Genomic DNA, 72,089 nt, shown 5'->3' with positions numbered 1-72,089 from the left:
TAAACGAGTAAAAACAGATGTTTAAATGTGATAAATTAAATTTGAGATTTTACCGTTAGTTATTTAATTATAAATGGTACATTGGGCCTCATTACAACTCAGGCGGTCTGGAAATAACGGTGGCGGTAAACCCGCCGCCACCGTTGTTTCCGGACCGCCTGATCCCGACTCCTGCAGGCGGGAGGTGATGTTCCCGACAGATCTGTCCTGCGGGTTTAACACCGCCCGCCTGCAGGTGGACAAGGAAACACCGGCAGCATTACGAGATGCTGCCGGTGTTTCCATGATCCTGATTCCCATCGAGTCCCATAGGACTCAATGGGAATGGGGATTAACACCATTCCGCCTCCGTGATATCTGGAAAACCGGGGTTGTAATGCCCCGGTAATTCCGGGAATCACGGAGGCGGAATGGTAATATGAGTCCGGCGGTAACCAGGCGGTTTTACCGCCGCGGTTACCGCCGGACTCGTAATGAGGCCCAATTCCTCTCTCCATCTTTCCCCTCCACTTCTTTTCATTTCTTACTCTTAATATCTGTCTTACTTTTTATAGCATTCTTTCTTTATACAATTCTCCCTACCCACCTCACCCCTTATGTCACTCCCATCTATAACTTGATTAATCCCTGCCCCGTTTCTATTTCTTTTCTAAAGGTCCAGTTAGACAGCAGTAGGAATAGAATAAGTGCCACACACAAGGGCATATATTTATGAATGTGGACTTTTTTGCGGCAATCATTTTTACAGTAACAGTGATAATATTGGGGATCTACTGGAGCGCTACTTTTATCTGAGAGTCCCATATAAAAGAGGAGGAAGGTAAAATGGACGGGGAGCAGCAATGTATCTTTAAACTTGACAAGTATGCACAAAAACGCCACTAAAGGGTCTCCTGTAATTGCAAAATCGACCTCTGAGAATGTATCACTGGTGAACAACAAAACCGAAAACATACCTCTTGCACTGACTGTAACGATGCTGCCCTCACTAGTATGCTATCCCTCCCCACGCTGTCTCCTGATAAGAAAGTAACTTTACAACTGGTGTATTACCTACCTCAAAGCCAAGTGAAATGTTTACCCTAATGTTCAATAGCAGGTCTAACATAGTGATAAATGTCCCCTCCACGACGGGGGACGATGCAGAAAATGTCTATATGAATGTGACTGTTACACCAGATGCCCCGAATGGGCAATATGCAAAGCTTAAGGTCAGCTGAAACGATCACATGTAACACTACAAAATCTCGCTTTGGCACTAGCAAGTTTCCTTATTTGTTATCTGAACACGTGTATAAAACATTATACAACAGGGAGAGGGGGTGAAAGAATTAAACGTACAATGATTATTCTCTGATGCACAATAAGAGAGAGAAAAGGGATATATGCCCATATAGATACGATGCAAACCACAGGTTGGGGCTAGATAAAATGGAAGAGCTTCGCCATCCAGGGCAGATCAATAGTTGGTACTCAGATATGAGCGCCACAGGAAGGTGAACAAACAATAGAAGTTATGTATGTTCATTGATACCCCATGCCTCAGGGGCACCCAAGGTGTTGGTACCCCAAGAAGTTCCTTTATTCGAAGCACAGTGTCTCATCCATTTCGCACTATGTAGGATAATGGGCACCTTCCAGGCACACACAGTAAAGTTAACACTCCTGCCGCCAGAGGAGAAAGTCTGCAAAAGGGATCTACAGGCCCGAGGTGCTTCAAAAAACCTGTCCTGGCAATAGACGGCACCAGCTTTGTGGAATCAGAATGGCAAGACTCTACCTTTATGTGCAAGGCTGATGGGTTGTGTGGCCTCTCTGATGGGAAACTAGACGTTGCTGAAAAACAATGTGCACATATATGTAGTGAACATGTCACAAAACTAACATGGATTTCAGCTCTCAAAATGTAAATCCAGGTGCAAGAAGAAACGTATGGACTTTGCTTCTGTAGTCAAGGGAGAACTGAAGTAGGGAGTAAACACACACTGCAAAAGAACAATCATCATTCCTGATCTCTGAAACGGCACAGCTGCACTAATAGACTATTATTGGGTGTGAGGCAAACAGGCATACTTGCACCTCCCACCATCCTGGAGGGGCTATTGTGCACTTGTGACACTGCATTCCACGTTGCTGATCATACCTGAAGAGCACATAACAGGGGGATCGGAATTTCCTGATGGACAATTGGCACCACAGCCAACAAAGACTGTATCCACTGAACAACCCCCATCTTCTGCATACTGCCTGTGCCTGAGCAATCGTTTATTCCAGAAGAAGTGCTCCAACTATATATCACAAGACCCATCCAACCTACTTGTGCAAATACCTGATGAATACCAGCTCTTTAACTCAGCAGAGAAATGTTTTGCATCGCTCGTGCCCAGCATCCAGACAAGAGCAAATGCCAAGTGGCTTCAGATTGTCAGGTTGAACTAATCCAGCTGGCAAACGACACTGAGGAAGGATTCAATGACATCAAGGTGGAACTAACAGACCTGTGACTGATGACGATGCAGAACCGTTATGTCCTCGACCTCCTCACAGCAATGGAGGGCAGGGTTTGGCAATAAATCAAGAGTTCATGGTGCACATCTGTACCTTATTCAGATGCTGATGACGGGACACTCTGAAATGTGATTGCGGCAGAGCACAAGATCGGAGTGAGAATGAAAAAGGAGGGAGGTGTGCAAGGAAATGACTGGTTCACCATGGCTTTCGACTGGGTACCCTCGTGGCTTGCAAATTGAATGAAAATGCTGATCCCTCTCATTGTGTTCCTCCTGCTGATCTTCTGCATGTGCTAGTTAGGACTACGATGCTGCACTGAGGTGGTTCCCCATGGTGCGAGAATGATGGTAACCATTGATACTAAGTACAGATATAATAAAAAACTCTGGGACACGAAAGAAGTGCAGTTGCAAAATGAGTAGAATAATTAACCTAAGTAACATATTGTGGCGATATACCACACAGGTGATGAATTACACAATTATTATCACACCACCATCAATCAGCCACAAGATCTAGAAAATTCTAAAGAAATGTGGGTGGACATGGATGGGGATAGTGGTTGTATCTATATGACTTGCACTCCTCAAGAATATGCTCGATAAGGGGAAAGTCTAAGAAGTGTGTGTAAAGCATGAATGCCCATAAAAGGTACCCCCACCTGGGATGCAATGAAATGGGCTGAGGAACGAAGAAATACTGGGCGAGGGTATTCATTACTTTAGAAGTAACAAAAGGGGGGAATGTTGGGAAAGAGATTATGCTATCCCACCCCCCTTGCCCCTTTCCCCAGTAGCCAGATGACGAATAGGCCAATGAAGGAGAGAAACCCACCCCCAAGTCATAAGTGTCTTATGATGTAACATAGAAGTCTATACTAATGATGTAGTTCCCATCCTCCGACATAGACGCCATTTTGTACTACCACAGATGCCATCTTTTCATTAGGCCTAGAAATCATCTCTCTGTAAACGCAGCTCTCCCTTTTCCCCAGCGCTTCACACAGATAGCCCACAGCCCTCCCACCCTCTGTCAGCTCTGCGCAATCCTTGTTCACACAGAAGCCCAGCCATTCATTGTTGCAATTGTTTAATATCGTTTCCATTGACTATGCTCTTTGCTGACCGTGAGACCTGAGAAGCCAAGCCTGGCTGCCCATCCATTTCCACTAACCCGTCCTTGCCCCCACAATCCCTACCATGCCAGCCCATGGTACACTGATTCCCTAATTCTCGATTCTCTTTAATATAGATACACATCTAACTTCTGACCCCTTCGCACTGACCATTCCAGAACCTCCATGGTAGAATTAATCCTGTGCTGCATTCTATTCCCCCCAAGACTAACACATGTCTGCGTGACTCATGAGCCATCAGGCTGATCAAAACCCACTGTTGCAGACACCTGGGAGTGGGGCCCAGGATCAATAAAACCTTAGATGCAGAGGTTGGAATACCAGTATATTAGTCTGTACTCTCTGAAGTTGCCATGAATCAGACGTGGCAGTGGTGGAGGCTTCATTGAGTACTTCGAAACCAGCTTCAGTGGTCTAGGCTTCTCCAACATGGCTGCTGTAAAGCACTTCACCAGAACGAAGTAACGCGGAGATGCCTTGCAACTCTGGTTGTTCCGAGTGCGAACGCTCCGTAGTCCAGCTCCCCTTCTTGCATCTTGGCCCCACGCAGCTATATTAACCGGGTACCTCTGGTTCTCTCTCCTGCTTCGCCTTCCCTCGTGCTTGCTTCTTTCGCCCCAGATCTCCACCTGCTCCACGCAGGCTGACCTGGCTCTCCCCATCTTTCAGCATTCCCACACTGCCTACCTGTTTATTTCTCTTCTTCTTATTACACACCTGAGCTGTTGCTATTCGGCCTTTCTCTGTGTGGACAGCCTTCTCTGCTTCAGGAATATGTCACTGTTTTCCCTGCTGTTATGGGCAATGCCGTGGATTCGAGGATTCCTTCAACGGCATTCTGGGATTGGTAGTTCTGCACCTCCTCTGTGCTTTTGTCAGCAGTCTGCTGGAACATTCAGTGTCTTCTGTTGTGTGGAAGGAGGATTTCTGCTACCCTGCATTACTCTTGGACAACAAAATCAGACCAGGTTTTTTTTTAGCCTTTTTCCCTGTTTTGGGGTCGGCTCCCCGGAGTCCACACTGCTGGGCAAGTAGCCATATCGGCAAGGTGGCCTCCGGGGGAGCTCGCCCTTATCTCTTCCAAAAGACGAGCAGGAGTCAGAAGACAGCAGTACGATGAAGAAGGAAGAAAGAAGAGTCAGCTGAGGAATACACAGAAGACACATGTGAGTGTTAGGCAGAAACCTGTGCAGTTCCCTTGGGGAACACTGCAAAAGATTTAAGACTACAGGTATAGCAGTAAACCCACTTGGTAGCAGTCTGTACCACCCAGATTTACCTGGTAGCTGTGGCTGAGCAGTCAGACTTCCCTCAAGAAGAGTTAGGCAGTATGCAAAGTATACACAATATGTACTCAGGCACAATAGCACAAGCAAACACTGACCAGAGCTTGGTTTCAAAAGTATATAGTTATTTATTTTTAAGAACACACAAATTGAAAACACTCTAGCAAAATATAATAAAACACTCCAAACACAGTTATATGGAAAGCAGTCCCAATCCTTATTCCTATCTAGACAACTCTAGGTTAACACCACATAATTAAAACAGAGGTGAGCGCTTAACGTTAGATGACACTCTAGTAGGTTAAAGAAGGGAGGGAAAAAGAGCAGAAATAGGATAAACAAACCACTCTAAGGTCAAGAACACTTTTGGTAAGCTCAAAGAAGCACAAAGTCACAGGTGAGCAAAAGTCACTAAGCAGGGCCCACTCTTAGAGCAGACAGAGCGAAAACGTGCCCAAGATCACACAGTTGGTAGGGATTCAGAGTCTTGCAAAAGAGTTCGAAAAAGAGTTAGAGAGGCTCAGAAAGTTTAGCCAAAGTGTCCCAGGCAATCCCAGGATCGAAAGCCGAGGGCTAAAACTACCTCGTACAGTCGGTGGCAAGGGAAGCCAGGCGGAACACGGTACCTTAACGGAAAGGATCCTCCAGCGGGGGCAGTTGTTCCAGGCAGTGGCAGCAAGGCTTGACGTCGGTCAGGGGAGAAGAAGATCTCGCTGAAGAGCAGAAGAAGAAGGTCGTTGCACTGCCCGGGAAGAAACCAGCCGCGGAGTCCTCCGGTTAAAGGGTTGTACCGACTTTCGCGGTTGGGGTAAAAGTGGTGGGGTTCCGGTTGCCGGGGTGCTTGGCACTGGCAAGGCGGCCACGGGATACCTCGAAGAACGGAAAGAAGGTGAAAACTGGTTGTCCCCACCAGTCAAGGGAAGGAGCCACTCCGTTAAGAGTTCTCCTCGGTCGTCGGGAAAAGTGGTGAGATGGTTCAGCAGGGCTCCACCGGCGGTGTCGTCGTAGCAGATCAGCTCAGCTCGTCCCTCGTTGGATTCTTAGGTCCTGTGGCGACTTCTGAAGTTCCAGTCCCCAAAGCCCTGCTTTTATGCAGCAAACCCCCATTCACCCAGCCTAGCTGTCACTCAACCATGCTAAGTGGTGAGCCGGCCGGCTCACCACTTGGGCCAATCAGGACAGAGTGCGACTTGAGTTACCTAGGTAACTCAGTCCAGGGTGCCTAAATCCCCCTCCACCCCTCCTAAGTACCCCAGACAGAGTGGCACCACTTTGGAGGGCTTCTGTGGAGAAGCCCGCCACAAGTGGGACAAAGGGCTCCACTTTGGGTCAGAGTTACAGAGGCGAACGCCAACGCCATTTTAGTATCAAGTTTTGGCAAAAAAATCCCAACCGGAGTTATAATAATAAATATATAAACCGGCGGTATGTTTAAGGCTACCGTAAATAAATAATTAAATGTGTTAGCCTAAAACAATGGGAAATCCCATAGGAAAATATTCGCGGTCGAATATAAAAAGTAGTTTCCACTGCCACCAGCCAAAACTCGATCAGGGGGGACAGAGACGTGCCCCCTCGACTAACAGACCCTGGGGCAATCGAATTGCCCCAGCCAGTACGTCCACAATATGATGGTTTGTACTGGTTCTGTTCAGGATTTAAGACTAGTAAAGTCTTTGGTGACTTTACATGTCCTGGGAGACAGTAGTCAGTCCCAGGGTATGGAGTCTATGTTGGGGAGTCCCTAGGACACCCCTGGGTTACGGCACAGAGGGTGCTGTGTAACCCACATCCAAAAAATACATGAGGCCCTATGGAGTAAAAGACCCCATAGCCCATTCAACACAAGGTTTAACCAAGAAAACACACTTCAACATGCCCAAGAGTGAGGGTAAAAGAGTCTCACTCTTGGCAGGAGAAAAAAATAAACCCCAGAAATCCAGCAAAGCTGCTGGGGGACTCACTAGGTAGGGAAATTCAGCCTAAACAGAGAATTCTCCCTAACACTCGCCCCCCCCCCCAGACTAAGGGACAGGAGGATTTAATCCACTCCTGGATGAACCTCATACCTCTAGTCGATGATATACATCCTAGAGAGTCCATCAGCATTTTGATGGTGACACCCTGACCTGTGCTCAATGGTGAAATCAAACCCTTGCAGGCAGATTGACCATCTCAATAGTTTTGGATTTTCCCCTTTCATTTGCATTAACCATCTCAAGGGTTGGTGGTCAGTCTGAATAACAAAAGTAGAACCATACAAGTATGGCCTAAACTTCTTCAGTGCCCACACAATAGCAAAGCATTCTCTTTCGATAGTTGCCCACCTTGTCTCAGGATCCTTCAGTTTCCTACTGATGAAGCAAATGGGGTGCTCCCTACCCTTCTCATCCAGTTGGCTTAGAACTGCACCTATACCTACATTGGAAGCATCAGTTTGTACAATGAAAGTTTGGTGGTAGTCAGGAGCTCTTAACACTGGAGCTTGGCAAAGAGCTCTCTTCAGTTTTTCAAAGGCCTGATTGCACTCCTCATTCCATTTTACCTTTTTTGGGAATTTGGGAGAGGAGATTACATTCAGTGGAGAAGCTATGGTCCCATAGTTCTCAATGAAATTCCTGTAATACCCAGTGAGGCCTAGGAAAGCTCTCACTTGGGTTTGAGTAGTTGGTGTTGTCCAATTTTGCACAGCTTCAATCTTGCTGAGCAAAGGCCTTATTTCTCCACCTCCTACCTCATGTCCAAGGTAGACCACCTTACTTTGACCAATCTGGCACTTACTGGCTTTGATTGTCAAATGGGCCTGTTCAAGGGCCTGCAACACATGTCCTAGGTGGTTCACATGCTCCTCCCAGGAGTGGCTGAAGACTGCAATGTCATCCAAGTATGCCATGCAGAAATCTTCCATCCCAGATAGAACTTGGTTCACCATCCTTTGGAATGTGGCAGGTGCATTTTTTTAGTCCAAAAGGCATGACCTTAAACTGGTACAAGCCAACTGGGGTTGAAAATGCAGTTTTCTCCTTGGCATGGTCTGTCAGGGCTATTTGCCAATAGCCTGACGTCAGGTCAAATGTGCTGAGGTACTTGGCTGCACCAAGTTTATCCACCAACTCATCGGTCCTGGGCAAAGGGTGGGCATCAGTCTTGGTGACTGCATTTAGAGCTCTATAGTCCACACAGAATCTCAAGTCTTTGGATCCTGCCTTTGGTACTAACACAACTGGGCTAGACCATGGACTAGTAGAGGGCTCTATTACCCCGAGATCAAGCATCTTCTTGACCTCTCCTTTGATGTGGGTTCTGATATGTTCTGACATTCTGTATCCTCTGCTTTTGACTGGCAGACAGTCACCAGTGAGTATCTCATGCTGGCCCCAAGGGGTCAAGCCTGGTGACAGTGAGAACAGGGAGGCAAACTGATTTAACATAGATTTGCACTCCTCTTGTTGCTCAGGTGTCAGGTCTGAAGAGAGATTGACTCCTTCAACTTTTTCATCTAAAGGCACACCTCTGAGGAGATCAGGGAGAGATTCACTCTCTTCTTCCTCTGCAGCTGAAGCTAGAAGCAAGGCTCCTACATCAGGTCTGGAGATGTATGCTTTTAGTCGGTTGGTGTGGAAGACTCTAGGAGCTTCCCTGGGTCTGCCCAGATCCACCAGATAGTTGACCTCTCCAAGTTTTCCCACAATCTTGAAGGGTCCCATCCATTTGTCTTGCAAGGCCCTCTGCCTTGTTGGGAGCATAACTAGAACTAGCTGGTCTTGAGTAAACTCAACCATGTTAGCCTTCTGGTCGTGCCAATGTTTGACCAGAGCTTGACCAGCTTTCAAGTTGTCACTTGCTTCTGCCATCATGTGTGACATTCTCCTCCGGAGACCTATCACATAGTCAGTCAATCTGACTGGCTTGAGGGGAGGAGCACCTTCCAATCCCTCCTTAATCAGGGCCAATGGACCTCTGACTGGATGGCCATAGAGAAGCTCAAAGGGAGAATAACCTACTCCCTCCTGAGGGACTTCTCTATAAGCAAAGAGAAGGCATGGCAGTAGAAGGTCCCACTTTTTCTTAAGGGGTTCTTCTAAAGCACCTATCATGCTCTTCATGGTTCTGTTAAACCTTTCAACCAACCCGTTTGTCTGAGGGTGGTATGCGGTTGAGAACTTGTAGGTAACTCCACAGGTTTTCCACATGGCTTTCATGTAGTGGGACATAAAGTTTGACCCCTGTCAGAGATTACCTCCTTAGGAAACCCAACCCTGGTAAAAATACCAAGGAGGGCCTTAGCCACAGCCGGAGCTGTAACAGTCCTCATAGGAATTGCCTCAGGGTACCTAGTAGCATGGTCTACTACAACAAGGATAAACCTGTTGCCTGAGGAGGTTGGGGGATCAAGGGGACCAACAATGTCAATCCCTACCCTCTCAAATGGGACTCCCACGACTGGGAGAGGCACTAAAGGTGCCACATTCTTGGAACCAACTTTACCAGAAGTCTGGCAGGTGTGGCAGCTCTTACAATATCTGTCTACTTCAGCCCCCATCTTTGGCCAATAAAAGTAGAGAGAGAGCCTTTCCTTGGTCTTCTTGAAACTCAAGTGACCAGCCAAAGGTATCTCATGGGCTAGTTGTAAGAACTGTTGTCTGTTCTCTTGTGGGACTACAAGGCGTTTGTAGTCTCCAGGTTCAGACTCAGTTGGTTCACTGTAGAAGAGGCCATCTTCCCAGTGTAACCTATACTTCCCAGGCTCTTGCCCATCAGCCTGAGAAGCTGCCTGGTGGCGGAGGCCTTCCAGAGTTGGACATTCTCTTTGCCCCTTACGAAAAGCTGCCCTGCTAGGCCCACCTTCTGCCAGTAAAGACTGCAGCTCAGGATGGTCCTCAGGGTCCAAATCTCCAATAAGGTTTGGGCCTCCTTCTAGCTCTTCCTCAGAGTCTAGCTCAACCACACAGGGTTGTACCTCCCTCTCAGCCTCAGCTGGAGGTGGAGTTACAGGTGTAACTTTGGACAACCTAGGGGAAGTCCTTGTTGGAAGCACTGGAGTGCTTGCTGCTGGCTTTTTCCTAGGAGTCTTGGGTTGCCCCTTTGCTCCTGATCTGGTAGTTACTGCAGTAAGTTGCTCCAGTGGGAGAGGAGTGATCTCTGTCATCATCTCCTGAGATAACCCTCGCAGGGTTTTCTCTCTTGCAGGTTTTGTGAGCTCCTGTAACCTTCTGCTAGGTGGTCTGGGGGTATGTGACACAACTCCAAGAGCCTTGAGGTCATTACCCAACAGAACCCTACCTGGCACTTCACATTGTACACTGACAGGTATTTTTACAGCCATATCATTACATTGGATGAGAACTGGTAACTGGGGACACATCTGCACAGGCCCACCAGCTAACTTGGTGAGGCATTTGGGTGCCTTAGCAACATCCTCTGCCTTGAAAAATGATTCATCCACCACAGTTATGCTGGCTGCAGTGTCCCTAATGGCAGGAGTCTCCTGACCATTCACCTGGACACTGTCCTTATAATACTCTTTAGTATTATCTGGGATAGAGTTATAGACATCTAAATTCTGTTGTTCCCACAACCCCAGAGAGACTAAAGAAACACTAGCTGAGACTCCAGTGGGTTCATCAGCTAGTAATAGAAAGTTTCCACTTGCCATATGTACTTCCTCTTCTAGAGCGAAGGCTAAGGAGGCAAGCTGGACCCCTGAAGGTTTACCCTTACATCTGGGATCTCCTTTCACATGGTCAGTAGCCTTACAAACAAAGCATGAGCCAAAGGCTCGCTGGAATGGAGGCTTGTTCTGACCTCCTTCTGGTCTGGGACCAGAAGGTACACTAGCCTGATTCGGTTTCCCTGGTGGCTTACCCTTATAGTTTTGTTTGGGGCCCTCTTTGGAATTTGTAGTATTAGAATTCTCTTTGGAGTCCTTTTTAGGCTGTTTCTCCCCATCCCTCTTCTGAGTTACCCCAGAGTCCTTGTGAGTGGCCCTGTTGGCAACCCACAAGTCAGCAGCCTTAGCTAGCTTCCGGGAATCTAATTCCTTGGAATCAGCCAAGTGCTGTCTGAGCTCAGGAGAGCAGGCATCATAAATAGTCTCCAACATAAACAAATTCTTCATACCTTCATAAGTGTTCACCTTGTAACCCTTAATCCATCCCTCTAAGTTTTTCAACCCTTCACTCACCCAGGTAGCCCAAGGGGTACCATCATGCTTTTTGAGGCTCCTAAACCTCTTAAGATACTGGGAAGGGGTCTTCCCAAACCTAGCTATCAAAGCTAGTTTCACACATGCATACTCTTTCCTATCCTCCTCCCCCATCTCCATTACCACATCAGTTGCAACAGGGGGAAGCCTAGAGAACAATCAGGTGAGTAAGTAATTTCCTGTGATGTTCTGGAGCCCATGATTATATTCAAACAGAGACAACCAATCCAACACATCCAACTTAGGCTCATACATACCAACCAATTCTTTAGGCATCCGGGGTCTTTTAGGACTGGAACTTCTAGATGAGCCAGAGAGAGAAGCATTTTCAACAGATAATTTCTTCATTTCTAAGTCATACTTGAGCTCCATTTCCCTTAGCCTTAGTTCTTTGTCAGTTTGAGCATTAAGTTTCTTATACTCCAATTCTAGTTTCATTTTCTCCAGTTCAAAGTACTGAGGACTAAATGTGGGACCTGGTAAAGGTCCAGTAGGTACAGCAGGTAGAGCAGGCAGAGGCCTAGGGGGGACAGTCACAACAGCCTCACCCTCCTCTTCTGACTCTTCCTCAGAATCATCAACATTTTGCTCCATGTTAATTTCAATACTGTCATCTACAGTTGCTGGAGTGGTAGGTTCCTCTGAACCATCACCCAGACTTTGGTTAGCTAACAATCTTTCAATCAGCTCTATTTTCTTGCCCTTAGTCAGGAGATCCTTATGTTTACAGAGCACTCTTAAACAATCAGCAGTTTTGGCTGCAAGGGACTCTTGACTATAGCTTTCTATAACTGACATGTTAGAGGATTACTTTTACAGTGCTAAGCTTTGTGGTTAGTTGCACTAAGGTATCTAGAGCACAATAAAATGTATACTCAATACAAATCCCACCGCTGTACACCAGTGTTAGGCAGAAACCTGTGCAGTTCCCTTGGGGAACACTGCAAAAGATTTAAGACTACAGGTATAGCAGTAAACCCACTTGGTAGCAGTCTGTACCACCCAGATTTACCTGGTTCACCGCCATCCGTGTAATGAGGCTCTTTGTCTCAAAAATGGCCACCTTGAAATGCTTAACAGATTGCTTATATTGGGGACAGTGACTGGGGTGTAGAGGAGGAGCCAAGTATTCCCACTCCAGTGGCCCCGCCTACATTACCTATAGAATGGGAACCAAAGTATGTAACCCCTACTGAACCGTTGAACCAGCAGAGCGTGGGATCTGTGCAGTACCCATAAGAATACCAATACCTAAGAGGATCTGGGAAGAAAGATACCCGTTAAGGAAACCATACCTACATTTGAGACAATATGATAGCCATTTGAATGAAATACAAAGAATACGAAGAAGCAAAGAAGACAACAAACGAAGATGAATGGTGAAGTCATGCTAAATCAATCTGATGACCCTATAAGAGATATAGGGCCTCATTACGACCCAGGCGGTAAGGGGTTTACGGCGCCGTAAACAGCGCCGACCCTTACCGCCTGAGTACGAGGTCCCTTAGCGCCATGGCGAATTTAACACCTGCTTGGGGCAAAAATGGGAATGGGGAAGGGTAAATGGGGATTGTGGACTTACCGCCCCGCCAAGGTCCGAATGGGGCGGTAAGTCCGCCAACCACCATGGCGTAAATGTAGTTTACGCCATGGTGGTAAAGTCACGGCCCAGGCGGTAACTTACCGCCTGGGTCGTGATGAGGCCAATAGAGACCAGAGAATGCATATAAGTGACGAGACACTAAGAAAATGCTAAGGATAAGTGACATCTTGGGATCAAGGTGAAGAAGCTTATGCCACAAACATGATGAAGATATTTAGTTAGTTTAAACGTGTACAGATGCAGCAAGTAACCACAAGCAGCTAAGCATTCATGAAGCTAGCTACATGCTTTAGTAGATATAGCACGGCAAGCACCAATATATACATATAAACCTCAAAGACATTCATATGAATGAATGCTTCCACTACGCATCACAAGCATTATTGAACAAAGTCAGAAGGCCTCAATGTTCCAGTGAGTCGCACCAAGGAAATCAATTGAATTAAACAGAATGAAGCTCAGCTAAGGGGTTGGCCGTGCCAGGAAAGCCAAGGTCTTATCAAACTGGAATGAGCCGACATTGGATACAATTAAGGAGAAAGGAACAGGGGATCCTATTCAGAAAGGTCAGGATAAACAAAAGACATCAGAGGACTTGTAGGATTAAAATCAAATACACGAAAAGGCTCAATTTCGTGGTGTCCAGTCACATGATGGAAGGAAGTTGGAAGGGTGAGTCACACCTACGCGTGAAGGCCAGCTGTACCCATACTCCTTAAAAATTCTCAGAGCACAGTACAGACTCAAGGCCAATCTTCAAAGTACTAATTGGCACTAGACCATTGAGGTGATGATTGATAGATGCATAATTGATGGGAAGCTGGTGCTGAGACAAGCTCACCCGCACCTGGCTGTTCTTTCTGCATGCTGCTAGACGTAGGTGGAAAAGTACGAATGGGGTTGAAGCTAACCAATCATAGAGGACCACGTAGTTGGGGGTCCTATAGTTTGTAGAGCCAATGGGACGTCATACTTTTAGTGACGTTCATAGTGACAATTTTTAAGGGAGGGCTTAGTTGCCCCACTTGATGTTAATTATCCAAAAACCTCTTCCCATTACTCCATACAGATATAGGGGGGGTCATTCTGAGTTGGCCGGTAAGGGATACCGGGCCCCGGTAAGGAGACCGGTGCTGGTAAACCCTTACCGCCCAATTCCGAGGTCCCTTAGCAGAAACCGTAAAGGACGTGTGGTCTGACCACATGTCCTTTACGGGTCCCGCTGAGGGACCAGGGTGCTAATAACAGGGCTGCTATTCGTGGGCCCGTTATTAGCGCCTTCCCCATTCCCATTGAGCCCTACAAGGGCTCAATGGGAATGGGGAATGGTTGGTTGAATGGGGACTTACCGGGTCCTCCAGGGTCAGAATGACCCGGTAAGTCCCCATTGAAACAGACCGGAACCAGACCCGGTTTGAGAGGCAGCAATGGTGCTAATAGCACCATGGCTACCGCCCAACTCGGAATGACACCCATCGAACCTATGTTGAGCTACTTTCTTAGAACCAATCCCACCTCCTGTTAGGTTTCTTAGTTTGCCACGTAGGATGACGTTAGTACGTGCGCAGGTTGTACGTCATTTATGACACATATTCCTTATAAGAACTTTTTAAGTAATCGACAGAGTGAGAAGATCAAGCGATTGCTGATGTTCGTTGTACTCCCCGTTTTATAAGCTTGTTAATAAAACAGACTCACTTTGCCAAACTATTGAGTCGTCTTAATTATTGATGTATGAGTAAGAATCTGCATCCCCATCCATCTCCAGGGAAATGCTACTAATCTTGAATGGCTGTTTGGATTAATACATCCAGCTCACGGGGATGGATGTTTCTGCCATTCCCTTTCTGCAGCCTTCTTCAGGTGTCTAAGATCGAGGATGCAATCGTTGAACCAGGAATTCTTGCAGAGTCGTAACAAGGGTTTCTATGGCAACCACTGTCATTAATATGGCCGCTGCACGCAGGAGAACGTTATCTCCATGGCAACCTTCATTCACATATATGGGCGCAGCACATAGGGAAACTTTGCTGGGTCCTTTCCTCTAATCCAATTAGTGCTCACACTTTTGAGATCCACTCATCTTGCTTCCTCTTCTTTCCCAGTATGGCTGTTAGCAGTGTATGTGCGCCGCCATCATTTGGATAGCGAAGATGTATTTGTCTCGCGCAAAGGCCTTACCAAATATTCGAGGTCTTGTGGAAGCGTCCCCACCCACTGACAGCAAACGGTTTGGAAATTAGGGGAAAATGCAGCAATTACTTCTGTTAAGTAGGTTCTCTTGTATGTGGTAGCGTGACCCTTACTTCACTCTTTGGTCTCCTTCTCTAGCTCACTGCCAGGCACACAGCGGTAGCTGGAGGGACTTTGGTTCCCTTTATTTTCCGACCCCTTCTTCTTCAGTCTGTTGACAGTTTGGATGGCACATCCAAACACATTTATGCTGGGGGTTGGTTGTTCTTTCCCATCCTTGTCGCCAATGATATAAAGCACGAGCCAGACAGTGAATGTGCTTTATAAAGAATGTATTCAAGTTTGTAGGTAACAACCCCCACCACAGCCTCTTCTCTCCCCCAGCACAGCCTCTTCTCTCCCCAGCACAGCCTCTTCTCTCCCCAGCACATCCTCGTGTCTCCCCCAGCACAGCCTCTTCTCTGCACCACAGCTCTACAACTGAACAGATCAGAACCGTGAGGTGCAACCTTCTGTATACACTCCCATACTTGCCAACATACTGTGACCAAAAAGATGTAGGACTTTTCAAGTTTCAAAAATAATAATTCCCATAAGAATGACATCACAGGTAAATACAAAACATACAAACAGCACAACATGGAAAGATGTTGAAATGTTAAAAATTTATAATTCTGAATGGTAATTTAACTCCCAGTGCTGGTCATTGGGCCGGCTCTCGCCGGATCCGCAATCCGGCACCAGATGTGTATCTCGGGATCCGGCCAGAGGCAGCCGCCCCAAACCCATGCTTTGCGCTGGGTTACAAGATAAAACAAATTTGAAAAAAAAAAGAAAAAAGAAATAAATACGAAAATGCCTGCAACGGCAGAGCGCTCATGGCGGCAATGAGGTGCTGAGCTGCTCCGCCCCCCTACAGGACTTTGATTCAGGTCGCAGCTGCAGGACAAGCAAACTGTAACTTCCGCTGATGACCCCGTGCGAGGGGTCACCAGTGGAAGTTACAGTCCTCGGCCACAACCTGGTTTATTTATTTATTTATGTAATGTTTGTCGGATCCATGGACTCAGATCATTTATTTGTTTATGCAACGTTTGTCGGATAATTATATCCGACAAACCTTGCACATAAAAATAAATATACAGGTATCCACAAACAGTGCATGAATAAATAAGTAGCCCTATTAACATTGAAACAATTACACACCATGCAGCCACCCAACTGCTTTCAGAGGGGAGCTGCAGGAGCTGTGCAGGGTGTGGGGCAAGTCAAATAAAACGTTGCTTCTGGCGAACAGAAGGGGCAGTTTTTTAAATAAAATGGGATGCTAATTGTGTATTTTAAATAATATTTACTCAGCAACACTGGTCAAAACTATTGTCCGCACAGTGAAGTAACTCATCACCAGTGCCATGGAAGTGGTTTAAAGTGCAATTGATATATATAAAGAAATTGCGCTGTTTTAAACTATTATTTTGGGCATTTCCTTTGATTGGAGGTCAACTGCCAGCTCCGCCCACCAACCCCACCTCCTCGGGCACCGCCCCCCCAAACTCCACCCTCACCCGGACCTTGAGGGATGCCCCACCACATTTTTTCCATTTCCACCACTGTTAACACCAAATTGTCAGCAGATGCTGTATGATGGTGTTACGCTCTGCCACTTGCCTTCACTAGTGGTTCACCTAAGGGTTGTCCCGGCCAGAGTGCAGGACAAAGTCAAGTAGCTGTCAGTTCAGTGGTTGGTCTGAGTCCAATCAGAGTAATCACCTACCAGCCCACTGTACAGACAGACTCATTCATGTGCTGCATGCTTTGTCCTGGGACCTGCCTTAGAGTCACATACATTACCTGCCACTGTAAAAAGCAGTAGGATCTGTCACTGAAATCTGTAGGCGACAGGACTGCTTCAAAAGCAGTAGCCTACTGCCAAAATCTGTAGGGTTGGCAAGTATGCACTCCATCCCCCAGACTCCATGTTCCACTCCCTCTATAGGTCGCATCATAACAGTTCCACTCTAGAAGACCATGGGCCTCATTACGACTTTGGCGGTAGCCATGCCCTTAATAAGAGCATGGCTGCCACCAAAACCGGGTCTGGGTTCCCTGAATGGGGAATTACCGGGCCATTCCAAGTTTGGAGGGCCTGGTAATTCCTCCTCCAGGAAACCCGGGCCCGGACCTTCCCCATTCCCATTTGAGCCCCCATAGGGCTCAATGGGAATGGGTGCAGGGAGCTAACTACGGGCCGATTACGACCGGCCCGTTGTTAGCTCCCTGGCCCCCTCACGGGACCCGGTAAGGACGCCTGGTTTTACCGGTTCCCGCGAGGGAACCTCGTAATCTTGCGGAATGGGTTTTTAACGGGTCTGCCTCCATTAGCGGCACCCGTTAACCCATTCCGCAAAGGTTGTAATGAGGCCCCATGTGATGAGGTCATAGCTTCCCCTGTACAGTGCTTATACAGATTCTTTAAACTTGCAACTCTATTCAAGTTCCACCAATGTCCTCCACACATCATGACACTCGTTCTCGTAACTCTCACCACTTTGACAGGGTTCATGTATCTGGAATCACATTTACATACAGCACGTGGTAACTTCATTTCAACCAGATCTCTCACTCTCACACCAACATATACAGTACCTTTCCTACTATCATAATTCGCCTTCTGTGATGAATCCTTCATGTCATCGCTTCTAAAGGGAGAGACCCTTCCCATGGGGTCACAGCAGTGTGGCCACAGTCCAATAGTCCCCCTGGGGGTGGTACCCAGTGGGTGGATCTCATGGGGGGAATCATTCTATGAGGTTACCTAGCGAGATCTGATAAGGAGGGCAGTTACTTTAAAGAGGAGAGGTATAGAGGACAGATCATTCTATGAGGTTAACTGGTGAGATCTGATGAGGAGGGCAGTTACTTTACAGAGGAGAGGTATAGAGGACAGGTCATTCTATGCGGTTGCCTAGCGAGATCTGATGAGGCGTGTGTTAGGCAGAATTATATGCAGTACCCTTTGGGAACACTACACACAATTAAGACTAGAAGTGACAGTACAAATTCACCTTTGGTACAAGCCTGTGCTACACAGTTATAGTGGTAGCAATAGCGGAGCAGCCAGCCTTATCGCAAGAGTAAGTGAGCAGTACAAGATAGTTACACAAAGGACAGCAATTGATATGATTCAGGCAAACACTGACCCAAGGTTTCAAAGTAAAAGAATGTATATTTATTTACTCATCAGTTGTATAACAGTTCACCTTTCTAAGCAAGTTAAAAATCACAATCATAAATACACCAAACCACTTCCCTTAAATTCCAGACAAGTTAAGCTCACAAAAGGAAGTGGGAGCAAAATGGCACTCCAGCAATTTAAAAGGGAGGGAAAGACAAAGGGGGTCATTACGAGTATGGCAGTAGGGGCTTAACGGCACCGTTAAGGATGGCAGTTCCATTAAGCCACTACTGCCATATTCCGAGGTCCCTTAGCGGGTCCCAGCAGGAACGGCTGGTCTGACCAGCCGTTCTTAGCGGGACCCGTTAAGGGACCTTCGAGCAAATAACAGGCCCACTTTTAGTGGCCCTATTATTTGCTCCTTCCCCATTCCCATTGAGCCCTATGGGGGCTCAAATGGGAATGGGGAATGGTTTAGGGAATAGGGACTTACCGGGTCCTCCAAGGTTGGCATGACCCGGTAAGTCCACATTCAGTGAGACTGGACCAGGGTTTGGAGGCAGCCATGGTGCTAATAGAGCCATGGCTACCTCCAAACTCGTAATGACCCCCAATGTTATTAGAAATTAGGCAACACCAACAGGTAAGTACTCTGAGTAATTTGAACAAGAGAAACTACAGTGAGGAGATCAGCTAGAAAAGGCTTAGGGCCAAAGTCAATGGGCCTCATTACGGCTTTGGCGGTAGCCATGCCCTTAATAAGGGCATAGCTGCCACCAAAACCGGGTCTGGGTTCCCTGAATGGGGAATTACTGGGCCATTCCGTGTTTGGAGGGCCCAGTAATTCCCCCTACAGGGAACCCGGGCCCGGACATTCCCCATTCCCATTTGAGCTCCCATAGGGCTCAATGGGAATGGGTGCAGGGAGCTAACAACGGGCCGATTACGACTGGCCCGTTGTTAGCTCCCTGGTCCCCTCGCGGGACCCGGTAAGGACGTCTGGTAAAACCAGACGTCCACATCGGGTCCCACGAGGGGACCTCGTAATGAGGCAGAATGGGTTTAACGGGTCCGCATCCATTAGCGGCACCCGTTAACCCATTCCGCCAATGTTATAATGAGGCCCAATGGGTTAAAGGTCTTTTGCTCAAGATCACACAGTTAAGGGTAGTTCGCGGTAAAGTTCGTGGCACAGATTCCGGACAAGGTTGGTTGGTAGAAAAGTTAGTTCAAAGAGAAGAGAAAGACAAGCCCTCGGATTGGAGAAAGATTTTAAACACTTCCACCGCGGCTGAGCGAAACGCACAACCGGATTTGCAAAGTACCTTGAAGCGGAGAGGGGGCTGTAGCTGAGGCAGACGTTCCTGGTAGTTCCTGCAGGCTCACGGTTCCTGAAGCGACTGTTGGACTGATCAGAAGTAGGAAGACTGGAGGGTCCTGCACTACCCAGGGAAGAAACCAGCAGCAGTGCCAAACAAAATATAAAAGGTGCGCTCCCTAAAAGTCAAGCAGGGTCCGACCTTCCTGGCTATCCAGCCCACTGTAGCTCTGTACAGCGAATTCGACCAGAGGAGGAGTCATGGCTTGTAGTTTGGGCAAACTGGTTGGTCCCACCAGCTCAAGGGAAGAAGTTTCCTGGAGGATTTTCTCTGTCGTCGTATTTGGAGATTCAGACTTGCTGCAGGGCTTCACCAGGCGGTTCAGTCGTGGTAGGGGTCCTCTTCTTTCAGTTCCTCATTGGTTCTTTCGTTCCAGTGGCGACTCTGCCTTTCCCGTCCCAGAGATGTGCTTTCTATGCAGTTTTCCCCCATTAATACAGCCTGGCTGTCAATCACACAGCAGGGTGGCTGGCCTGGCAAGGCCAGTCCCCTTAGCCAATCAGACAAGAGTGTGACTTGGGTTACCAAGGGAACCCATGGTAGGGGTCCGAAGATCCCCCCTCACATCCTGCCTACCTAGACTATCAGGTGCCTTAAGGAGGGCTTCTGTGCAGAAGCCCGCGAAAAGACAGCAAACAAAGGCGTCATCCCCGGTTTGGAGCGCAGAGTAAAACACGAAAAAGACTTTAACAAAAAGAAATGGCGAATAAACCCATCCGGAACCAAAATAAAATATATTTGGTCAAGCGGGTTTATGTTCGAGGCTAATATAATAGCCTGGAACAATACCACGTTTATAAATATAATCGCGGTAGGAAAGTTAGGGTAGATACCACTGCCACCAGCCAAGTCTTAATGTTAAGGGAGCAAAACAAGGCTCCAGGAGGCACAGACAAAAAGGGATGAGTTAACCCTTTCCAATACTCCATGTAAAATGGGGTGTACAGGGTTTGTGGTTTAAAGTGACTACATAAGGTTAATGGCAACTTTACCTGTTTCTGGGGACAGTAGTCAGCCCCAGAAATATGGAGTCAGTGGGAAGTCTCAAAGACAACCCTGTGTCACTGCACAGAAGGTGCTGTGTAACACACACAAAAAGTGGTGCACATGGAGTAGGTGAGGCTCTAGTGCCCAAGATCACACAAGCAGTGACAATACACACAGCAAAACACATGTAAGAGTGGGAAAAAAGGCTCACACTCTTATCAGGTGAAAAAATAAATCCTATAAATCCAGCAAAGCTGCTGGGGGACTCACTAGTTAAGGGAAATCAACCATTTATGAGAATTCTCCCTAACAGCAGTTACTTTAAAGAGGAGAGGTATAGAGGACAGATCATTCTATGAGGTTACCTAGCGAGATCTGGTGAGGTGGGCAGTTACTTTAAAGAGGAGAGGTATAGAGGACTGATCATTCTATGAGGTGGCCTGGTGAGATCTGATGAGGCAGGCAGTTACTTTTAAGAGGAGAGGTATAGAGGGCAGATCATTCTATGAGGTTGCCTAGTGAGATCTGATGAGGCAGGAAGTTACTTTTAAGAGGAGAGGTATAGAGGACGGATCATTCTATGAGGTTGCCTAGTGAGATCTGATGAGGCAGGCAGTTAAAGAGGAGAGGTATAGAGGGGTATAGAGGGCAGAAAGTGTCCTATGGGGTGTCCGAAAGGCGTGCAGCTGAATCAAAACAATCCACAATTCCCTGTCACTAAAGTCACCCTGCCTGCCATACCATCATTTTGCTAACCCTGCATTTGAAGCCAGGGATGAAGAATGCCAACCCCTGGAAAAAGGGGGGGAAAGTGTATGGCTGGTGCTGCTCCAGGAAGAGTAAGTAGCGCACCCAACGCCCAACCAGCAGTGTCACCTTGCCTGCCAAAACATCTAAGGACCAGGCCAACGTGGGCTTGTGGGGAAATACCTGCTGGACCCCTGAGCTGAGCCAACAACTTGTGTCTGGCAAATCAACACATACTGCCTTGACACCCGCCACCAAGAAGCGGTGCAATGGGCGAGGTAAGATTTGTAGCTCCTCACGAGCATGGCTAAGAAAGGGGTAGTGGTATGTTTATTGTCCTTTTAAGATGGGCCAACACATGAAAAGGCACTCTCTTGGCATAAATGCCAGCCCTTCCAAGGCAGGAGGCTCTCAATCTTTCTATCAAAATTGTGATTTGTTACTTTCTCCCTCCTAAATCAATCCTAACCTCTGTGCAATTCAGTGGCAGAGGTTTATTCTCCCATATATAGGTATATAGAGGGCCTCATTCCGAGTAGGGCGGTAAGGGATACCGGCCACCGGTAAGGAAACCAGTGCCGGTAATCCCTTACCGCCCTACTATGAGGTCCCTTAGTGGGTCCCTCCTTTAACGTCTGGTCTGACCAGGCGTTATGGACGGGACCTGTTAAGTGACTTCAGAGCTTTTAACAGTACCGCAATTTGTGGTACCGTTATTAGCGCCTTCCACATTCCCATTGAGCTCTATGGGGGCTCAAATGGGAATGGGGAATGGCTTTTTCAATGGGACTTACAGGTCCCGCAAAGTTTGGACTACACCAGTAAATCCCCATTGAATCATAACGGTGCTGGACCCGTTATTGGAGGCAGTCATGGTGCAAATAGCGCCACGACTACCTCCAATCTCGGAATGAGGTGCAGAATCTCCTTCCTTGTCATAGCTCTCAACTCACACGCTTTTGGCGGGTGTCACCCGCTTTGTAAAGGGCTGACTCACACGCCAAGCCTCCTGCACGCCCATTCACTCCAATGGGCATCTCACCCGCCATAACCAAAATCGGGTGATTTCACCCGCCTTTGCAGCACAAATGGTTGAGGTTGATGCATAATGTTGCCATGTGTGTCCTATAGAGACTTTGCAAAGAAGATCACACGCTACCCAAAGCTGATGCATGGACTGAACCATGAATATTCGAGCAGATGAAACTGTCCCACCATAAAAACCGCGAGAGGAATCCACACAGGGGACTATAGTATATATAGTAAAGACTATGGACAGCAGAACCCAGGCAGACTGGTGAAGATATCACTGCCCAGATATGAGAAGGAAAGGCTTCTCTTTGTAGCTCTTGTCGTGGGGGGAACAGAGCCTTATTGTATTGCCGCCTCTACTCTTCCTGTGCGCGTTCCCGCGTCTGCCTCGGGCGTGGGTCGTCACTGCGCATGCTCTTTAGCCATCTCCTCTCTGCGCATGCTCTCATGGGCCCGGGGTCGTGTACAGGCTCTTGCCAGGCTCCCCGTTCTGCGCATGCTCCAGTGATCTGTGTCTCAGCAATGCGCATGTCTGTCAGCTCTGCAGCCGCCTGCCCCGTCGGACTCGCAGCTCAGGCATCATCAGTCCTTCTGGAGGTTCTGAGCGGTGGGGGTATTCCTCCCTACCCCTCTCTTGCTCACTCAGATCCCAAAGGCTGAATCCTGAGCTGGGAAACGCTGCACAGGAGATGAAGCAGTCACTCTGCCATCATTCCCTGGAGGTGAGCAGCAGGTGCCAGAAACACTGAGCCGCAGTGACAGGAACACACTGAGCTGCAGTGACAGGAACACACTGAGCCGCAGGTGCCAGAAACACTGAGCCGCAGGTGCCAGGAACACACTGAGCCGCAGGTGCCAGGAACACACTGAGCCGCAGTGCCAGGAACACACTGAGCCGCAAGTGCCAGACACACTGAGCTGCAGGTGCCAGAAACACTGAGCCGCAGGTGCCAGGAACACACTGAACTGCAGTGCCAGGAACACACTGAGCCGCAAGTGCCAGACACACTGAGCCGCAAGTGCCAGACACACTGAGCTGCAGGTGCCAGACACACTGAGCTGCAGGTGCCAGAAACACTGAGCCGCAGGAGCCAGGAACACACTGAACTGCAGTGCCAGGAACACAATGAGCCGCAGGTGCCAGACACACTGAGCCGCAAGTGCCAGACACACTGAGCCGCAGGTGCCAGACACACTGAGCCGCAAGTGCCAGACACACTGAGCCGCAAGTGCCAGACACACTGAGCTGCAGTGACAGCAACACACACTGAGCCGCAGTGCCAGGAACACACTGAGCTGCAGGTGCCAGAAACACTGAGCTGCAGGTGCCAGACACACTGAGCTGCAGTGAGAGGAGAGTGATCTCAGGGTAAATGGTGGATCGGCTCTGCCCGCCCCCCAATCCTTCCATTCAGCCTTTCTACTGTGAGTCTGTTGGGAGGGAGGGCTGTTATTGGGGGGCTGGGGGTACATGCATCCTTTCTCCTGTGAGTGTGATTGGGGGGGAAGAGGTCCGTCACGCCTTTCTTCTGTGAATGTGATGGGGTGGGGGGCTGTGATGGTGGGGGCAGGGGGTGCGGGTCCTTTCAGTCTTTCTCCTGTGAATGTGATGGGGGAGGGGGTGGGGAGAGATACGCACCTCTTTCTCTGGATATTTCCATTGTACATTGCATCTGTTATGCAAATGCTCGGAGTATTTAATTTAGATCATTCTTATTGTAGATGAATTAATCACATGATAATGTTTGCTTTCTCCAGACCTGAGTACTCCATTGGTGTGTCGTGGTGTTCAGCAAAAGGTACAGAGCACAGACTGCAAAAGGTAAATAACTGCTGTGATGTATGTTTGCCTCTACACACGCTGTTCTTTTTGTGTGAGGTGGATTGTCTCCTGGCCTGGGTACTCATGCCCCCTATCCCTTCTCCTCTTCCCTTTCTGTACAGTAAATCACCCCCAATCAATGTATAGGTTATGTATGACCGGGCTGCTGGGGAATGGGGGGGAACTGAGTGTCTTGGGGCCAGCATATCAATCAATGGATTGTGATGGGGAGAATTGGGCGGGAGACGAGAGATTCTTGGGGCCAGCATATGAAGCTATAGGTGGTTATGGGGAGAAGGGAGCGGGGGGGTGGGGACAGAAATTCTTGCGTCCAGCATTTTGTGCTATGATTTGTGAATGGGAGAAGGGGTGGGGTAACTGAGATAGTATGACCCAGCATATCAAGCTATTGTTTTGTGTTAGGGTGCAACGGGGGGTAGGGGGGTGGCGAGAATCTTGGACCACTACATTTCTTCTTGATTTGTTGTCTTCATGGGGTCCCTAAAATAGATTGAACATGTTTAAAACGTGCAAACAAAGACAAGGAGTACCAGGTAGATGCACGCTCGGGCAAGACAATGGGCCTCATTACGACTTTGGAGGCAGCCATGCCCTTAATAAGGGCATGGCTGCCTCCAAAATCGTGTCCGGGTTCCCTGAATGGGGAAATACCGGGCCATTCCGAGTATGGAGAGCCCGGTATTTCCTCCTTCAGGGAACCCAGGCCCGGTCCTTCCCCATTCGAGCCCCCATAGGGCTCAATGGGAATGGGGAGGGCGCTAACAACGGGCCGATTACAAATGGATAAGCCAGACGTCCAGAGCGGGTCCCGCGAGGGGACCTCGTAATAGTGCAGAGTGGGTTTAACGGCGCCGGCACCATTACCTGCGCCATTAAACCCATTCCGCACTTGTTGTAATGAGGCCCAATATACTTGCAAAAGCATTACAGAAAAGACTGACGCAAACAAATGGATCTGTTAGGTTTCCCCAACTTAATCTAAAAGTACATAAACAAATTGATGTTCCATGGAAGATGCGCTGTCACTTGAAATTAGTAGCAAAACTGGAAAATTAACACAGTTAGCAGTCTCGTGTTTAATCACAGAAAACTGTTTGCTAGAATCTGAGGCTTAGGCAATTAAACAGTCTTAGCCTAACCACAGATGCACAATTTCAGACTTTGCCACAGTCTACGGCTTAGCCAGTTACACAAACTTAGCCTAACCACAGATACATAATATGTAGCCTTTGCCAACATGTGTTTCGACCACTTCTTCAAGACACGGCTAGTTATGAAAAAAACGGAGTAAATGTACAAAATTCATCACATGGTATGTAGCAATTGCAAATCAAAAGACAAACAAATCGGCAAATCCATTGCATTTGAGGAAGAGGGAAGACATAGACATATTCAAAATCCCAGCCAATAAATTAAATACATCATAACATTTCCGTACACATCAGAAGAAAAGAATGATAATAAAAACAAAAAACAAACCAAGAACAAAACACAAAGAGAAAACCCACATTAGTATTCTAAAATAACAACCATGCCATCATAGCTGTAACATAGGTTTAATATGTCCAGAGTATAATGTTCATATACCATGCCATTCATGTCATGCCCCTACATAACGAGTTGCTTGAAAATGATAATGTCTGACCAACATTTCCATCAAATTTGAATACATACTAAAAATTTGGTTACCAAAAAGATTATCAGGGTAATTCATAGAATTTCGCACAAAAGTGGCGCACGCGGCTGGCGCACAGTGTGCGCGTGCGAATGTCTGCGCCAGCCGCGTGCGCTAAAATCGATATCTGCGCACAGCGTATTCATGGATTTCAGCCTCCAAAACCAGCCGTGGCGCAGAGTGGCGCAGCGACCCTGCAGCTGCGCCAGTTACACCCCCAAGAACGCCCTCGCGCAAGGAAAAGCCATCAAAATTCACAATTAATCGCAAAGAAAGTATAGTACAAACTTCCACTGACACACGCGTTATGGGCCGTATGACAGAGAAGGTAGGGGGTAGTGCTGGCACCGGCATTACCTGGGGAACAGAGAGCTACAGGTGAGAGGAGAGAAGAAAGTTCTCAGTTCAGGAGAGAGGAGTGTTGAGAGGGTTAGAGGGGGGGATGTCTGACGAGATAAAAACATCCAGGGTGTGCCCAGGCTGAGTGTGTCGTGCCAGAGGGAAGAATAGGAGAGAGCTGCAGAGATTGTGAAAGACCCAGAGGAGGGGTTCGGAGCATCAAGGTGGATGTTGAGGTCTCCGAAGAGAAGTTGAGAGGGAGGCAAGGAGAGAGGAGGTGAGGTAGGCCCACTCAGAGAGGAAGAGGGTGCCCTGGCCAGGTGGCCTGTAGATGGTGGCCACAGTAAGAGAGAGGTCAGGAGAGATGGAGAGCCTGCAAACCAGGCATTCAAATGAGGAGTTGGCCTGCATATGAATGACAGAAGCAGGGATCCACTCTGGGAAGATCAAGGTTACTCCCCCTCCTAGACAGTTAGTTCTGAGTTCAGAGAGGCTATTGTAGCCATCAGGGAGGAAAGTGTCAAAACACGTGACAGAGCTGGCCTTGAACCCTGTCTCTGTGAGATCGAGGACATTCAGATCAAGTTCTTCGAGGAGTCGGCAGATGTCACAGGAGGGTTTGACAGCAGAGTGCGAGTTAAGAGTAGCGATGTGGAGGAGATTGCCACATTTAAAAGACTTCTGTGGTGGGGTACAAGCATGAGGTACGACCTGCGGAGGTGTTAGAGGTGCCCGAGAGTGGGCAGAGGAGGAAGAGGAAGAAGGAGATGGCAGAGTATTCAGAGAGGAAGAAGCGAAGGGTCCCAGAGAGGTGGCAGAGGAAGAAGGAGGCAGAGCAGCCAGAGAGGTGTAGGTACGAGTAGGAGTAGCAGGAGAAGGAAGTAAGTTGATAAGACACGAGAAGCATCTATCGAAAAGGAGGAGATTGGGCTGAGGGCTGACCAAAATGGTGCTATACCGATAGACAGTAATAATGATCTTGGGGGAGTGGAAGGGGGGCAGGAGAACTTCCCACCGAGTTCCACCATTAATGGCGATGAGGAAAAAGGAGAGAGAATAGATACCATATGGGGGTCCATAGGCCTGGAGAGGGAAACGACAAAGAGGATGTTGGTGAGGGTCTGCCTGGAGGAAGCACTGGAGTAGGTATCAGCGATAGGGAGGCCTGGTTGGAGATAAGGATGTCCCTTTTGAGCTTCTTCCTGCCAGATTTAATGAGAGTGATAGGAAAGGAGATAGAATAGTCATTATAGAAGATAGGGGAGACTGAGAGCACCACAGAGGGGTGCGAGGAGGACACCAAGAGAAGAGGCAGCCCAAGCAGGAGGGGGTGGAGGGTCATACACCAGGGGCACACAAAGGATGAAAGCACAAGAAGAGGACGGGTACAGTCAGCACAGAGTACAGTATCAACAATAATCACAGTTAGGGGGGATGGCCTAAAGATAAGACCGCCAGAAGGGGGAAGGACTCCCAAGGCCAGTAGAAGCAGATCCTAAGTAGTAGGGGAAAAACACATTTGGCGACGGGCAGAAGGGGAAGGACATGCAAGGCTGGAGAAGCAGAGCCTAAGTAGTTGGTAAAACTGAACGTGGAGACTGGCAGAGAGAGGAAGGACGTGCAAGGCCAGGGAGTTGCGTGGAGTGCAGCAGAGGCTACTCTCCCTCTCTGCACCTTCTTATTTTATGGACGCAGATGGACAGAGATTTCGTTGCACACTCGCAGTCTGTACCGCTACGCATTTGCAGCCAAACCCCTCGGTCGCAGAACACCACAGCCTTGTCCTGTGAGGGCTTTGCTGCGAAGGGTCCGATCCTTGATTTTTAAAGGTTTTGATTTGTGGATGGATGCGCAACATATTACGTGTCGACAGGCAGCGTCTCCGGTGCTCCTGCATCACACAACACCGCGGCATTGTCCTGCGAGTGCTTTTCAAGTGCATGGGCGGAGACATCCCAGGGGAAGAGAGAGGTCTACATCCCAGCAGTTAAGTGTGGGGCAGAGGCGAAGCCGCCTGACAGGCGGGTGTGGGCCCAGAGGGCAGTGCAGGGGGTTGCTTGGGGCCGATTGGGCAGACTGCCCAGACCCTATTGGATTCTTGAGGGATCAGGCTGCCAATCTCAGCGACAGAGGGTATGGTTAGCATAGGAGGGGGAGAGGGAAGGAGGAGGAGAAGATAAAGGTCTTGAGTTGTTTGCAGAACTTTAGGTGGTCCGGTTCAAGACTCAGAAAAAGAGGGAACCTGCTCCATAGGAGGGAGTCAGCTGAGGAGAGAGATCTTCCCCCAGATCTCTGCAGCAAAGTGTTGGGAGCCAGAAGATGAAAGAAGAGTATTTAGTAAGAGAGTATTTAGTAAGAGAGTATTTAGTAAGAGAGTTAAGACTTGCTTAACCCAACTACTTCCACGAGATCCAAGCATAAAGGTAAGCCTGGCGTGCAACAATGTACAGCAGTCACTCATGTTGCGGTTCTTAACGGCTTGGTGCATCTATGTTGCCCAACCCACTCTGCCCTCCCCCGTCTGACCTTTGGCCCTCCTGGGTGGGCCCAGTACACAGAGATCGTTGCCGCAGCCAGTGTTTAGTCCAACCTGCCCACTTAGTCCACCGCGGTGTAGGGATTGGCCATCCATTACACCCAGCTCCTCCCCACAACGCCATCGCGCTATGTAAGGTCCCTCTCTGACCCACCCTGCTTTGGAGCCTTGAGCAGCCAAACTCACTGTGCCAGCACCCCCACACCCTACCACCATCCCATATGGAATGGTCAACCTCAAAGTCGCAAAAAAGATGCCCTCCTCCCCTCGAAAGACTAACCCCACCAAACCACCTTGCCAGAACCCTAGCGCTCTTGCCATCCAGTCTACCCCCTCGCATATCCTTAGGGCTTATACTTTTCCTACCAAGCCCTCTCCGCCCACCTGCCCGCCCTTTTCAAGCCACCTCAAACTGATGTCTCCACCCCAGTTTCCATCACAGTTAGAAACTCCAGATTTGATTTGAGGCCCCACTCACCTCCCAGCTTCTACCCAAAGGAAGTATAGCCATTTGAGTACTACAACCTACAACAGGTACCTCTACAACCACCAGAGGTACATTGGATACATCCTACGTCAAGGAAGTATCATCAAACGCTCAGCCAAGGAATCCTCAAACGTGCCAGGAACCTGACCCCTAACATCAGTCAGCAACAAAAATTACAGCCGAGACCGACCCCCCCCCACCCATGATTGTCTCTCCCCCACTTTGATTATCAGCACACATGCCAAGCACACATTTGACCATAGTTCTAAAGGAACTGCACCCACAAGCATTAAGCCCACTGGATCCAAGATACCCGCCTTATCCACAACCACCACGACCACACAAGGAATCCAACAATGCCATATGCTGTACGGAGCTCTTATCAATGCTAGGTCACACCCGGCACACACCCTAGACATCAATGACCTGATCTCCACTCTAAAACTAGGCTTACTAGCCATCACAGAAACTTACCTCTGCCAAGCCTCAGGCCGAGCGCTGTCATTAGCTCCCCCTGAGGGCTGCACCATACTAAGGTGGGATAGAACGGACACTAGAGCTGGAGGTGTTGCTCTCATTTGTAAGGAATCTTTCCAAATAATATCGCTCAGTCACTTTACAAAGGGCATTGTGAACACCTATCTATCAATCTTGCAACTACCCCCTCAGACTTCATCACTATGCATATCATCTACCGTCAGCCGGGCCCCATAGCCGCTTTGGACTGCTGCTCTACCACTTATTGCTTTCACTTGCTACTCCCGCCACCTGCTAGCTTTACTCCTAACAACTACCTCCACCACTACTCCTACTCTACCTCTGCTACTCACACTCTCGCCTCTCACACAAACACTCCACAGATCCCCACCTTAACATAGCCTCTGCACTCCAAATGCTCTTGCCGCCACTGGACTCTAAGATGTTGTCCACTGCCTCCTGTCCTTACCAACTACCCCACACTTGTCCACTCGCACACGCCTCCTTAAATACCCTACCCTCTCCCAGGATTGGATACCCACCCTGTCGAATCACTTACCTGGCTCCAGGGGTGTAACTGGGGAGAGGAGATGGTAAGCCCCGCCCCTTTCTAACATGGACCCTACTAGAGTCCGGGGTCATTGTGCTGCTCAAGGCCTGAAAAGGTCTTTTACGATAATAATTACATCCCTGGTGGTATAGTGGGTAAAGGCCTTTGTGGAGGCCTTCATTTTAAAGACTATTTCCCTGGTGGTTTAGTGGAGGCTTGCCCTGGTTTGACAGTGTCAGCTGGAGCCTTGATTCTTTGACGGCCAGCACCCCCTTGCCTTTCTGCAATCCTTTTCGATGACATCCTACTGGGTTAGGCAGCCTGTTCTTGTGCTGCTTACGAGTGCTCTAGTTCTAGTGTCTTTTATAGAAGGCCGGGTCATGCAGATGTTTATGGGCCTCTTGTCTGTATGCCTCATTGCACCAGAGAACGATTCCACCCCACTTATCGGCTGGTTTTATTGTAACTGTCAAGCTGTTTTTCAGGGTTTTAAGTGCCTCCCTTCTTTATTCAGATTATCTCAGTGATTGTTTTTGGACCTTAAAAGAGGTCTGAATTCATTCAGTACCTTGTTTTCAAATGCTGTAACAGCTGGACTGACCATGTTGGTAGAGGGGATAAAGGTCGAAAGAGGTTTAAGACCTGTTATGCTTTTCTCTCTCGGGCATTCTGTACATGGTTCACAAAATAAATATTTCAGGCCTATACGTCTAAAGATTTTTAGCAATTCTAATTCTGTTTGGAAATTGTTAGCCCTCGTGGTAGGTACAAAACGTAACCCTTTACTGAGAACTTCAATTTCACATCTAGACAATACATGATCGGTGAGGTTAAAGATCGGTGTCACCAGCCCTAATGTACCATTGGCGGGTCCACGTTCTCAGTGTGCCTTGTTGTTTGTTCCCGCCGCGTTTCCCTCTGCCCTGAAAACATTGGGGCTGTTGTATCGTAGGACATGCGGGTGCAGTAGATGTACCGGCATTGTTGGAGTCTGAATCTCTCCCAGTTCTACTGTTAGAAGTATTGGAGAATGAAGAAAATCTGGTAACTCGTGTTGTTACTTCTATATTTTACGTGTGTACGTTTATTTTGTTCCTCATAATATGTGTTTACCAAATAGGGGTATGAGGAATAGGCCAAGAAACAGAAAGAGGAAATATGTATTTTATTTATTTTTATTTATTACATTTGATGACTCGCCCATACCTGGAGGTATCATGGAGAGGGTTTACAAGAATACTTTATAGACTTAGTGGTTACAAGAATACTTACTATCTTAATGGTTACATGGCAGTGCAGTAGAGCGAAGACTTGGGGCCTCATTACACGGACGGCGGTAAGGCTTAACGGTCACCGTTAATGGTAACGGTGACCGTTAACCCTTGCCGCCGTACTACGAGGTCCCTTTGCGGGTTGGGAAATTTAACGCCTGCTTTTTGCAAGCGTTAAAACCCATCCCGCAATGGGACCTTGGTGCTAATTACGGCACCGCAAATTTGCGGTACCGTAATTAGCACCTTCCCCATTCCAGTTATGCCCTATGGGGCAAAAATGGGAATGGGGAAGGGCAATAGTGGAAGGGGTAATTACCGCCCCACCAACCTTGGAGTAGGGCGGTAATTCCCCTTTCCGCCAAGGCGGTGCCGGTAATTTACCGGCATGGACCAAGGTGCTAATAGCACCTTGGTCCACCGCCTACCGTGTAATGAGGCCCTTAGAGTGATGCTTGGTTACAAAGGTAGCTGTATCAAAACGGAATATAGACATACTTACAGACTTAACGGTTACAATGTAGGAATCAAAAACAAACAGGTAGCTTACAAATCTGAATAATTGAGTGGTGGTGCTACTAAAGCTGAGTACAAGGCTGGGTGTGCAGAGTCCGAGTAAACCCGGTAGTTCTAGTGGTGCCAGGGTGCACTAGACTGTTGGTAATAAGCAGGGTTCATTAACCGGGTCAGGAGGGTCTAGACGAAGTCTAAACAAAGCGTCTAACGTAGGATCAAAATGTATTGAATAGCCAGGTTTTTAGCAGTTTCTTGAATTTAGTGTGTGAGGGTTGGTTGCATATGTGATCTGGGAGTGAGTTCCAAATTCTCGGGGCTGCTACCAGGTAGCTAGAGTTGCCTATTCTCACATTCTTAAAGCGGGGGATGAGGAGGTGTGTGTTGGCACTAGATTTAAGTGTTCTTATTGTGGTTAGATAGATAGGTGCATTACCAGAGATACATTTGTGTTTGATGGTGAGTGTTTTGTAAAGTATTCGGGCTTGTATAGGTAACCAATGTGCCTCTCTCCTGTGTTGTGATATGTGTTCTCGTTTTTTTTATACCCAGTGCTGCTCTCAGGGCCTTGTTCTGTAAGAGTTGCATTTTTGGGGGGGTCCCTAGTAGAAGTATGTTGCACTGATAGCCAGAATCACCTGCAGTACCCTTGGGAACACCACACACAATTAAGACTACAAGTGACAGTACACATTCACCTTTGGTACAAGCCTGTACTACACAGTTATAGTGGTAGTGGTGGCTGAGCAGCCAGACTTATCTCAAGAGTAAAGTGAGCAGTATCAGAAGTTACACAAAGGACAGCAGCTGCTATGGTTCAAACAAACACTGACTCAAGGTTTCTGAGTAAATGAATATACATTTATTTACACCATCAGTTGTAAAACAGTTCACTAATATAAAGCAACAGAAAATCACAATCTTAACATACTACACAACACCCAATTAATTCTGGACAAGTGAAGCTCAAAATGAAGTGTGAGCAAAATGGCACTGCAGTAATTTGAAAAGGGAGGGAAAGACAAGGTTATTCAAAATCAAGCAGCAGCACCAACAAGTAAGTAGGCAGGGCAGTCTAAAAAAGGCTTACTACAACTAGGATTCAAATCAATAGGCCTGGGCCAATGTTAATGGTTCAGAATCTTTGCAGAGAATCACAAAGTTCAGAGTAGTTCGCGATTAAGTCTTTGCCAAGAGTTTGAAACGAAGTTGGTCAGAAGAAAAGTTATTTAAAAGAGTAGAGAAGGACAAGCCCTCGGATTATCGAAAGATTTCACACTTTCACCACGGTCGGACTGAACGAACGACCGGATTTGAACAGTACCTAGTAGAATAAGAATGCTGTAGCTGAGGCAGAAGTTCCTGGCTGGTCCAGCAGGCTCACTGTTCCTGAAGCGACTGTCGGACTGGCAAGAAGGAGGGAGGCTGGAGGGTCCTGCACCGCCCAGGGAAGAAACCAGCAGCAGAGCAAAGCAACGAATAAAAGGTGCGATCCTTGAAACCCAAATAGGATCTGGTCCTCCTGGCTAACCGGTTCACTGGAGCGATGCACAAGGGAAGAAGATTCCTTGCAGATCTTCTCTGTCGTCGAAGTTTAGGAGATTCGGCCCCGCAGCAGGGCTTCACCAGGAGGTTCAGTAGTTGCAGTAGTCCTCTTCCTTCAGCTTTTCTACGGTTCCATTGGTGACTCTTCCTTCCAAGTCCAAGAGACCTGCTTTTAATGCAGTTCTCCCCCATTCACACATCCTGGCTGTCAATCACACAGCAGGCTGGCTGTCCTTGCAGGACAGTCACCTAGCCAACCAAACAAGAGTGTGACTTGGGTCTCCAAGGAGACCCTGTGCAGGGGGCCTAAAACCCCTCCCTGACATCCTGTCCACCCAGACACTCAGGCACCTAAGGAGGGCTTCTGTGCAGAAGCCCGCCAAAGGACGGCAAACAAAGGAACCAAAACACGAGAAAGACCTTTACAAAAAGAAATGGCGAATAAACCCAGCCGGAACCAAATAAAATTAAAAGGGGTCCAGCGGAATAAAGTTTGAGGCTACAAACTTAGCCTAAAACAGTACCAAGGCTTTTTTCATAGTCCGCGATAGGGAAAAAATAGTAGATAACACTGCCACCAGCTAAATCTTAAAGAAAGGGGAACAGAATAATGTTCCATGAGAGACAGACAAAAAGGGATAACTATTATCACTTTCCAGTACTCTATGGAAGATAGTTTGTACTGGGTCTGTGAATTTAAAAAGACTAATAGTCAATGGCAACTTTACATGTTCTGGGAGACAGTAGTCAATCCCAGAAAAATTGAGTTTAAAGTGGGAAGTCTGAAAAAGACAACCCTGTGTCTCTGCACTAAAGGTGCTGTGACACACAGTAAAACAAATGATGCCTATGGAGTAGGTGAGGCTCCACAGTCTGTGAACACAAAAATGTAAAACACACAGCAAAATACATGTAAGAGTGGGGAAAAAAGTCTCACACTCTTACCAGGTGAAAAGAATAAATTCTAGAAATCCAGCAAAGCTGCTGAAGGACTCAGTAGGTAAGGGAAATTAACCATTCTGTAGAAATCTTGCAGAAAGCAGTTTTGGTTAGGATGAGGGCTCTAGCGAGGGTGATGCAATTTTGTGGTGTAAGGAATGGACGGCTCAGTGCAATTAGTTTGGATGTGTGTGTCGTGGACGAGGCGAGTGCTCTGATATGTTTGCACATGGTGAGGCTGGAATCAAGATACACACCTAGGCAGTGCCCCAGATAAGATTTTGAGGTGGGAGTATGTTACTCCCTGTTTTTAAACTTTGAGAGTAAATGTGATTTTAAGAGAGTACAAATCACTTTTCTTCTTTGCAAGAGAGTAAAATGTATGTAACATCCAGCCGATGCATGTACAAACTGTATGAAAATCATTACCGTACGGGAGCATCTTTCTGTATTGTGATAGAATACACCTTTCATTATTTCTCTAAGGTCTGGCCATTTGATCTCTCCTGTATATTTTTAAATGTTGAAATCACAAAAACCTAGCCAATTACATAGTAAAGGAAAAATGAATTGTATTGTGTGTTTTGAGGTTCGGTAGCAGAATTGTCTTTTGATGTTTAATGAAAGCCCTCATTTCCTGGAGCTATTACTACCTACTGGTATGCCAATGTTATGATACAACAGTACAGAGAGGCAAGGACTCCACCCTAAATTTGATATCTAATCTAACGGTCAAATGGTTATTTATATAGCGCTTTTGGCAAAGTGCTGTACATAGAACATATTTATCACAATTATCGCCAAACCAAAGTCAGTACTCCTTTATCAACCTCGAAAGGATGAAAAGCTGAGTTGGACTTGCCGGGATTCAAACCTGCAACCTACATATCACGCACAGATTGCAGCAATGAGTGCTCAACCGGCTGAGCTATCTTATTAGCTAACATCCTTCAGAGCTCAGATAACTGAGTACTGACTGAGGTATAATAATCACAGTGCCTAGACGTTGGACGAACCATTTATGAAGCACTACATAAAGTGAGATGCCTATCGGATTTATCACAGGGACCGGTGTTGCTGACTTTCTATTTCAATTACTAATGTAACTTTCATTTGTTTGTTTTTGAACAGCGCTTGCACTTCCTGGAGAGTCAGATTTTCTATGTTTTAATTGTAGCCTTGAAGATTTGAGAGGCTAGAACACCTGTGATTGGTGCAATGACAATCACCCACCCTTGAGCAAAGGCTCTGCTGCCACTGACCGTTTTTAGTGATGTACCCCATTGACTGCAAGGTTGAATGGTTGTAAACTACACTGTGCATAGTCATCATTTTTCACACTGTTCTTATGCACACAGCACCAGAACTCTGAAAAATACAATTGTGCAATACTGGTTTGCTTTCACTGGGAACGAAAAGCACAATTTTTTACAAAATGTTATTCTCAATTGCAACTTAGATTTCCATCTTATTAATTATACAATCCTAAAATTCTAGCAACATGTGCACAGTGCTTCTGAAGCTGAATGGAAAGAAACCATTCCTTTTGTCACAGTGTGCTGTTTCTTTTTTGAAAGGCTTCAGAGAAATACATTCTGTTTCAGAGGTGGCTTGTAATTACATCCATGTAGATAAAAATCACAAGAAGCCTTCTGGTTTCTGTCAAGTAACCTGACCTTAGCACTGCCCTCTGCTCTAACCCTGTGTGTAAATGTACGCAGGAAAATAATAAAGCTGTCGTATTTGCAAGATTTTCATGCATAAAAAGGCCTAGTACGCACGTCATCTGGAGGCCTGCACCTAGGGTTTTAACTTGGTTTGAGATGCTGATTGGTGTGACATCTATGATTATGGAGGTGTACTGGGGGTGGAGCTTCCTTAGAAGGGCGTGGCCCCTACTATGAGGATCTGTTTTTTCTCCATTGAGGCAGAGGCTTTTTGTCGCTATCCAGCTCTGGATAAGTGAGTACATTTTATTTACAAAGATGGTATCCTGTTCATGGTTACCTGTGATGGGGATACGTTTTGCATATCATCCGCAAAGTTGGTGTATATTACTCCCATTGCATCCAATGCTGCAAAGAGGAGTTTAGTGTACGCGTTGTAAAGTGTGGGGGAGAGGCAAGATCTTTGCGGGACTCCCAGCGGGAGTGTTATAGGATCTGCTGCTACATCTCCTATGACTATTCTAGAGGTGCCGTCTGAGAGGAATGATTTGACCCAGGTGGTTGCTTCCTTTGAGAAATGGAGGTTGTTTGCTAAGGTTTGACATAATCTGTTATGGTCCACTGGGTAAAATGTCGCAGATGGGTCAAGTAGGAGTAGGATACATAGGTTTTCTGAATCTCTGATGGCGCCCATCTGGTTTTTAAGATCCAGTAGAGCTGTCTCTGTGCTATGTCTGGGGCGGAAACTTGATGGTCTGTCCCCTAGTGGCTGGCTGTTCTCGAAGTGGGATTGAATTTATGCATAAGCAATTTTGTCTATGATTTTGAGTAGAAAGGGTACTCTGGTGATAGGTCTATAGTTGGTGGGGGTGGTGGAGTCTAGAGTGTATTTTTTTTTTTATTTCTTTTTAAGAAGAGGTGTGACCCAGGCTTCTTTTATATTAGCTGGAATGGTGTTGGAGATGAATGAGGCATTCACAAAATTAGTGATAATGGGTGCTAGGGTGAGGGCACAGTCCTTAACTGATTTGGCGGGAAAGCTGTCACCTTTGCAATTAGAGGGTTTAAGAGATGCTATGGTTTTGAGAACCAGGGTGGTGGTAACTGAGGTGAAGTGGAATTCGGGTGGGTTTGGTGTGATGTCTGGTGATGCTGGGCGGGAGGGTTCTGAGGTGGGTACTGGGAGATTTCTTTGCAATGCAATTTTGTTTTGAAGAGTGATTACTTTGGAAGCTAGGGCATCCTGAGTGGTCGTGCACCAGTCTTTACTTACGTTGGCTGAACTGGGTGGTGGAAAAGGTGTTTCTAATTCTCTGATAATGGAAAACAGCTCTTTGCTGTTAGAGGTTTCATTGGAGATACGTTGGTTAAGGGAATTAGCTTTATGCATAATTACTTTGAGTTTGTACGTTTTGGCAATTGTCTGGAGTTCTTTTTTCAGTTCACTGGTAGTTTTTCCTTCTGAGTTCGATGTGAGCGTCGTTGAACCAGGGATTGCTGCGTTTGGGATTAGGGATTTTGGATCTGAGAGGGGCTACTTCCTCTATGGCTGTTTTCAAACAGTTGGGGTAGTGCAGTACTATATTGTCAGGATTGTCATCCACTATTGGATGTGTATTGAGTAGTTTGTTGAAAATGGGGGTCAGATTTTCTGGGGTGAGTTTTTGTGCGTTTCTCACCAGGATGGGAGAGGGAATGGAGGTGGCTCGGCTGGAATCATTCATCGTGATTATGTTGAACATAATTAGTAGGTGGTCAGTCCGAGACAGCTCTATGATATCATCAAGTGTGACTAGAGTATTCAATGTTAGTATCCAGTCTAGGATTCTACCTTTTGGTTGGGGTATTGACTATTTGTGTAAATTGCATTTCTAGGAATGCATTAAGGAAGCCTGTGGCTTTATGGTCAGATAAATCGTAAAAGTTAATGTCGCCTAGGAGTATTAATTTAGTTTGGGGTTTGAGGAGGGGGGTGATATGTAGAGGTAGGTTGATATCCGGATTGTTGGTTGAGCTGGGAGCTCTATACACTATTAGGAGATTGATGGTGGTTTTGGGGTCAGTGGTTAGTTTTAGGGATAGTAGTTCGTATCCTGGTAAGGATTCCGTCTTACATTCTCTGAATTGAAGGGTGGATTTAAGGTCAGTGGTTAGCTTTAGGGATAGTAGTTCATATCCTGGTAAGGATTCCGTCTTACATTCTCTGAATTGATGGTGGTTTTGGGGTCAGTGGTTAGCTTTAGGGATAGTAGTTCATATCCTGGTAAGGATTCCATCTTACATTCTCTGAATTGAAGGGTGCTTTTAAGGTCAGTGGTTAGCTTTAGGGATATAGTTCGTATCCTGGTAAGGATTCCGTCTTACATTCTCTGAATTGAAGGGTGGATTTAAGGTCAGTGGTTAGCTTTAGGGATATAGTTCGTATCCTGGTAAGGATTCCGTCTTACATTCTCTGAATTGAAGGATGCTTTTAAGGTCAGTGGTTAGCTTTAGGGATAGTAGTTCATATCCTGGTAAGGATTCCATCTTACATTCTCTGAATTGAAGGGTGCTTTTAAGGTCAGTGGTTAGCTTTAGGGATAGTAGTTCATATCCTGGTAAGGATTCCGTCTTACATTCTCTGAATTGATGGTGGTTTTGCGGTCAGTGGTTAGCTTTAGGGATAGTAGTTCATATCCTGGTAAGGATTCCGTCTTACATTCTCTGAATTGAAGGGTGGATTTAAGGTCAGTGGTTAGCTTTAGGGATAGTAGTTCATATCCTGGTAAGGATTCCGTCTTACATTCTCTGAATTGAAGGGTGCTTTTAAGGTCAGTGGTTAGCTTTAGGGATAGTAGTTCATATCCTGGCAAGGATTCCATCTTACATTCTCTGAATTGAAGGGTGCTTTTAAGGTCAGTGGTTAGCTTTAGAGATAGTAGTTCATATCCTGGCAAGGATTCCATCTTACATTCTCTGAATTGAAGGGTGCTTTTAAGGTCAGTGGTTAGCTTTAGGGATAGTAGTTCATATCCTGGCAAGGATTCCATCTTACATTCTCTGAATTGAAGGGTGCTTTTAAGGTCAGTGGTTAGCTTTAGGGATAGTAGTTCATATCCTGGCAAGGATTCCGTCTTACATTCTCTGAATTTATGGTGGTTTTGGGATCAGTGGTTAGTTTTAGGGGTAGTAGTTTGTATCCTGGTAAGGATTCCGTCTTACATTCTCTGAATTTATGGTGGTTTTGGTATCAGTGGTTAGTTTTAGGGCTAGTAGTTTGTATCCTGGGAAGGATTCCGTCTTACATTCTCTGAATTGATGGTGGTTTTGAGGTCAGTGTTTAGTTTTAGGGATAGTAGTTTGTATCCTGGTAAGGATTCCGTCTTACATTCTCTGAATTGATGGTGGTTTGGGGGTCAGTGGTTAGTTTTAGGGATAGTAGTTTGTATCCTGGTAAGGATTCCGTCTTACATTCTCTGAATTGATGGTGGTTTTGAGGTCAGTGCTTAGTTTTAGGGATAGTAGTTCGTATCCTGGTAAGGATTGCATCTTACATTCTCTGGATTGATGGCGTTTTGGGGTCAGTGGTTAGTTTTAAGGATAGTAGTTTGTATCCTTGTTTGGATTCTGTCTTACATTCTCTGAATTGAACGGTGGTTTTAAGGTCAGTGGTTACCTTTAGGGATAGTAGTTCATATCCTGGTAAGGATTCCATCTTACATTCTCTGAATTGAAGGGTGGATTTAAGGTCAGTGGTTAGCTTTAGGGATCGTAGTTCATATCCTGGTAAGGATTCCGTCTTACATTCTCTGAATTGATGGTGGTTTTGGGGTCAGTGGTTAGCTTTAGGGATAGTAGTTCATATCCTGGTAAGGATTCCATCTTACATTCTCTGAATTGAAGGATGCTTTTAAGGTCAGTGGTTAGCTTTAGGGATAGTAGTTCATATCCTGGTAAGGATTCCGTCTTACATTCTCTGAATTGAAGGGTGGTTTTAAGGTCAGTGGTTAGCTTTAGGGATAGTTCGTATGTGGTTAAGGATTCTGTCTTACATTCTCTGAATTGAAGAGTGATTTTGGCTATGATGGCAACACCTCCGCCAATGGCTTGATGATGGTCGGATCTGGTGTATTCCGGTGGGATGGCTAGTGTAAGCAGTGGTCCGGAGCCAGGTTTCTGTCATTACTAAGAAATCTAGCTGGGATTCTAAAATGGGGTCATGCACATCAATGGCGTGAGCTCCTAAGGATCTTACATTGAGTAAGGCACCTTTTTAAAGGGGCTTTATTTGAAATAGGGGGTGGTATTTGAGTAAGCAGTGTTTGTGGATGAGGTAAGGTGTCGTCCTGTGTTTTTTTAGTTATATTCATAAGTTTGGGATGTGAAGGGGAGGAGGTGCCGGAAGGCTTGTGGGTGCCGAGTGGTTGGTGCCTATCTGAGTTGCTGGTAAGTGGTGGTTTGAGTCTTGGAGAACAAGATAAAGCAAGAAGACATACTACAGGACATCAAGGGTAAACTAGAAAAAAGTCAGAAGAGATAACTAAGTTCAAACAGTTTACTTTAGGTAAAAAGATCTGGAAACGAAAGGACGACATGCATATCATGACAGACAAGACATATGTCCTGGGAATACCAACACACTGTGGGGGTTGCCTTCTGTAGTGGGTCATTTTAGATGTGGCAAATGCTCAGTCTGCCCTCTAGCTAAGGATATGAAATCGGTGGAGCTAAAGGGCCAAACTTGAGTTCTAAAAACCTTTACTAATTGTCTCAAACAATGGGCCATCTATGGCATTAAATGTCCCTGTAATCTACTCTATATCGGGAAAACCAAAAGACAAGTGAGGCAAAGAATATGCGAGCATCGGTCAGATAAACCATCAGATATATTTTGGCTTGTAATACAAACCGCTGCAGCCTCTAATCGAGGGGGAGACCACGATCTGTTGTTGAGAATGGCAGAACAACAGTGGATACACAAACTACACACTGTGCAGCATGGTCTTAATACATGCATAGAGTGGGGACATTTCATGTAAGAAAGCCCTGGAAACTTGGACCCTAAGTCTAGATGCATCCTATAACTCTCTGGACCCATCTACTGCATTGCAGGTTAGACCAACTCTCGCAACACAATACATCTATCTGTGAATGCCAGACGAGACATGACGCTGAAGCAGTGCAACATATCATTATAATACTGCCGACAGTTCTTTTTTCAAATATTAAAATTCTGGGAACATAAAAATGTAAAAATAAAACTTTTGTTTTGAACGTTCTATATAGAACAACCATGGGTCTTGTATATTCACAATAAATGTGATTTGTCCCACATGCCATCACTGTTTGACACTTATCCAAGATGGCGATAGTAGAAACATTGAAACGCTAAGCCTGTCGTGCTGCAGTCACGTGGCTTGACACGTGTTGTCATGACGCAGCATACATCGACGCGGTGCGTTGATGCAACATAAATAAAGACATTTCTCGCTGTTCCGTGATTGCAGTTTCGGCAGTAGGCAAAGATTGAGAGGACACACTGTTCCGGGGGCTTAGTAGGTGAGAAATTAGCCTGCCGTAATTGAGCGCAGCACAGAGAGATTTACATGCACTCGCCTCTTAACTAATGACACTTTGCACATTTAAAAATGCCTGCACCGTAGGACTAATGACACGCTGCATATTCGAACATGGCAGCATGTTTTTTGGAGACATTAGGGTTGGCGGCATCTATGGCCTTAGGGATGTTGGCTCGCCTAAAATTTGAGTCATTAAATAACACGTCTCAATGATGAAGAAGCTAATAAGCAACTGGACACTAGACTAATGGAGTCCATTGCTTCCTCTATAGCAGAATGCCCTGATATACTGTATACTTACTGTTTTCAGGATCCACATTTACAGAAGTACATTTCAAAACGAAACAAAAAAAGAAGAAATAAGGTCAGTAATGCATAGTATTAATGCATGTACCTGATACAAAATAAAATACACAATGAACCGTATACACAGTGAACACCAACTTAGATTACACACATTCTTGTTCAATTTAGAAACAAAGACTGAAGGAAACATTGTCCAGTCTCGTCTTCAGATCCAAGGAACACTTCTGTACATGCTGCCCATTCCCCCAGTGACTCCAGTTAAGGTTAGTGTGGGGAACCTAAATTAAAAGAAATAATATCACTAAACCAAGCACTATTCTGCACACTACTAACAGTTTAGAATATTTGTTTGTATTACAGTGTTGGTGTATTAAAAATCTGAGTTGGTTCTTAGATGAGATAAGTGCAACTTTGTCCTGAAGAAGGTCCAACAACAGTTGAAAAGCGAGAGGGATAAGGCAATTAGACATAGGGGCTGAAACATATGTCGACTTTTCCGAGGCTAGAACCAGCAGCCTGTATGCTGTTTTTTCAGCATCCTGGTGGGAGAGTAAACACAGGGGCAGGTCTTTTATAGGCCCTTCACTGTGAAGTAGACAAGGAAAGACATAATTGGTTGATCACTAGTAAAAGGTGTATGTGCTATAGAGAACTAAAGTCACTAAATGAATAAGTGTGTTAAATGTCATTGAAACAAGTTGTTTTTTATATTAAAAAAATCTTATTAAATTGTTACATTGATTATGAGAATTGTGCCTGGTTGAACTCTATGTTCACTTTTTACTTTCGCTCTTGCCATTTATTCGCCTTTCTGCATCAAACAATGTACCTTTCATGGAGAGTTTCGAATGGGCTACTTCCTTTTACTAGATCACTCTCTGAGCTGCGTTTTACTTTAAAGTTCATTCACCGGTCTGCCTTTCTTCGTGGCTCATCCCCACGCGTGCAGCCTTCACTTGTGATATGATGTTGCTACTTCATTCACTTTGACACACACCGGTCTCGCAGGTCAAATGCCGACTCACTGGCTGTGTGCGGTTTTCCAATTTTCAAGTCGGGGTTAGTACCACAGGCTTCACCTCACCTCCCCAACTCTTCCATTCACACGGTAGGGTGACTGGTATCCTTGAAACACAATGCAATCTTGACTTATGGGATCTGGCCTTCTCCACATGTCTTTCGCGGTCTTTCGGAGGCAACAACCTCCAGTAGGGAGGCCTTGGGGGTTTCAGCCCACTGCTATCATCCCTTGGTCTGCCGCTGTGCTCCAGTAGGTGTCACTTCATCCCAGAAGTTCTGTTTGTTTACACATTCTTCCTTGCTCACAGTTTGTCTTTAGGTATTGCCTTTTAGTCGTTTGAGGAGAGCTATCTGGTTTCATGTGTATGCACTTAGGGTAAAGTTCCTGACTTTGCCTGCCCTGATTAACGGTACATGTCCAGTACGATGTGAGACAGTTAGTCTGGTTACTCTTAGTCACCCTCTTCCTCGGGCCAGCATTTTTGTGAAGTGGGGGAGGGGAGGTGAGACTTCGGTAAATCCTAAAAAATAATGGTGTAGATGAACAAAAGAAGAGGGAATACCGTGTCTCACCGTCGGCTGTCTCACCCCCACCCTCAGCCAGGTAATCCTCCCGCACTGGTCCACCCCCAGGAGCTGCATCCAAAAGCGCTGGCCGTGACCGGACCACCTGGATGACAAGTCCCAGAGGACTAGTGCATGAGACATCCTTTGGTTTCTCACACAACGCTGTAGCTCTTGGTAGGCTGGGTCCATGTGTAGTGCAATGTGTAACCCTAGGTACGGCGGTAGCAACTCTGTAGTACTGGGTAGGTCAGGGACCATATTTCCCTATGTAGTGCCAGGTAACCCCAAGTACAGTGGGTATCGATCCAACACTGAAGAAGGTAGCTGGTGGTCCAGGAACGGCGACTAAAAGCAAGTGATTTGACCTTTGATGTGGGTTACAGGAGCCCGAGAATCTCCAACTGTGAACATTGGCGCGGCCCACCAGTATTGCCATGATATTGATATTTTATTTGTATCGCGCTCATACACAAGTGTTTCAGAGCGTGACAATGCAAGGGAGGGGAACAGGGGAGAACAAAAACAACAATCTTGCTAGGCCCAGTGACATTGAGAATGTGCAAGTGCATGGGAGAGGGAGAGGGGTAAGGTGCAAGGAAGGGTGGGAGGTGGAATGTGCTGAGCAAAATAAAAATAAGTAAATAGAACATGAATAAATAAATAAATAAATAAATAACGGCAACAAACAGTGGTAGTGCAGCCAGCAAATGGCAAGTGCAAGGAATAAGGCAACAGACAGGGTGCATCTGAATAAGTGCAGAAAAGGAAAACAAAAAAGGGGGGTGACTGTAGGGTTACAGACTACAGACCCAAGTGAAAGGAATTGCCCGGAGGCAGTGCAGGTGGGTGACAGGGTGAGCAGGTACCTAGGTCCTAAAGACAGAGGGAGACCAGGTGCACAATGTATAGGTAATCACAAAGGCCTGGCAAGCCGCGTAGGAGACACTGTGAAAGACAAAAATATGTGTTTGTTAAATTGTGTCACTGTATACAACACTACTCATTGTATCTTAGTTTAGATGTCTGTTTGCCAACAATGACCTTCAATTCCTAGTTGCATGGGACGAAATATCTTCTAGTACCAAATGCATTATTTTGGTTAGTATGTTCATATTTAACAAGAGCATAACCTCTGGAAGAAACCAGTTTGATGTGCTTGACTCGGGCATCGCCCTTTATTATATAAAAATGTGAGTTTAGTTTCTTTCTTTAAATGTAGAGCACACCATATACCACAGTTTATTAATTATTTCCCCATTCTATCTCCTTGTTTTGAAATGTGCTTCTTCCTTGTATATGCTTTTAAATTATGCATTTCTGAAATTAGATTATGGCACAAATAACATGTCTGTTAAATTAACTTTTTATAGCATCTATTTCAAGTCTAAATAACTGATTTAATTTGTATATTTCTTTCCTGAATCGCCTTGTTAGGCTTGTGCTAGTTATTCAGTAACGTGTGGCGTCCACGTAGTTCTCTTCCCACAGCGCCATTTTGAATTCAGTTAAGCCTATGAACATCAAAAGTGGATTTTGTTACTATGTACCATGAGTTCGGCCATCTTGGAAAGTCCTTACTCCTGTTTGGATTTTCTATGGCACCTAAACGTTTATCCCCCTGTAGCACCATATCCATGAACAGTATGGACAATAAAGGCCAGAACCGCAGATAGTCCTATCTGTATAAGCATAAGACATAATTCATACCATATGTTTGTTTGTTTTATTATTTATAGTACGCACCAGACCCGAGGGTATCGGGGCGCAGAAATCAGCAAGAATATGTTCAGCTTCGGTTACAGTGCTGTACGATATATAAGCAGGTAATACAGACATACAATATATATATATGCACAAGGTCAAACAGAGGAAACGCAACAACTAGGTAGTATATACAGACAGCGATAAGGCCGACAATATAGGGTAGAGGGGAGTCGGTAGGAGGCATATAGTGGGTTAGCAGTCATTTTCCTTAATCCAGTGAATAAAATTGTGTCTGAAGTGTGGGTATTTTGATCAACCCTTAAAGTGGGGGTAAGGAGTTCCAAAGCTAAGCGGCTTTCACTGGGAAGCTGTTTTCTCCAGTTTTGGCTAGTTTGAACCTAGGCACGGTCAAGAGATTCGAATTGGCAGTTCCTTTTGGGCGGTTGGAGGATTGTCTCTTGAATCTGTATATAAGGTAATGTGGGGTGGCGTTGTTGAGGCATTTATGTGTGAGTGAGGCTACTTTTAGTGAGATTTTATCATCTGTGGTGAGCCAATTATTCAATCTCCTTGTGTTGGAGATATGATCTTTTTTGGAAATACTCAACTCTGCTCTAAGGGTGTTATTTTTGGAGACTATGGATTTTGTTAGTGATCTACTTGTTAGCCCCCAGATATAGGGCGTTACAATAATCCAGTTTTGATAGAATTAAGGCTCTTGCCAAGGTGATGCAGCTGTCAGTGGAAAGGAAAGGCTTGGCTGCTCTGATTAACTTACAGGAGAGGGTGGCGTCTAGATAAAGGCCTAATGTTTTAACTTCTTTGGCAACTTTGATGGAGTTACCGTCTTTGTTAAAGCTAGTGTACTTGTGGCCGAGTTTATTGAGGTTGGGGGTGGTGCTGAGGATTATGAGCTCAGTCTTGTCATTATTCTTGCATAGGCAGTGAGAGGCCATCCATGCCTGAATGATGAGGTACTCTCTATTCACCAAGGCCAAATCCTTGTCAAAATCTCCCGTCAACGGTAAGAGGATCTGGGTATCATCGGCATAGTTGGTGTAGGTGATACCAAGACCATCGAGATCATCGAAAAGGGGCTTTGTGAATATGTTGTACAGGGTAGGAGAAACACATTGTCCCTGCGGCACTCCACTGGTATTGTGGATGAGGTCAGCGGATGCTGAAGGTGAGAAGACACGCATGGTCCTGTTGTTCAGGAAGGATTGCATCCAGCCTATTGCTTCTTGTGAGAAGTGTACGGCTGAGTGCAGATGGTTACAGAGGATTTTGTCGTCTACTAGATCGAACGCCGCAGATAGGTCGGGGAGTAGTAGCAGGGCAGTTTTTCCATTGTATCGAAGTGTGTCAACTTGTGCTTTAAGGTCTATCAGCACTGTTTCGGTCCTGTGTTGGGGTCTGAAGCCTGACTGTCGGACTCCTAAGAGATGGTTTTGTTTCAGATATCGCTGTATTTGAAGGCAAGCCACCTTGTCTAGTATTTTGAGCAGGAAGGGAACTGTGGTGATGGGTCAGTAATTGATGGGAATGGAGGGGTCCAGTGATAGTTTTTTGAGGAGTGGGAGAACCCATGACTGCTTGAGGTTGCTGGGGATGGTGCCAGTGGAGAAAGAAGCGTTAATAAGCTTTGAGATAAAGGGTGATAGGTTTCTAGCCGCAGCATTAATAATTTGGGATGAGCATGGGTCGCCTTGGCAGTTAGAGGGTTTGAGGGTGAGTATGACTTTTTCCACCTCTAGAATAGATGCTTTTGAGAAGCTGAAGCGGTGTGTGGGTTTGTGTGAAGGCATAGGCGTGCTGACTGGAGGGGTAGATTGGTGAAGGTTTCCTTTTTTGTTGGCAATCTTGACCTGGAGGGAGGCAACTTTGTTGGAGAGGGCTTCTTGGATGCTAGTGCACCAGTTTGTATCGTTCACACAATTATCTGGAACTGGGATGGGAGTTTCAAGTTCTTTGAGGATTGTGAATAATTCTTTTGTACTTGAGTTGGCTTGTGAGATTCTCTGTTTGTAGGAGTCTTGTTTGGCTAGTAGTATTTCTTTCTTATAGTGGGAAGCTATGTTACTAAGGTTGGCCTTGTTGTCGTCTGAAGGTAGCTGTCTCCATATATGTTCACTTTTTCTTTTTTCAAGTCGCAGTGATTTAAGGTATGGGGAGAACCAGGAGTTCAAATGCTTTTTGGGTTTGCTCTTTCTCAGTTTAAGTGGGGCAATAGAGTCTAGGACTGTGGTCATTATTTTGTTATATTCGTCGACTAGGGTAGCGGGATTGGTGGATTCTGTTAGAGTATTCAGAGTCGGTAGTATTATATGTACAATGTACAAAAGGTCCCCAAACACACTGCGCCAAAAAAGTGCAAGAATTGAAATGCAGTCTGATGTTTATTCAGGGTGGTCAAAACAGCCTGATGCGTGTTTCGAGCTTTACTGGCTCTTCATCTGAGGCCGATATGTTGCCTTGATATATCAAACACAGTATTTCCACATATTCAATAATGATTGGGGGATTCAATTTACATCTATGAGCAGCCAAACTAAGACTTCCTCGATCTTACGACTCAACTGACTGATAAAGGCTTGATAACAAAAACGTTCCGTAAAAGCACGTCTGTTAATGCCACCCTGCATGCTGAAAGCTGTCACAATAATATCCCAAAAGGTGAAATTATTTGTGCAAGGAGAAATTGTTTAGATTTACAAGATTTTATTGTGGAAAGTAATCTGATTAAATCTCGATTCCTAGAGAGAGGGTATGAAACTATTAGCCTCAATAAAACTGCAGAGGCAGTACGCCAGCTGAAGATATCTGAGTTGCTAGTTCCAAAATCACGCATCGCGACACCAGCTGCTCAGAAAATGTGTCTGATTACCAGATTCAACACAGACAGCTTTAAAATACACAATATAGTGAGCAAACATTGGAACCTATTGTATCTAGACCCCGATATCTGAAATTGGCTTGATCCCAAACCTATCATCACATTCAGTAAAGGCAAGACTTTGAAAAACAAACTTTGCCCTTCATTTATGGGCCCGCTTAGTCCGACAACTACATGGCTCCATTCAGCCAGGGTCCAAGGTTTCCACTAAAGTGGCTGTTGCAATATGTGCAAATACGCATTTGAAACTCAAGTTGTTTCTTTTGGACCTTTTAGGTGAGCACAGTGTGGATTCCTTTATAAATAGCAACACCAAATGTGTGGTTTATTGTATCATTTGCACTTGCGGGCTTAAATATATAGGCAGCACAATTAGACCATTGAAAATTCGTATTGGAGAACATCTGTCGACCATTGGCAGCCAGGAAGCCAAATATCCACTGGCAGCCCATTGGCAAGTGCAGCACCAACTTGACAGTAAGGACTTTATCCGCTTTGTGGGTCTGGCGAAAGTCTCATTGCCCCCAAGAGGAGGCAATCTACAATTGAAGCTCTGCCAATTTGAGGCTCGACTTATCTGCAAATATCGTTCAGTGTACAATGGCCTTAATTTGGATCATACATTTGCAGTATTGTTATAAATACACATTATGGCATAATCCTATCTTTCTGTCTGTGTGCAAATTAGTTGCCAATTATTTCTCACTGATCTCCTGTTTCACTCATATTGAATGTACCAGGTTTTATTGCTGTTTTGTAATTGCAATTCTAGATGTTATTAGACAGCGCGATCTTTGTACATCCCTTTGCCAAGGACATGCTTATTTAATCAATTAGGCTTCAGAACAATTAGCGACTTAGATTGCATCTCTGGGTGTCCAGGGCTAACACTTGATTTAATCCTGGAATTGTGTCCATGCCAATGCGGACTCATTATTAGCACTCTTAATAATTAGACTACGGCTCATTACATCATGAGGTATTCCTCTTTGCATAAATTAGCACACTCACATTTTTCCCTCATTTTCCGTTGCGGCATTATAATCAATGCTTTGCTGCTTTTTAATTTCTTTTAAAATTATTTTGTTTTTATAATTTTTAATTCATAATGTATATAACTCGCTCTTTCTAAATTCTGCTCCTGTTTATTTAAAAAAAATCTTTTGAGTGAGTCATGTCCTTTAATGCAGACATGGTAGGCTCAAGTTGCCTTTTGTATTCGGTCACTATTAGTTCACTTCTCCCAAGATGGTGCCTGGTTTTGAGCCATCACTTACTTTGTAGCACACAATGTCTAGTTGTGTCCTGACTCGAGTATGTTTTCAAATGTCCCCTCTTGCTCGCGCCTTCGCGCTCGAGCATCATTTTGCTGCTACTCCTTCTGTAACTAGGTAAGACCCTTTGTCCATGACCCCTTGGTCTTTTCCTACGATGGAGCTGTCAGCGTTCGCACATTCTTCCTTGCCGCAAAACGAAACTTCCTTTTCCATATGAAGTAACACAATGGGCCTCATTACAACCCAGGCGGTAAGTTACCGCCTGGGCCGTGACTTTACCACCATGGCGTAAACTACGTTTACGCCATGGTGGTTGGCGGACTTACCGCCCCATTCCGACCTTGGCGGGGCGGTAAGTCCCCAATCCCCATTTACCCTTCCCCATTCCCATTTTTGCCCCATAGGGCATAATGGGAGTGGGGAAGGCGTTAATTACGCCACCGTAAATTACGGTGGCGTAATTAACTCCATAGTCCCTTAGCGCCATGGATTTTAACACCTGCTAAAAGCAGGTGTTAAATCCGCCATGGCGCTAAGGGACCTCGTACTCAGGCGGTAAGGGTCGGCGCTGTTAACGCTGCCGTAAACCCCTTACCGCCTGGGTCGTAATGAGGCCCAATAAGTCTTCTTGTGAGCTTTTCAGATTAGCAACACATGCCTCATGCATTATTAGATGCATTTTAAGCACACAATTATCTCATTATATTATTCTCAACAACTTGTTTGCGTATGTTGTACATTCTGTCCGCTGACAGTATGATTTAGATCTTCCTCTCTGACTTTACAGCATGCCGCATCTGCCAAGCATTAGAGGTATGGCATGTTATATTTTCTCCACTACGCACCTATGGTAGTTTCGGTCAAACTAACTACCTGCTTATTTCTTGACTTTAGTTGAACCATTCACAGGCATCTTCATGCCTCATTTGCATTTGAACAATTAACTTCAAATACAAGGTACTATTTTACCTATAACACCTTTCGGATTACTGTTACTTGGCAAAAAATGTCTTTGATCACGCTGGACTACTACTATTGAAACTAACGCTCTGTTTCTTCATTTTGTTCTTTGTTTTGTTTTTTCCTCCCCCCCCTTCCCTTGTATTCCTTGGGTTTTTCATATGCATAAATATGATTATTTATTTTTTATGACATGTACAAAATTAAATTTACAAATGATTATTGCAATTGTTTTGGTTTGACTCTCTGCCCCTTGTGTTACCTAACATGGAGCCTTGGCTGTTTTAAATGTTATTTTATTTCATATCTCGATCGAATACGTGGAAATACTGTGTTTGATATATCAAGGCAACATATCGGCCTCATATGAAGAGCCAGTAAAGCTCAAAACACATTCCGTCTGTTTTTGACCACCCTGAATAAACATCAGACTGCATTTCAATTCTTGAACTTTTTAGGCGCAGTGTGTTTGGGGACCTTTTGTTCATTGTTCATGTACCGTGGACGTATATTGGCAGTATACCCACACTTCCCAGACACCCGCTGCCTTGTGCTACTTGATCATTAATTGTACAAGCGCTGTGTATATTCTTGACTTAATTTGTCATTTCTTGTCTTAGTATTATATGTATATTGGCCTAAATGACCCACAAATGTTTTTAACCCACATCATGTTTTTTTCCTTACGCTTAAAGAATTATCCATGACATGCCAGATCAACCTTACAGAAGAAAGAGGAATACATGGTGGAATCCCTGTTAACTCAAGAGAAGTGGGGCTCTGTCTAACCGGCCCACCACAGTATAGATCAAATAGAGGAGATGTTGTGCCCGTTTGGTGATTTCCAATTATTATATAATGAACAATCTGTGGTGACCAATATCAATTCAGCATCTATATATAACCGTGGCAATCAGCACTCAGACCAGACCTAGGAGTGATCATTGCATTAAGGAAACGTGACACCATAAGAACCATTATCTCATACACTCTCTACAAATGTGATTTACGTGTGTCTGTTATTCTCTATTACATTACCTTATATCTTTTAGCTGCCTCTTACAGAAGTAGACACTTTGAATCTATTATCTGTACCAGTTGTAGAGTATTTCAGATTAACCTATTAAAACCACACTCTGTTTTACATTCAAAAGGTTATTCACCATTCCAACATGGCGTTTTCCATTCTCGGTAATTTCCTGGAAAGTCTGTTTTCTATGTTCAATCATTTTCAGTCCACACGCATGGAGGTCTTTGCCGATAGACCCTTCTTTAGCATTTCAGATTGCCTAGGCGACCGCTACACTTCGCCCCCAGGATAGTCCGGCACAGAGCGCTGGCGGCATCTCCTGACATACCGCGCGCCTAATGACATTGCCTTGCGCATTTCAGCACGCATCGAGAGACTACTAATACGCCATGCCCGTGGCTTTTCAGGTTTCATCTTTTGCTCTCTATTAGCCCTTAAACACTCGCCCCGCCCGTGAATCCCTGTCTAATAAGACTCTACTCCTTTGATTCTTGCAGGAGATGATGACATTTTCCATATACACTGGACCTCATCATTAAGGGATCCCTTTTTTACCGATAAAAATTACATTGTGCACTGACTATCAGCTACAAGATTAATCCACTCAGAAGGGTGAGTTCACTGATTATATTCCTACCTCTACCATCATTGATTATATCTTTCTCATAAGTCTAAGTGTTCCACCTTGGATGTTTAATTTTCTTGCAGTCCGCACTCAAATGCCCCCCATCTGAAGGCCGAGTCCTGTTCTCTTAGTTGTACACCACAACGTCTATGCATTTCTCTGAAGGGACTTCACCCTACATAGGACATAATTAGAGGCTCTAAGAGGTGAGATTCTATTAATCAGATGTCTTCAAATTCATACACATATGTAGCGCCTAGATGAGCGTTCTGTTGTAGTAGTTTTACATTCTCAATCATTTATACCTGTTTTTGGGTTCTACAGGAACCTGTAGAGCGAGGATAGAGAATGTTCTCAGCCTTCGTCTGAAATGTTGTGGAGGGAATAATATTTCTTTTACATAGAAGGAACAGCAAACTAGTATCATTAAGGTACTTTGCTTCATGTTCTTGCTCAAACAACTATGCATGATCAGATGGTAGATGATTTCTTTAACGACACCCTTTGAATTTCACTAGTTATTTCTCATCTTCTTGCTTGCTAGCAATTATCCTTTAACAACCGTAGAGAGTGGCTATCCATTGAGGCTCATCTACAATTATACACGTTGTGTGACATGGAAGTAGTGGCTTTGTATTAGCCATTAATATACCCTAGTTTTTCTTGAGTGCTGGCCCACACTAACCACGGAATGCTGAATAACGTGCACTTGATTGATTTTGCAATTTACAATGACATTGTTTTGGGTGAGTATAGATTGGGGTGATCACTATGGACTGTTAATCTCTTGATTAATCACCGCCCTATTCATGGAATTAATGTGCGCTGAAAAGTCCCGCGCAAGCAAATCGCAGTGCAAGTGCGAAAATCGCAGCAAAACCCGCACACATCGATTCATGGAAGTCCGTGCGCGAGTAAAATCTGGGATGTGCGCTGAAAGTCTGCGTGGCGCATGCCGGCGCACAGGTCATCTAACGGCGTGCGTGACGGCCACAGCGAAAGCGCACATAGCGCAGCACACATAACAAAAGTAGGCGTAACACGGGGCTGACACGCGGAATGGGGAACAACGCGTGAAAATGTGGGCGTCACAGGGTAAGTACAGGAGGCAAGTGCGCGGAACGCCCACACGCTTGCCTACAACACCTATTCATGGAATCAAATAGGGCAAACCAGTGCACGGGGCGAAGACGCGCACAAGCCTAAACACTTCCGCCACGCGAAGGCAGGCGGTAGCGTCCCTGCGCATGAAAAAATGTGCGCCAAAATGTGCACTAACAAAAAGCATGTATATACAGCTCTGATGAATGTCCTATACTGTGGCCCTCTATGACAAATGAAGTGCAAAGGGGTACGCGACAAACACGGACACCCGCTGTGTCAAAAATAGCGTGTGCGTGTATTTCGGGGGTGCGCGGGAAGTTTCACCCACGATTTCAGCAGGGTACGTGTATTCCTGGGGTTCGCGTGAAGTTTCACCCGCGATTTCAGCAGGGTAAGTGTATTCCTGGGGTTCGCGTGAAGTTTCACCCGCGATTTCAGAAGGGTATGTATATTATGGGGTTTGCGTGAAACGGCCCTGTTCGAGCGGAGTGCGTGTATTTCAGGGGTGCCGGCAAGTTTTACACGCGAAAGGGCAACGCCCATGTACAATATGTCACAGACGTGCTTACGCGCTAAGGGCCTTTGGTCCAATGATATTGTGTACGTGTGCTGACGCGCTTACGCGCTAAGGGCCTTTCCTCGAATTACACGCTGACGTGCAAGATTTTCACATGCCAAATCACTCCGTATCAAGCTGGCCACGCGTACACACACGGAAGACCATGCTACTGCTCTAAAGGCCATTTTCCTGCCCCCAAGAGCCCCGAGCACGCTCCCACCAGCCATCTGCTGCTGCCTGCCTGCCTGCCTGCTGCCCACGTGCTCTGCTATTTGGTGCCTGCACGTCAGCCATCTGCAGGGGTCCAGTTGCTGTGTCCACCCCTGCTGTAACAGAAGACTCCGACTGGGATTCCATCGCTCCACAGCCCAGCCCCAGGACCCAGTTGCCCACCCACTCCTGTCTCTGGGGTTGCCATGTCGGGCACATCTCCATCTGGCACCACAAGCAACCCCCAGCCAGAGAGGCAGAGGGCCACCAGCTTCACTGCCACCAAAGTTGGTGTCCTGGTGGAGCATGTCCTGGGGCACTATGATGCCCTCTTCGAAACAAGACACGCCAACAAGGAAGGCTGGGAGAGGATCTGGGATGACGCAGTGGTTGCCATCAATGCGGAGGGGGTGGCAACGTGCAACTACCAACATGTCAAGAAGCGCTGGGAGGACTTGAGGTCCAGGACCCTCAACAACTGGAGGGGGGCTGGGGCAGCATGAGTACCATCCAGATGAGGGTCCTGGAACGCTTAGGCCCAGCGCTCCACACCCAGATCCTTCGGAGGCAGACCTGTCCGGAGTTGAGCGGTAAGTGTCCAAGCATTGCTGTGTGAGACAGGGCATGTTGCAGGGTGCTGGTTGTCTGATACTTACCTGTATGTGTGACATAGGCCATGTACGTATGTGTGTGTGCAGGGACATCATGGTCATGCATGTGAGACCAGTAATGTGTGAACCACATGGTTGATGCATGTGTTACAATGCAACATGCGGAGCAGCATGGGGAATGCACACATTCATGCATGCCTGTCTCTGTTATTGGACATGGATGGGGTGTGAGAAATGGGTGCTGCTGTCATGGATATGTATTGTGTCCATGTCTGTGTGTCTGACTTGCGTGTCTGTGACTTGGAAATGCCATGGATGCATGACACATGTCTGTGACAATGTTCAGATTCACTGATGCAGCCTACTCATCCTTGTATCCACTGTGTCTGGGGTGTACGAGGCCAGATGGATGAAACTAGGGTGAAGTGTGTGCATGTGATGGGCATCACCCATGATGCATGTGAGTTTCAAACCAGCATTGTATGTTTGAAGAGTCCCTTGGACATGTATGCTAATGTTCATAGCATGCGCCATGCCTGTTACTGCATGTGTTTTGCCTGCACTGACCCATGTGTTGTGGAGGGACATGATGGAAGTGATGTTTGACAGTGCCACTCATCTGCTATTGCTTCCTGTCTAGGGGACCATTGTACAGTACCCTGATGCTTGTGTTCTATGTCTCCCTCTACACAGCGGCAAGTGATGAAGAGGGCGGAGACGGCGCTGTGGAGCAAAGCGGCGGGGAGGCCCCCACCGGCCGGCGACGCAAGGCCCAGTCACCCTCCCAGAATTTACCATCGTCCGGGAGTGAGGGGACTGGTGCTGCGTCTGCCACTACGGCTGCAGCGGAAGGGGTGGGTGAGCCCCCACAGGGGCTTGCAACGGCAGAAGATGGTGTGGAGCCATCCAGGTTGGTGGTTTCCACAGAGGAGGAGGAGGAGGCCGCTACTGAGCCGCACATGGGGCCTGGTGGGGGTGGTACCACTGGTGCAAGTGGTGCAGTCCAGGGCAAGGAGGCAGCACAGGTCACAGCGGAGGGGCCTGTGCATGTCGCTGTCCCTGACCCTGTGACTGCACCACCATGCACCAGCAGGGATGCCCCATCCCAGGCCCGTCCGCAGGTAGGGGAGATGTCCATGTCATCTGACACTCCTCTACCTGTGGACGAGGGGACCCCTGGCCGTATGGAGAAGGTCCTGATTGGTGTCACGTTGCGCACGCGTGACATTCGTGATGACGTGCGTGCTTCCCGGGGGGAGCACGCACCTCATCACGAAGAGCAGCATGCCAACGTGGCCCAGTTGGGAGTGTCCATGGTCGGGGGTTTTGTACATGTGTCTGCCACTCTGGCGGCCGTCTCCTCCTCTGTGGAGACTATGCGCCAGTCGTTCTCCATGCCGTCTTCCGGCCCAGATGCCACCAGGGCCCCCTGTGGACCTGCCCTGACCAACGCAGCCAGCTCGGTGGGGATCCCATCCCTGCCACAGTCGGGAGTCGGAGGTCCAGCCGGGGTGGACACCACAGCAACTGGACCCCAGCATATGGAGGATGTCCCGGCATCATCAAGCAGGGCACGTGCACGACGGCGTTGATGGATTACATCAGCCTGGATGCCGTCGTGCTGGCAGAGGCAGTTGCGTCGGAGGCAGCGGCAGGCTCAACGTGGGAGGCGTCATGGCTCGGGGTAATCTACATCAGAGGGGCAGGCATCGGCCGGAGGGCAGGAGGACCCTGGAATGGGAGTGTCTTCCGTGTGGCAGCGGTTGGGCCAGCAGATAGGTGCGGAGCGGCGGCGGGCAGAGGTGGCACGGCTCACAATGGTCAGGGTGGAGAACTAAATGCGCAGGGCACTGAGGCAGGCTGAATGCCTCGAGGGAATTCGCAGGGAGTTGGAGGTGCACATGGCGTTATCCCTGCGAGACCTCTGGCCCAGAGAACAGGCCCGCCTCCAAGACATTGAACAGGAGTTCGATGATGCCCTGGCCCATGACATCAACAAGTGAGCCGTTGGACTTGCCCGCCGCCATTGTATATAGTTCATTAGTGTTAAGTTTCATTTATTTTTTCTTTCATTTGGGGCGCATGGACTATGCCCCACATTTTTGTATATAGTTAGTAATTAGGTAGGTTTCATTGTAGGTTTCATTTATGTCGTTGGGCTCAAGGACCCTGGATTTGCTATTTGTACATAGTTTTACAGTGGATTTTTCTCCTTCATCTTTTTTTTTTCTTCACCATGGAGCAATGGATATTACGCTTTTCTTTCACTTTGGATTTGCTTTGTTGGACGGTGACTTTGGACACATTTTCATTTGGATTAATTTGGATTCTCACTTTTTTTATTTATCATTTTTTGGGACCTGCTGCATTTTGATTATTATTGGCATTATTGTGTGTCTTGATTTCATTCCCTTCATTTTGACTTGATTACATTTTTGTTTCTTACTGCAATGTGTGGTCTTCTCTCATTGGTTTCATGCATGTCACAATGTGGGGTTTCTCAGTCATGTGTTGCCATTGTGTGGGTCTGACAGACTTGTACTCATGCGCATACTGCTTATTTGTGGTCTATCATGTAACATGATTTCTATTTGGAGTGGATATAAAGCTTGGTTGGGTGTTTGGACTGGGGTGCTGTGGGGTGGGATTTGTGTGGCCATAAGAGCCAGGGATCTGGATTGTGATGGCGTGTTGGCTGAGGGACATGTGTCAAGGCCTGCTTGCAGGTGCCTGTCAATGATGGGGGGGGTGGGGGTGCAGGGGGACATGTGTGGGACATGTGTGGGGGCCTACTGGCAGATGCCCCTGACTGCTGGGGGGTGAGGCTGCTGGGGGACATGTGTGGGGGCCTGCTGGCAGGTGCCCCTGACTGCTGGGGGGTGGGGGTGCTGGGAGACATGAGTGGGGGCCTGCTGGCAGGTGCCCTGCACTGCAGTGGGGTGGGGGTGCAGAGGGACATGTGTGGGGGCCTTCTGGCAGGTGCCCCTGACTGCTGGGGGGTGGGGGTGCTGGGAGACATGTGTGGGGGCCTGCTGGCAGGTGCCCCTGACTGCTGGGGGGTGGGGGTGCTGGGGGACATGTGTGGGGGCCTGCTGTCAGGTGCCCCTGACTGCTGGGGGGTGGGGGTGCAGGGGGACATGTGTGGGGTCCTGCTGGCAGGTGCCCTGCACTGCTGGGGGTGGGGGTGCTGGGAGACATGAGTTGGTGATCATATTGCAACGTGACATGTGGCTTGGCTGGGGGGCATGCCCATGGTGGATGGGCTACCTGCGGGACATGACCAGGGGTGCGGGGTAGTCCCCGTGGTGTGGGCTGCCTGCAGGGGCCATGGAGGGGGTAGAGGGGACACCTGGGAGGACCCCCACTGCCAATTCACATGTAGGACTCCCCGCGCACCCCCGAAAAACGCGTTCCCCGCTCTGACAGCAAAATCGCGTGTGAAACTTCATGCGCAGCCCGGTAATACACGTACCCTACTCCAATCGCGTGTGAAACTTCCCGCGCACCCCTGAAATACACGTACCCAGGCCAATCGCGTGTGAAACTTCCCGTGCACCCCTGAAATACATGTACCCATGCCCAATCGCGTGTGAAACTTCCTGCGCACCCCCGAAATACACATACCCAGGCCAATCACGTATGAAACTTCCTGCGCACCCCTGTAATACACGTACCCCACTCGCACAGGCCCTTTCACAGGTGAAAGTTCCCGCAAACCCTGTAATACATGTACCCTGCTGAAATCGCGTGTGAAACTTCCTGCGAACCACAGTAATACACGTACCCCACTCGCACAGGCCCTTTTGCGTGTGAAACTTCACGCGCACCCCAGTAATACACGTTCTCCGCTTGGCGTTTGCTGTTTGGCAGCGCTGTAAACTGGTCCAGGGTTAGCGCAGCCCTTTGCGCTGAATTGGGAATTTTGATGGCTTTTCCTTGCGCGAGCGCGTTCTTGGGGGCGTAACTGGCGCTGCTGCAGGGTCGCTGCGCCACTCTGCGCCACGGCTGGTTTTGGAGGCTAAAATCCATGAATGCGCTGTGCGTGGAAATCGATTTTAGCGATTCGCACGCGCACACTGCGCCAGCCGCGTGCGCCACTTTTGTGCGAAATTCTATGAATTACCCTGTAAAACCATCCTTTGGTATGATGGTTAAACAACATTATTTTTGCTTTTCAGTTCTAAATTTGTCTCTTGAAGAAGAGAATGGATTCTCGAAACGCGTCAGCCATTTTAATTGTTTATTTATCTACAAAATCCTTTGTTCCTTTGTGTTGATTTTCTGCATCTAAAAATCTAATGTGAAAGAAATCAAATAAATAACTGCTTTTTTATGAAGACAGTCTTTTGAATGCTATATGTACAAGATACATTTGTTGAATAACTATATTTTGATATGCATAATTGTTGAACCGTTAGACAACGAATTAGTAATAGTGTGCAGGGGACGGGAGGGTTCCACAATTTCAGACCCTATTTTTCTCTTTACATATTTGTAGTAGTCGACCTGTGCCAGACCCACTTTTCGTCCCCCGCTCCTTGAAAACTTTAAAAATGTAATACATTCTTGACCTCTTATTTAATAAGCTTGTAGTGCATCCACGCATCTTTCTTTTTTTGGCCGTTTTGACCACCCTGAATAAACATCAGACTGCATTTCAATTCTTACACTTTTTTGGCGCAGTGTGTTTGGGGACCTTTTGTTCATTGTTCATGTACCGTGGACGTATATTGGCAGTATACCCACACTTCCCAGACACCCGCTGCCTTGTGCTACTTGATTATTAATGTACAAGCACTGTGTATATTCTTGACTTACTTTGCCATTTCTTGTCTTAGTATTATATGTACATTGGCCTAAATGACCCACTAATGTTTTTAACCCACAGCATGTTTTTCTTCTTACGCTCTTGGATACTAAAATCTTCAGAATAAACATAAGTCGCACTATTCTTGCGCACCACTACTCTGCCGCCTATCACGGTGCCTGTCCCCAACCAATGGCACCCTGGTATTTAAAGTGTTGTTAGCTACTATGTGACTAATTAACTCATGCACATCACTACTACTGAGAACCAGTCTGCATGTTACAAGTGATGCCTGAGATTGTGAACGTGTTGACACTAATAATGTGCTTCTCCTTTTATTTCAATAGGCGATTGATGGCCCAGAAAATGCAACGACAGTCATTGTAAAATTCCCTGGACTAATGAACTGCAAGCCTTCAAACCAGCATTACAGACTAATGACGGCAACAGTGCTTGACAATGACGGCAACAGTGCTTGACAATGACGGCAACAGTGCTTGACAATGACGGCAATAGTGCTTGATGTGCAATAAGACAAGGCTTTTTGTTTTGTCTATTATTCCTGAGAGAACACACATGGGTGCTCCTTTATACACATTCTGAATGTAAGGCTAGTTTGTTTAAAGAATTATTTTGAAACACAAGTAAATTCAAAATACCAGTATCCACGCACTGAATATTTTAAAAGCTTCAATCAGAGGAAAAAGATTGTTTGTCACCAGAAATATTAGAAAGCTCACATAGGCCCTGAGTTTGATAAAAGGTGTTTGTATTAAGCACCTGACAAAAAAACTGGCGAGAAACCTCACATAATGTGGAGAGTGTTGCCATCTCCAGAACATACTTATTGCCCACATGAGGACATAGGTGAAAATCCTGATGAGTGCACTGAATTTGAGAATAATACCCACTTGCGTGATACACGTGTCTGCCAAAAGCAAGTACATACAGGCCAGAAACCTCATGAATGCACTGAATGTGGCAAAGGATTTGCTCGGAAGGGAAATCTTACTATCCATCAGAGAACACATGCAGGTGAGAAACCTCATGTGTGCACTGAATGTGGGAAAGGGTTTGCTAAAATTAGACATCTTATTAGTCACCAGAGAACACATACGGGTGGGGAGCCCCATGTGTGCACTGAATGTGGGAAAGGATTTGCTCACAAGGGAAATCTTATTGGACACCAGAGAACACATATGGGTGAGAAACCTCATGTATGCACTGAATGTGGGAAAGGATTTGCTCACAGGGGAAATCTTATTGGACACCAGAGAACACATACGGGTGAGAAACCTTATGTGTGCACTGAATGTGGCAAAGGGTTTGCTCTGAAGGGAGCGCTTACTAACCACCAGAGAACACATACAGGTGAGAAACCTCATGTGTGCACTGAATGTGGGAAAGGGTTTGCTAAGAAGGTAAATCTTACTATCCACCAGCGAACACATACAGGTGAGAAACCTTACGTGTGCACTGAATGTGGGAAAGGGTTTGCTCTGAAGAGAGTGCTTACTATCCACCAGAGAACACATACGGGTGAGAAACCTTATGTGTGCACTGGATGTGGGAAAGGGTTTGCGCAGAAGGGAGAACTTACTATTCACCTAAGAACACAAATGGGTGAGAAACCTTATGTTTGCACTGAATGTGGGAAAGGGTTTGCTCAGAAGGGAGAACTTACTATTCACCAGAGAACACATACAGGTGAAAAACATTATATGTGCACTGAATGTGGGAAAGGGTTTGCTCAGAAGTGTCAGCTTACTGCCCACCTGAGAACACATACATGTCAGAGACCGTATGTGTCCACTGAATGTGGGGAAGGATTTGCTCAGAAGAGAAATCTTGCTAACCATCAGAGAACACATACAGGTGGGAAACCTCACGTGTGCACAAAATGTGGAAAAAGCTTCAGTCTGAGCCGTAACCTTATAAGGCATAAGCGTAAACATAAACTTGAGTATTCATTTCAGTGCACTACATATGGGAAGTACTTCAGTCCACAGGATGATCTTATCCACCAGGAGAGAGGACATGTAGCTAGAGAAATCTCCTCTGCAATTGAAGCTTCAGAGGGGAGGAGATGCTTATTCAATGGGACTGAGTGTGGCTATTGACTAAAACTGTCAAGGACCTGCCTGCACAGCTGTTCTCAGTTTCCTTTGGAACACAACTAATGACTGATTATGGTTGGTTAAATCTCTGCTGATTGAAATGCATCCCTTCTGGAATATTCCAAAAGGAGACTGTACCTTCTGTGTTAGGCAGCCCATCCTATGGAACACTTGCCTACATTAATGGCCACCAACATTGTGAAAAAACTTTAAGACTCAGTGGTTGAATCAATGACTATAGGCCCTCATTGGGTACAACAACAACAAATATATATTTTATTGTACATGGATTGCTATGTGCAGAGATGCATGAATTACAAAGAGTTACACTTTTTCTATTACTCGATTTAAAAAATGCCTCCACTGGGAATGAGAATTATATTTTTACACCCCTATGAAGTAATTTTACTTTCAACCTCAAAGTATAGGGATTAAAACATTCCAAATTTAAATTATCTGAAGCCCTCCTTAATACACCGGGAGGAAGCTGGATTCCTGCATGAGCAATAAAACTTAAGCTTGGCACAACATGTGAAAAGGCAATGTTTATCGAGGGGAAAACATGGAGAATGGAATACATAAAAGTGAAATTTGCAATATTACTCCAGAGCCTGTGAAATGAATGCCATGCCTGCAACACCCTCCTCGCTGAATGCTGCAATGTTCCACTTTTGCAACATATTCTACGGCACTACAGTCTCCTCAGGACCTCCTCTAGTGAATTACACTATTACCTTTCTCTAGTGAACACTCTTCTCTCGTCAGGATCCCCTCTAGTGAATTACACTATTACTTTTCTCTAGTGGAACACTCTTCTCCTCTGGACCCCCCTCTGGTGTATTACACTATTGCCTATCTCTAGTGGAACACTCTTCTCCTCAGGATCCCCTCTAGTGTAATACATTATTGCCTATCTCTAGTATTTCACTCTTTGCCTCAGGACCCCCCTATAGTGCATTATACTATTCCCTGTCTCTAGTGGAACACTCTTCTCCTCAGGACCCCCTCCAGCGTATTACACTATTGCCTATCTCTAGTGGAACACTCTTCTCCTCCGGATCCCCTCTAGGGTATTGCACTATTGCCTATCTCTAGTGGAACACTCTTCTCCTCCGGACCCCCTCTAGTGTATTACACTATTGCCTATCTCTAGTGGAACACTCTTCTCCTCAGGGCCCCTCTAATGTATTGCACTATTGCCTATCTCTAGTGGAACACCTTTCTCCTCAGGATCCCCTCTAGTGTATTGCACTATTGCCTATATCTAGTGGAACACTCTTCTCCTCCGGACCCCCTCTAGTGTATTACACTATTGCCTATCTCTAGTGGAACACTCTTCTCCTCAGGACCCCTCTAGTGTATTACACTATTGCCCATCTCTAGTGGAACACTCTTCTCCTCCGGACCCCCTCTAGTGTATTACACTATTGCCTATCTCTAGTGGAACACTCTTCTCCTCCGGATCCCATCTAGTGCATTATACAATTGTCTGTCTTTAGTGGAACACTTTTCTCAGGAACCCCTCTAGTGCATTAGATTATGTGTAAATGTACTTAGAAAAGGTGACATTTGATGAATAGAGTAGAAGGGGCAAATGGAATAGAAGTATTTACTATGCAGTGAAGCAATTAAACTCATGCAAATTTGGAAATTAAATGGTGCCTTTGCTCTAAAAGTGTTGTGGGTGTAATTATATCTCAGCCGTTGTCTCTGAATCCCAAGCTGATATGCCAAATTTAAACCATACCCAAGTGTGTTCATTAAATGATAATTAAAAGAACATTGAACTTCAGCTAATGTGTTATTGTGCTACCATTAAAAAAAAATAGTACTACCTCCATTTGTATGGAGGTAGTACTAACAATTTATTGTTAGTAAATCGGTGTCTTTTTTTCTGGCTTTAAACAAATAAAATCTCCCCTGTTCAAGGAAGCAGTTTACTTCAAATTAAATTAGTGTGATGGCGGTCTTGATTTCAGTTTTATGTTCAATTCTCCAATTTTGCAGATCTCTCAAAACGTGACTTTTTCAACACCTGATCAGGGACTAATCCGTGTGGTGTGCATACTGTGACAACTCATGGGATGACGTCACTTCTCCTCAGAGGGGGAAGCCCATCTCTATGAGGCCAGGGAGGTGAGGCAGCTAAACAATAGTTCCCTTAGGGGTAGTAATATGTGTGAGTACTGCATAGGGAGGGACTCCCCTCCTGGGACAAGGACATTCACCTGAGGAAACGTCACCCACCGACCCTATCAAAAAACCACCTTACATCATGGCCATCTGTTGTTCCCACCACCAAGAGTACAACCATCTGCTATTGAGAAACCATGCCTGTACCTAAGGAAGAATATATTGGGACGAGGACGAGCATGAGAAACATTTGAAATCATAGTAGGCAAACCCATACAAGTACTGGGATAAGGAGGCGAACAGGAGGCATGAGGAATACCAAAGAGTCTGTTCACAACAGTACGGATGCTACTCAAAGGTGGAGTGAGAAACCTGAAGGTGTCTCACCCGCTAGTCCCCAGGGATCTGTCATCCAGGTGGCCAGGACACAGCCAATGCTTTTGGATCCAGTTCCTGGGTGTGAACCAGTGCGGGAGGATCACTGAGATGAGGGGTCTTCAGGGAGTGGAAGTGGGAAACCAGAGGGCGAGATGCGGTATCCCCTTCTCTATAACACCTTTTCCCTTTTTTACCAGGTAGGATACCTAGGAACTCCACCCCTACCCCACTTTCCCGACACAAACATTTTCTCACAGACAGCCCACTGATCGACAACGGACTAACACCAGAGCTGTATACCTGACGTGCCCCAATACCATGGTCAGGCAAGGTCAGGCAATTACGGATCATTACACACGCCTGACTTCCATCACACGTCCCCACATGGATAAAAGGCGGAGCACGAAAGCACACTCCGAGTGAGGCAAATCACACGAGGAGACAGCAGTTCCAAGATGGCAGTTTAATACAAGGAGAAAGATGGCAAGACCAGAGAGAGTCGCAAGTAGGGAAGTACCCTTGCCTCTAAAGACTGTTACTTTCGTGAGCCTTGGAAAGTATGAAACCGAAGACCAGGAACTAAGGCTCATCAAACCTGAACAGTGTGTTGGAGGTACCCACGGCTCTCCCACATTGATAACCCAGACTGGGAAGAGCGATTACCGCAGTAGTACTGTCCTTGTCTCCTACGGCAAAGTGCCATCAGAAAAGACAGCACAGTCAGTGAGTCGGAGAGACTGATACCAAACCACCTTGTGTTTTGAACCAAGGTTACAAGCAGCAACTTTGTATAAAGAGAACAGCGTGTGAGGCGTTTTCAAGAAGCGATGCAGATATAATTGGAAACCAAAAAGAGAAGTTGAACTTTTATAATTGAACTTTGGGAGGACAAGTAAAGATACCATACTCAAAGTGGTCCAGAGCCACTGGGCACTCATTCAAAAGTCTCTGCTAGGTATCCAACTGATGCAGAGTGTGAGAAAAAGGAATATTGAGATTGAAGTGGTAATGCAACGGGTCAAGCTAAATCATGTGCACATTCGAAAGTCTTTGATAATATAAAGTGCATCACAAACGGTCTGAGCCCGGCTGATGGAGACTAATTAAGTGAAAGAAAGGGAGCTGAGCCTGGAAGAGGTGGATCCAGTATGAACCATGAGTCCCCCAAGAAAGAATTCTGAAACACTTGTGTATAGGCACGTTATAAATGCCATATCATACATTGGTGTGAAAGAGATCTGAACCCGGAGGAGGGGGATCCAACTTGGAACTTTTAATTTGAAAAGGATCTGGGCCTGGCTGAGGGGGATCCAGGGTAGATACCCAACTTGAATACAGGTGAAAGGAACATTTATGTAATGTTTTTGTACAACAGGCCCTCTGAGTGAAGAGACGTGCAAGAAGAGGCTTGGACACACAAGGTCCTGAACTGTGGAAATTGAACTGTATCCTCGTGCCGCAGAAGCTAGAGCGCGTGCTTTGCTCGAGTGACCCACCTTGCCCCGTGCTGAAAACGTGGGGCAGGAAGGCCAACGGCCCAAGCATCCTGACATATCATTTTGTGAACACTTGTTTCTTTTTCATGAACATCCCCCCCACATTATTTCTAATTTAGTGGTAAGGGTTTGCAATAGTTTTTTTTTATTATAGGTCCTTTTATTTTGACAAGACTCTACTCGGACTGTATTATCGTAGCTTGCTCTCATCTGTAGATTTAGGTTAAGATAGGCGTTTATCACACCCTTGTGGAAGTTCAATAAACACCCTTGAACTGTGGTCTCTTGTGTCTCTCTTACTATTCCCGCCATGCGTTCCTTTCAGCGGGCTCAACAATATAAAAGAGAATGAGAAAACAGACTAGCGATCTCGCATCGTGGAAGCCAAGGGCCTGCTGGAGGAACCCAGGAAATTAAACCTGAGAAAAGAGACGCCATGGAATATTTGGCACGAGTGAAGCATCGAGAGAACTGTCATGGAGCCTACTTGTTCAACACCAGGGAAGCCAGGACAGTTGTGCAATCTATCCAAAGTAGACCGTCCGGTCTGTGAACTGTGCCCAGACCGCCAGCCCCACATCACTGTGGAGCCGCGCAGGAGACACTACGGCTGTAGTGGAAGATCTGTGACCCCAGGAAAGAATCTGACCCACGTTCCCTTCAAGCTAATGGTAACGGAAACCTTGGGCAAGCCGGGTGGTGTCCGGGGGAAGATCAAAAGAAATCTTGCATTGGGAGTCATCTCACTCAGTGAAGTGGCAGGCAGAATATCACTAGTGAAGAAGAGTGCTTCAGGAGTGATCTCCCTCGGTGCAGTGGTCACATTAAGATCACCAGTGCAACAGAGTGCATCGGGAGACATCTCCCTTGGTGTAGTGGTCCCAGTGAAAACCTTGTTGAAATGAAATGCATCAGGAGTGATCTCCCTCATAGTGAATTAACAGAAACCTTCCTCAAATCAGAGTGCCTCATGAGCCATCTCCCTCGTCACAGTACCTGCATTAAAGAAAGCTACAAAGCGGCATATAAGGAAAAGGCCGAGAAATCTGGGAATAGTTCCCCTCATCAGAGTACCATATGGAGGCCAAATAAGGCAATAAACATATATGCCGTGTGGAAGGAGGAAAAGGGACTTACGCAGAGTTTCTGCTGAAGAGCGTAAAGTACACTTGTGGAGGACCTTGTGCAGAAGGACCAGGAGAAGGGAGCCATTCCCCTGGTCCCTTGAGAGACTTTAGTGCTAAAACCAGGAGAAGGGAGTCATTCTCCGGGTGAAGGAAACACAAACTTAGCTTTAGTTAAAATCCTTATGTTTTCTAGTATTAGGATACGTTTTGAAGGTTATTTGAGAGAGGGCGTGAAGATCAGTGCTTTGATGGATGTTCTGACAGACCCGTACATTTTATTAGGTTGATGCAGGGAAACCCCTCTAGAAATGGGAAAAGATTGATTTGATTATTGCCATAATAAAAGTGTATAGCCCCCACCATGAGCCCTCCTTTTCAGTCTCCTCCTTCTACACCCTCACAAAACACACCCACAGACCTCAACTCAAAGTACTTTTTTAATCGTGCCATAGGTAGTTCATCAATTGAACTTTTCACAAATTACACATCATATATCAAAAACATTCAACCTCCATTATGCAATGTTTCAAATAAAACGATCAAGTAACTTCAGCAGCTTAATATATGTATTATGTCAAAGCTCCCCATCATATAAGCATTATAATTCTGTTACAGACCCTACATTCTCATTTAAATGTCATTTTAAAAATCTTATCAAGTTGATTTTCCATGACTTTTGGGGGACTTCAAGCAACATGTGCGACAATACTTCTGAAGAGCATGTTCTGAAATCCCCCACGGGACGACCAAGAAATTCCGTTCTTGATTCCTTCAGACAAACACATTCAAAAGTAAGTGTTTTAAGGTTTCACTTTCATTAGACTTTCAAAAGCGGCAAGTTCTTGCCTCTGATTTTATTTCTAGCTCCCAAAATCTCATGAGAGGTTAAAAGGTTTCATCTTATTTAAAACAAATATAAGTTCGAGCGAGCATCCGGAAATGGTATTGGATAATTAGGAAGCTTGTGCAAGGGTGTCCCATCCAGTACAGTATAATGATGGAAGGTGCATAACTTGCACTCTTCAATAGTTTTGGATCCAGTCAGCTTTCCACAGACGCTTCTTAATCTCAAAGGGTTTTTTTAATGAAAAGCTCCAGGGAAGACTAAAGCGAGGTCAACGTTAACATGCAGGCTTCAACCTAATTATTAAGAATCGGCACTCTTCTACCGTTGGCTACTTGGAGCAAACGGTAGTATAACACTGCATTGCTAGTACTACTAATTTTCCTCCGCATTGACAGAACTTTCCTTGTAGAGATAAGACAGATAAATATTGTATTCTTCGGTTTTCACCTTTACATTTAATATTACACGATAGAGTTCATAATTAAAGAGTCACCACTGACCTCAAATACAATACAATGTAAGAAGTACGAAAAATGACATGCTAAAATGTACAAAATTGCTAAAACTTAAAGTTTTCTGACCATACGTTTAAAAGCCTCAATAATATACAATGATAAATCGTTCATGAAGCATTCATCGACACTGGTGAGAACTACATTTCCAGCATCAGTGACATGCTTAATATTATTGACATTAAAATGTCATCTATGATCTAAAATATTTTGACAAATAAGAAATGAATTAGAACCTCATCTGCCACATTTCCACAGGTGCAAAGATTTGTATTAAACAAGCACGTCATCCTGGCCCTCAGTGGTAAGATATTCAAATGCACCATCGCGATGATACGTCTTTGCACTGGAGAGCTAACGACACTTAGCAAGAAATTCTCACAATAAATGCGACAAGCCCTCATCAAGTGGCCAAGTGAGCATACTTTTTTGATACTATTTAATGCCAAATCAAATTGCCTCCTTCTGGCTTTCATAGACAGTTGTTGTTTTCTATGTAAGCATTTCCTTAATTGATAGTTAAGCAAGCTCAAAACGAGCCAAGTGGGTGGGAGTCCCCATAGGCAGGAATAACAACTGTTTCTAGAATAAGCCTTCAAGACTATGCCATGGATCTCTATCCCAACTTAAAATAGTCTCCAATCCAAATGTCAGCTCTGGAATAACTTTGGATTTAAAAAATGTTAACATGGGGAGGCAGGAAAATCGTCCATAGGGCCTTATCAACCACTTTGTCTTGTGTAACCAACACTTTCACTGTTTTCTTTTAAAACAGATATCTGCATCTGTAGGTTATGAATATCTGGTATCAAAAGACCTAGGAACATACTCTCTGAGACTATTTCTAGATTTACGTTAGACAATGACATAAATTCTGAGACAATTATTAGAGTCACGTTAGACAATGACCGTCTGAATACTGGTGTTTGTTTGTTCTTTCTTGATCTCATAATCATTACCTTGGTTTTCTTCGTTTTCACTCTCAACTCATTTTGAGTGCATACTGCTGTAAAGCGAATATCTGACATTGCAAGCTGATCAGCGTCTGATCCAATAGGATAAGATCATCTGCATACAGCAGCCAATTAACAGTAAGGGAGTCTGGCCTGGGAGCAAAGAATGGGCACCAATATCTGCAATAAACAAATTAAAAAGGATAGGAGCAAGGACACAACCCTGGTCCAATCCGCTTTTCGTTTCAATAGGCAACGATAAATGTCACTCCGAATTTAACCCAACTATTATAGTGCTTCCCTGTACAGTTCTTTAATATTTGCAACCAGATATGCTCCCAACTAAGAAGTTTTGACCAGAGAAGTAAACAGTTCACTCTGTCGAATCCCATGGAGAAATCGATAAAGCACGCATATAAACTCGTACCTTTCTCGAGAAATCTAGACTTCAACAGGTTCACTAAGAATCTTTCTTTTTCTTTTTTATTAGTTTTGGATGTTTATCACAACCTTTCAAATCAATACAAATTACATCCCATACTAATTAAAAATCAAATACAAGCATTACAAATACCAATTAATTTAACATAATATTCATTTTTAGCAAAACAAAAACAGGGGGAAAAATGAACAATTTCTTGTATCATCGATTATCATCCTTAAAGAATTTGTACAGGATATTCCATTTACTATTTGCATCCCTTGAGTTGAATATTATAGCACATCGATACCATTTCTTATCTCTGTCTTAGTCTGAGCAAGATTACTTCCTTTCACTAGGCCATTCATCATGAATTTCTAAAGCAAGAATAGAATTGTCAGTGCCAATGTTTAACAAAATAAAATTTCCATTAAAAATCATATTCCACATTTCCTCTTCATTTGGAAGTATTAATTGATTAAATATTTATAAAACAGTTATTTTCTTAGACCATCAGGTTCTGACATTATTTATTTATTTTGACATTTGTAGAGTGCACCAAATCCGGAGGCATCAGGGCGTGGCAAAGCTTCACTTTCCCTTGGTCATTACAAAATGTACAATTAATAGTAGCATATTTCTTCTTAGAGTATTTTGCTACTTGTACTCTAGTTGGCCACAGATGTAATCGTATCCGCATTAGAATTCTCGCATATTTCACATCTGGAAATTTCATCAAATACATTGGCACTGTATGCAAGGATTTTAACAGGAATTTTCCAGTTTTAAATAGCATTTATTTACTTATTTACTTTTGACATTTTTAGAGCCCACACAAACCCGGGGCCATCAGGGTGCTTTTACCAGTTACATGGGCCCAAGTTGGGCAAGGCATAGGTGCAGACGATAACCTTTCAAGCATTACAGTTGTGGTGAGACAGTAGGGGGTCATAGGTTAAGACATAGGCAGAGGTACAGAGGATACAGTTGCATGCAAGGTAGTACAGTTTCAGATGGTGGCGAGTGCATAGATTAGGCCAGGGCAATAACTGTATTTTATACCGCGCTGATTGCAGGCTACGGTGGGGGGCTGTAGGGTAATGAGAATAACCATGTTTTGAGGTTTCTGCAGAAGATCCCGTATGATTATTCCACTCTGAGGGCGGGTGAGAGTGAGGTCCTGGAATCCTGGACCCTCCTGCTTTGATTCGTTTGAACTTAGGTTGGCTTAACTTGTGGGAGTGCTGGGCTCCGGTGGGTCTGGTGAATTGTACTTTGTTAATGTTATGTACAAGGTATGGAGGGGCTGTATTAGAGATGCGCTTGTGGGTAATAGAGAGGGTCTTGAATAGGATCCGGTCCTTGATGGCTAGCCAGTGGGCAGGTCTCTGGGTGGCTGAGATGTGTTCAGATCATCGGATGTTGAGGGCAGGATTGTTTTCAGTCTTTTTAGGTTGTGGGTGGATGTTCCTACGAAGAGGAAATTGCAGTAGTCAAGCCTCGAGCCAATCACGGCCGGGTGATAGTTAGGCAGTTGTCCTTGGACAGGAAGGACCTAGCTGCATTGAGCAGTTTGGTTGAGTAAGCTGTGGTGGAAGATATTGCGTTTACTCGTCGATTCATGGAGAGAGTGGCGTCGAGGTAGACGCATAGTGTTTTTACGAAGCGGGAGACTGATATCAATGTTCCGTCGATATTGAATGTGGATTATTGTGAGTCAAGGGTTTTGGAGGCAGCTGCCGGCCGATTATGAGGAGGTCAGTCTTTTCGTCATTGAGACAGAGGCCTTGGGTCGCCATCCAGGCTTGGATGGTGGCGTAGGTAGTACTAAGAGCAGTGCAGTCTGTGTGGTATGAACCTGTGAGTGGGAGGAGAATTTGCATGTCATCGGCATAGTTGGTGTTGGCTATGCCGAGAGAGTCCAAGAGGGGCTTTGTGAAGATGTTGTAGACCGTGGGTGAGACACAAGATCCCTATGGGACTCTGCAACTGATGGTGGATGGAGTGGCATAGGAGTTGTCGGAGAAAACCTTCATCACTCTTTCTTCGAGGAAGGAGGAGATCCAGGCAGCAGCTTCTAGGGAGAAGGCAGCTGATGCGGTTAAGTGGTGGCATAGGATGTTGTGGTCAACTAAATCAAAAGCGACAGACAGGTCGAGGAGGAGAAGCATGGCCAATTTACCGTTGTCTCTATGGGCGTCAAGTTGAATCTTCAGGTCCAGGAGGGCAGACTCGGTACCATGGCTAGGACGGAAGCCAGATTGATGAGTACCGCGGATTTCATTAGTTTCTAGGTGGCATTGGGTTTGTAGATAGACTGCTCTATCTAGGATTTTGAGGAGTAACGGGACGGTGGTAATTGGTTGGTAGTTGTTAGCGATGGTGGGGTCAAGTGAGTTTTTTTTTAGTAGGGGGAGGACCCAGGCTCCTTTGAGGCACGGGGGTACTAAGCCTGTGCTGAACGAAGCACTGATGAAGGCTGTGATAAAGGGGGCCAGTTCAAGGGCGCAGACTTTAACTAATGGAGCTGGACAGACATCCCCTTTGCATCTTTCACACTTCAAAGGATGCTAATGTTTTGCTGCCTTCTTATTACACTTATACCATGTCATGCACCAGTCCCACCGTCACAATCCGGAAACTCTACAAGAAGCTTCTGTGCTATATTCGCTTTGTTCAGTATTTCCTTACAATATTGTTATTTCTTTCTTATGTAGTAGTGGGATCAGAGTCTACGTGTTCTCTTTTAATGGTAAACATTTTCTCCATAAACTCA

General features: G+C 45.9%; 1 protein-coding gene across 2 annotated transcripts; it reads left to right on the top strand.

The window, feature by feature from the left end:
• The first annotated feature begins 22,750 nt into the window (after window positions 1-22,750).
• LOC138468425 (zinc finger protein 615-like) lies at window positions 22,751-63,398 on the top strand. 2 transcript variants are annotated; one of them, XM_069608981.1, is made up of 4 exons: window positions 22,783-22,975; window positions 24,012-24,075; window positions 45,283-45,369; window positions 59,677-63,398. In XM_069608981.1, the coding sequence occupies exon 4, from the start codon at window positions 60,142-60,144 to the stop codon at window positions 61,447-61,449; it is 1,308 nt and encodes a 435-aa protein (XP_069465082.1). In that variant the 5' UTR covers window positions 22,783-22,975; window positions 24,012-24,075; window positions 45,283-45,369; window positions 59,677-60,141; the 3' UTR covers window positions 61,450-63,398. The 2 variants fall into 2 exon arrangements, with proteins under 2 accessions (XP_069465081.1, XP_069465082.1); XM_069608980.1 differs by lacking the exon at window positions 45,283-45,369 and having other exon boundaries at window positions 22,751-22,975.
• The last annotated feature ends 8,691 nt before the right edge of the window (window positions 63,399-72,089 follow it).

The sequence above is a fragment of the Ambystoma mexicanum genome, chromosome 4q (genome assembly GCF_040938575.1).
Source record: "Ambystoma mexicanum isolate Mex_15411 chromosome 4q, UKY_AmexF1_1, whole genome shotgun sequence".
Taxonomy (NCBI): Eukaryota; Metazoa; Chordata; class Amphibia; order Caudata; family Ambystomatidae; genus Ambystoma; species Ambystoma mexicanum.
The sequence above is the reverse complement of the archived record's forward strand: the minus strand, read 5'-3'. Positions and strand labels throughout refer to the sequence as shown.

Excerpts from the sequence above, each read along its gene's own strand:
- LOC138468425 (XM_069608980.1), top strand. The coding sequence starts at position 60,142 with ATGTGGAGAGTGTTGCCATCTCCAGAACATACTTATTGCCCACATGAG.